The sequence below is a fragment of the Ostrea edulis genome, chromosome 8 (genome assembly GCF_947568905.1).
Source record: "Ostrea edulis chromosome 8, xbOstEdul1.1, whole genome shotgun sequence".
Lineage (NCBI taxonomy): Eukaryota > Metazoa > Mollusca > Bivalvia > Ostreida > Ostreidae > Ostrea > Ostrea edulis.
This window is the reverse complement of record NC_079171.1, coordinates 16,043,676-16,101,924: the sequence shown is the minus strand read 5'-3', so window position 1 is coordinate 16,101,924 and position 58,249 is coordinate 16,043,676. Positions and strand designations below refer to the sequence as shown.

The following is a 58,249-nucleotide window of genomic DNA, read 5'->3' as shown; positions in this document are numbered from 1 at the left end:
GTTGGACAACATTTGACCCAATAATAGGTTGTATTGGCAAATTGGATTGTTATAACGAACTTAGAATTTGCGAAATGTTGATTTTAAACGAGACTGTTGAAACGTTTGCAACATCAACTTGTTTGTCAGTAGTCTGCCCCAAATTAAAATCTGACCATACATGTACTTAGAACAAGTGAAACGTGTATCAAATCAGTTGAGAGATATAAACACCATATGTAGGTGATAATGAAATATTGCTACATAAATATGATAAGTTGACGAAAGAGAAGCTGATATCATCCCGTTTTCGTTAAGTTGAGTTGTTAGTTTGCTATTAATATTTTCAATAAAATATCTAAGTACGAAGTAGATGTGGAGGACTCTTGGAATAGGAAGAGAAATACCTTTCGATTTCCCAATTTATCGGTTTTGTACTAAGAAGTAATAGAACTTAAATTTCTCACATTAATTAGATGACAACACTCTCTAGGACACGTAGTATCTTCTAGTCCATAACAAGATTAAGGATGCACAGTACACCAACCATGTCGATTCAACTCCCCGACCAGATACCCAGTTCAGTGATGGAGCACCTGTTTGATCTATTCATTGCGGGGCCCTTTCTGACTTGTCCGTCTTCTAGTTACTAACAGTTCTGAATGTACCATTCACCATGATCGCAAACGTCATAGAAAGGAGAGATTGACATTATACTGATACCTGGGGTTCTCTTTGGTCCGCTTTCCGTAACGTCAAGTCGGGTTTCCTTCCATGAAAATGACGATGACTGTAAGAGTGAATTGACATTAGACCCCCGTTAGCAACAGGCTGAACTGGTTTCCTAACCGACATTTTATGTACAAATATGTTTTCAAAGTTATCTCATAGGTGGCGGTTGTATGAACGTATAAAAACGAAGGTAGAGATTTAACTGACGACAAAAGAGCGCGACAGCTATGCTCTATGAAATGCAAGTCATGACACTTTCCAACTGAGTCTGTAGTTAAAGGTTAGATGTGACGTGACATATATTACACCTACACACCAACGTTATACATCATCCTACCGGGACAAGAATTTACCTTTTGATATTGAAGGTATATACCATGAAAATAAATTAATCTCCTCTCTCTCTCTCTCTCTCTCTCTCTCTCTCTCTATATATATATATATATATATATATATATATATATATAATCCAAATAGAAAGAGTTGATATCACACAGTCAAAATAATTCAATAAAAAAGCAGGAAAATATACAGTTCCAAAATATATTTAAATCACTAGCGCTTTCTGGATTTTAACATCCATCCTCAGGTGAGTACTGTTCTGAAAATGTACACATCTACACAGTTTAATAAGATTATGTTGAGCTCTTTCAGAGTCAAAAAGATCATATCATCCGGAACTCGTTAATAATAGAATAATTCGCACAAAATTAACATTCAGACCTCTAAAGGGATGATTTAATTTCCAATATAGTCAACACCTCTTTCGGATATGAATGTTACGAGCTTAAACGAAATGCATTTAAAGGTAGTCAAAACTATTGTCACTTCACACAAAAGTTTGTGATGTCTTCCACGAGTGGGAAATCCTCGAATGTGGTGAAAAACTGCTTTTCAAAAGGTGTTTAACACAGAACAGTCAACTAGGTATGTGGGGTAATTGTGATGTTATGTGATACACCGAACCAATTAAAATACCGTACAGCCATGATTTGTGTAAACAGAATAAGCCCTGGCGTCTTTCCAAACAACTTCACGTTGTCTTAGTACGGATTTGAAATTCCAAACCAGCGTATAAGCAGACGTGATGGGGAACCAAATTGTAACAGATGAATTACTGGAATGGGAAAGCTCTCCATCCCAATCAGGTAATACCTTTATTTCATGCAATTTATATCGATTTATTAATGATAATGATAACATGATTGAATATTCAAAATGAGCATGATTATCAAATACTTGTTAGTAACCGATGGTTTGGATGACTGTAATTCTAGTTCTTTTGTTAGTTACCGATGTTTTGGATGACTGTAATTCTAGTTCTTTTGTTAGTTACCGATGTTTTGGATGACTGTAATTCTAGTTCTTTTGAACAGAATGGAAGTGTCTGTATTGCGATACGGTGCATCAGCGTTCCGTAAGGTCCTGTGAAAAATGTGGTAGAAAAAGCTGTTGTTGTGAGACAGGTAAAATTACGCATATAGGTTTTGATGTGCTCTTCTTTCATTTTGTTTTTTAATGTCGCAAGAGAATAGACGCTGGCACGCTATTGAATCTGTAATCTTTTTGGCTGAAATCCAGAACACAGATCTTGTCTCTTGTCAATATCGGTAAAATATCTCCTTAGGAAGATTAGCCTTCATTGAAAATTTATACTACACAGAATTGTCATCTTAAAAGTTAACATATGATATGCGCTGCAACTCCCCATTACGTCATCAATGGTCTTGGCAATTAAAATAAAAAAAATGTCATTCAATAAAATTACATATCTAAAGTGGCTCATTACACCAAACTATTATCTAATGGCGCCTTAAAATACCTAGTATGAAGTATGATTTCATCATCGAAAGAGTGATATAAGCTCTCAATATTATACCCCACGCAACAAGTTGTGGGGGGTATACTGGAATCGGGTTGTCCGTCTGTTCGTCCGTCCGTCTGTAGACGCAATGGTTTCCGGGCTCTAAAGCATTATCCTTTCCACCTACCCTCACCATATCATATATATGGACTACCCATGGGATGAAGATGTTCCCTATCGATTTTGGGGTCACAAGGTCAAAGGTCAAGCGCACTGGACATCGAAGTAGCAATATGGTTTCCGGGCTCTAAAGCGTTATCCTTTCCACCTACAGTCACCAAATAATACATATGGACTACCCATGGGATGAAGATGTTCCCTATCTATTTTGGGGTCAAAAGGTCAAAGGTCACGCGCACTGGACATCGAAGTAGCAATTAACAACACCCTTTTGGGAGATTGGGGTAAGCGGGGGGTATTCTTAGTGAGCATTGCTCACAGTACCTCTTGTGTTGTTTGATTTTTTTCTTTTATCAAAATGTTCATTTCATAATACATGGATGCATCATAAAAATCACAATGCATATCATACGTCAGAGAGTTTCATTTCATTATGCATACATCATAAGAATCGTAATGCATTTTATAATGCATATCATGCATCATAAAAATCATTGCAAAAGTAACCATGTATCAGAAAAATTACAAACATTCATTCCATAATGCATACATACATCGCAATTCATTTCATACATCAGAAAAATCATGAATTTCATTTCATAATGCATGTGAAAAATTTATTTCATGATGCATATCAAAAATTTGTTTCCATAATTATACATATCAATATCAATTTATTTATAGATATATCATATAACAAGAAATCAATATCTACATATATTGTACAAAGAGTCTCCTATCATATAATAAATGTCATTTTTAATTTAACCAATGTTTTTAGGGACAACATTTTGTGTAACAAGCTCACATTTTAACTTTAGTCGGATATTTCTCTCTGATTTATTTTTCATCCTGCATTTCATCTCATATTTGTACACAATAAACGTAATAAGGGCTAATAAAAGTAAGATTTTTTCATTTCTTTCATGAGAGAATCCAAGTACAATGATTTTCCAAGTAATATCAAAATTAAGAAAAGAGCTGAATTCCTGCCAAATAGGTTTGGTAATATTACAATCATACAAAAGATGTTTTTTAATTTTATAAACTAAACTTCACACAAAGGGGATACATCTTTGTTCCACTTGTTCACAAAAACATCGTTATTCAAAATACCACGTAATAATCTATAGTTAAATTAACATATTCCTTTCTCAGTAACTCTAGTTATTTTATTGGTATACATATATTTCTAAATACAGTCTTCTGTAACATTGATTTCTGTTTTCCATCTATTTTCATTCAAAGGTTTTTGAAATTTCATATCAAGGATCATTGAGTAATAAAAATTGCTTTTTATTTCATTTATAGATTTTACAACATTGCTTTTTAAATAGAAAATTGACAAATTGTTATACTGTCACATAATGTGCAGAGGCACAATCAATGTGTTTTGGTATGCCTTAACAGCCCTTTTAAGCATAGATTATCACCGATTCCTGTCCAAAAATAACATTGTACAACCAATATCATAATGAACGGTATTTATTTGTTTTGGCGCTCTTAACCGCGGCGATGGATTGGGGCTACCACAGAGCCACCCCTCAACAATCAATCAATCAAATGTAATGGCCCCAGATGGGCGAAGTGTGCACTGGGTAAAATCAAGTGCACAACGTCACCAAATGCAAATATAATCAATCAATCAATAATACAAGAATTAAGATAATCAATCAATCAATAGTCCGATAATTCTATAGAAGTTTCCTATGCAAGGAAATATATATACATGTGATAGTCAATCATGAATATACAAGTCCACAAGCCAGACATCTTTTTTAAAATAATATAATATAAAGAGTTGTAAATTATATAATTTCAAAATATCATGCATCAAAGATGCGTGTGGCCGAGTTGCAGTTTGGAAAACTATACACGCTTGCATTCATGAAGCAAAAACATACACGTTTTTTATATAGTTTATAAGTATGAAGCTTTGAATGGTCGCAATAGGTATTTAGTGTAATATTGACCTTGCCCTTTGGATTTCAAAAGTAACATGAATCTTGACTGTCATCAGGATTTGAAGTTTGATAAACATGCACCAGCAAGTGCATGTATAAAAGTTAGAGGCAAGCTCAAATCTACAGTATATAGTGAAAAAGAGACTTTGACCTTTTGATCTCAAAATAAATAAGAAAAACGTCCAAAAGACCCCGCCTGTACAGTTGTCAGGGGGTAATATTGTTGGCTTGCATTAAAACTATTTTTCACGTGCATAGAATAAATAACACGATAAACTCCGGATACATTCGCATATTCTCGGATTCTTCTGTTAAAAAGGCCGAATGTAAACAAAGTAAGATTATTTGCTCATGAAAACAACAATCGTTTCTGTTTGAAAGATAATTCAAATTCATCTAATAAATCAATGAAAAATAAAGAGATTGGTTTTTTTTCTTCAAAATATTGATCTTATATTTTTCAAATCTGTGTACAAAATGATCAGCGCGATTTATGCACTCAGTCTTTTCTTCCACGTAGATTCATTTCATGTGTTCTCGGCGCGGCTTCCGTTTTCAAGCCTCGATTGACGGTCAACTAATAAACGGGGTCAGGTACCCCGTCTAAAAAAATCTTTAAAAATATCTCTTGAACTATTTAAGTATATTTTGTACATACAACGGATGCTTACTCCTCCGAGGTACCGGATCCCACCTCTAGTGTGTCCAGGGATTCGTGTTTGCCCAACTCTCTATTTTGTGTTGCTTATAGGAGTTAGGAAAATAATCACTGCTCGTTATCTTCACCTTTTATGCTAATGGTTAGCATTTCGCTCGTTCCTGATTTCACTTGATACATCTCTAGGACCGTAGTTTTAGTCCATGTATGTCTGTATGTTTTGTAGAGTCTTTGAATTCACTTTAGTTATAGGAATACCGTAGTATTTATATCTTTATTAAGAATGAATTTGAGAATCGAGCATACATACCTTTAATGTATCTTCAATTATTACAAAAAGTTAGTAGACTGGTCAGTTGTATATACAATACTTTTGATTGATTTTTCCCTTCATAACGTCACACCACCGGTACATGTAATTGTTTTACCTTTCTGTTGTAGACTCAAGTGATGAAGACACTATCAGTATCGACAGTATTGTTACACATATAAGTGAGTATCAGGAGTCATACAGGGAGTGGGGATTGAACATATTTATTACACATATCAGTGAGTATCAGGAGTCATACAGGGAGTGGGGATTGAACATATTTCATTAATATGTAAGGTATTGTGATCGGGTACAAGTTTTGTAATTTAGGACAGAATTTCCGTAACATAGATTTAAAATGAAATGATTTAGCTTGTGTTCAGAATATTTTTTTATACTTTCAAGATAAAAATATAGAAAAAAGTTATTTATTTTTCAATTTAAAATACTCCTCCCTATATCGACTTCACTGAAGTGAGTCATTTGTAGGTGTTGTCCTAAAATTGTAGGTACATGTAGTATTAACAAATAACAAAATCAATAATACACCAGTGGATTACTAAAGATTGTTGTGCGAGACGTAACAATAACAATACTGGGAATATCAAACGTATAATTGGAAAGCAGCAGGTGCGATAATAGCCATTTATACCTCTGAAAGCTTTACACAAACTAGCTATCTAGTCCTTCTTAACTTTCATTATTACTCCGTTTTATATATATATATATATATATATATATATATATATATATATATATATATAAGACTCTAAAGTGTGATGGTCGCTCCAAAGTGCGATGGTCACGCCAAAGTGCGATGATCTGCGCCAAAGTGCGATGGTTTGTTAACATTACGGACGCCAAAGTGCGATGGTCACACCAAAGTCCGATGGTGCGTAGTTCAGTAACGTTTGTGACGTCACATTATTGTGACGTCATTCATAACGTATTTCAAAATGAAATCGAATAAATGCAACACGGACGACAGCTATGGCAAGGTTTACACTGTTGAGGATAGTGAGAACGGCAAAATACATTTCTTGTCGAACTATCTACTTTGCCCAAACATTCTTTAATTCATAATAATGTATAACTTGTGAAGTACACGTAATAAAATCCTGGGAATATGCGATAATGCAAAGCATTCTTCACGATTTCGCGCTGGAAATGTTTTTGTTTATTAACACGACAACTAGATTGTAACGAAATAAGTTGAACTTCTTATTTTCTAAGCATGGATTCTCCACTGATATTTTAGTGAAACAACACATGGTTGGTACAGTCTGTACCAAAACACTGTGTCGTTTACAAAAACCAATGGATTTCGGCGTACCACACCATCACACTTTGGCGTGTCAGATCATCGCACTTTGGCGCATGAGTGTGGACCATCGCACTTTGGTATGTCACACGATCGGGGTTTGGCGCAGACCATCAGGGTTTGGCGTGACCATCGCACTTTGGAGTCCCATCGCACTTTGGAGTCCCATCGCACTTTGGAGTCTTACATATATATAGTCAACCAGTTACAGTAGCCTAAGACTTTCGTTACGCATGCAGGAAGTCCTTATATTCAATTTTCATGTTTAATAAGATCAAAGATGATTTACATTAAAAAGACCAGACGAGCCATGCTAAATCATATCTTTATGTCAGATTATCACATCATTATGCCAGATTGTCACATCATTATGTCAGATTGTCACATCATTATGTCGACTTGTCACATCATTATGTCAGAATGTTGCATCATTATGTCGACTTGTCACATCGTTATGTCGACCTGTCAGGTCATTATGTCGACTTGTCAGATCAGTAAGCTGTTTAAGTCGATGGCATATTTTCGTTATGAAACATTTGTACTGTTTTTACCTGGTTTTTAATTAACAAGTGAACATAATCATCTGACAAGTCGACATACTTATCTGACTAGCGGTGGTAGAAATATATCACCATTCAATGGGAAATCCAATCTATAACCTCTAAATCAAATACTGTGCGAAAACTGATACGGGATATAACCTTAACACTGCATATATGATGATAACAGCACTATTCTTGTTTAAAACGGACTAAAAAGATATCACCACCGTTATTACAGATACACAGTTGTTGAAGCATCTTCAGGAGATCAGAATGATAGTTGTTGGGAAAATGGGTGTCGGAAAAAGTGCATTTTGCAACACACTGGCTGGAGAGGAACTTTTTGTGCCAGAGAGGGCATTTCATTCCATTACAAAAGCTGCTCATATGGAAATTACAGAGAGATTTGACCGTGATCTTCTACTCATCGACACTCCTTGCTTCGGAAATAAAGAACGTCGTAAAGAGATAGTGGAGTTCATAGAGGGTGTGGGGGAGCTGTTTCTAAGAGTAGCACCGGGATTCCACTGCATAGCCTTCGTTTTAAGTTTTGAGTCTCGTGTCACTCGAGATGACATTCAGTTGCTGGAAGACGTTAAAAGAGTCTTAGGAAAGGAAGTTATGGGTCACATGATTCTTGTCTTTACGAGATGCCCCAATCAAATTGCGTTGGAGGAGAAATTAAAGACTGCTACTGGTCCTATTAAGAAAATCTTAGAAGAGGTAGAATATCGAGTATTTGGGGTTGAAAATGAAACGGGCGATCGTGATCAGTTCGCATTCAACTTTTGTCAGATGGTTGATGAGCTGTGTATGACGCGCAAGAAGGTCTACTCAACAGACATGCTTTTGAAAGCCTGGAGCATTGTGAAGGATGAAGTCAAAAGTTCGTCTGATCGAATGAAGATACAGAACGTGCAACAAAAGCTAGAATTTATGGGCTTCGTCTAGTTCTTTGTTTCTGCACTATTGAAGCCCATTAAATGATAAATAAGATATGGAGAAGTAGGACCCCAAGAATATTGTAAGCTATGGTACCAATGCTAAAATATTTTGACAAAATGTAGTATATCATATACTATAAACTGGGGTGATGCTAAAACACGGAACGGAAAACGAAACGGAACAGATTTTTTTTTAAATACATGAATTAAAATTTTCGTAACTTCATATAATGTGACATAAATATTATCTTTATGCATACATTAATTATCATCGATGGAGATTAATTGATCTCAATGAAGATAAATATATTCGATTATTTTACCCGGTGTATTAAACTTTTGCTCTCACAATTGAACTAGTAAGTATGATATTGATCACTGTTCGTTATTTTCGCCTTCTCATGAAGCTCTGGAGTAAATGCTGAAAATTCAATTCAAAAGAAATATCGATACATGGGCACTAAAAATATTACAACAATGAAAATATTACATCAATAAAAATATTACAACAATAAGATATTATAACAATAGAAATATTACAACAATAAAGATGATACAACAATGAAAATACTACAACAATAAAATATTACAACTATAAAACAATTACAACATTACAATAAAAATATTACAACTAGAACATAATTACCTGGTACTACAATTAGTTAGGTGGAAAAAATGATGATAAGGACCAGTGATCAATCTTATAGATATCCGTTTGATTTTGGTTTGTTTCAATGCTTTTTATTTATCATTAGTTTTGTGATTGGGGAGACATTTAACTTTGCAAGTACTTTGATATGTAAATGTATTGGTTGATTATATCCAGAACCTTCAATCGCAAATATTCTTTCATCGTTATTCATACAAGTAATAAATGACAATTTTCAATCTCAGTAACTCTTGTGTTTATATACAGACATTGAATGACCGTAAAATCGAGCTTTGGTGATAGGTCATGGGTGCATTTCGGAAAGAAAACAGAAAGAAATCAATAAAAATAATCAAATTTAAAGTGGATACCACAATATTTTATTTCAATAAAGTAATCTAATTAATCTTTAATTGTGATCTGCACGTCGTGAGGAAGTGGGACCACGGCGTTATAGGCCTATACTGACGCACTCAAGATGTTACGACTTCAATGAGGCATGATTTTATAATCCAATTTAAAGTTCGGAAATACAATACATGTGTATTTTATTATTTATAATTAAAAGTTCAATTAGGCCTATTTTGTATCTTTACAATTTTTGTCAATCTACCAGTTAGTAGAAACTGGGAGCACAAGTTACAATGTATATGTTGTTACAAGGTGAAGGTCAGTTGATCCAAGTGTGTATTGAATATGAAGAACAGAACAAAAACATGTAGATGCTGTAGGCCTAGCAGTACTTAGTTTCGATATATCCATTTTGTCGCAGTTTATCTGGGTCTCTGTCCAAGCGGTTTTCGAAAATGTACATGGACAAAGGTGACTGGGTGTTTTTTAAAAGGTGAAATTCTTGCTCCAACAAAAAATTATCCACGTCTTTTTTCTCATATCTTCCTTCGAAATAATAATCAGTCTAAATCCTTTCTACTGACTACTGGTACACCCTTAAACGGCACAAGACACCTTAATGCAATATTATTTACAAGCCGCGACTTTGATAGTTGGTTTTTTGTCGATTAAATCTAATCTGTTTATGAAATGGTTAATTATAGATGTTATCGAACCCGAGGGCGCATATGACGTCACACATAATGGCGTGGAAAATAGCAAATGTAAATATATATATCGCAAGATTTGAATTTCATTGCTGTCAAACTAGAAAGCTACGCAAAATATTTCATTAAAAACACATTTAAAGTAGTTTTAGGCATAAAAAGAATTAATTTTGCTGAAAAATGAAAACATTTAAAAACATGTGTTGTGTCATATAGCTTTAACTTAGTTCGCGATTATCTACCCTTCTCCGTTGACATGCAACGATAAATGGACGTTTGTTATGTGATGGTCAGACGGGTTCGATCACCATTGGCCGGGTAGCTCAGGTGGTAGAGCATCTGACTAAAGATTCAGGGGGATCGGGTTTGTTGAATCCCGTTTTGTTTCATCGCGTCCCTCTGTTATATTTGGTGCCATTACCAAGACGTTTATCCCCTGGCAGGCATTTTCGCCTGTCAGTTCTGGGGGCTAGTCCATACCACGAAACATAATAGAAAGGGGGAAATTGCAGCGCACCAGATAAGGTCGCCTTAATTTCTCTAGTCAGTTCATGCCATGACTCCTGAACCCAGGGTAAGGCTATGATATGAAAGTTGAATTTAAAAAAAAACTTATATCGGGACACTGATAGTGTGCAACTTGTCTTACATCCAAAAGGTAGTCAAATCAAAGGTAGTCAAATCAAAGGTAGTCAAATCAATCCCAATTCAGTTAAAACCACATCAAGCTTACGTGTATTCTCCAATATAACATACTATAGAGACATAATGCTTCACGTGTAGTATCCAATATAACATACTATAGAGACATAATGTATAACATACTATAGAGACGTATTGCTTCCCGTGTATTATCCAATATAACATACTATAGAGACATAATGCTTCCCGTGTAGTATCCAATATAACATACTATAGAGACATAATGTATAACATACTATAGAGACGTATTGCTTCCCGTGTATTATCCAATATAACATACTATAGAGACATAATGCTTCCCGTGTATTATCCAGTATAACATACTGTAGAGACATAATGTATAACATACTATAGAGACATCATGCTTCCCGTGTATTATCCAGTATAACATACTATAGAGACATAATGCTTCCCGTGTATTATCCAGTATAACATACTATAGAGACATAATGTATAACATACTATAGAGACATAATGCTTCCCGTGTATTATCCAATATAACATACTATAGAGACATAATGTATAACATACTATAGAGACGTATTGCTTCCCGTGTATTATCCAATATAACATACTATAGAGACATAATGCTTCCCGTGTAGTATCCAATATAACATACTATAGAGACATAATGTATAACATACTATAGAGACGTATTGCTTCCCGTGTATTATCCAATATAACATACTATAGAGACATAATGCTTCCCGTGTAGTATCCAATATATCATACTATAGAGACATAATGTATAACATACTATAGAGACGTATTGCTTCCCGTGTATTATCCAATATAACATACTATAGAGACATAATGCTTCCCGTGTAGTATCCAATATAACATACTATAGAGACATAATGTATAACATACTATAGAGACGTATTGCTTCCCGTGTATTATCCAATATAACATACTATAGAGACATAATGCTTCCCGTGTAGTATCCAATATAACATACTATAGAGACATAATGTATAACATACTATAGAGACGTATTGCTTCCCGTGTATTATCCAATATAACATACTATAGAGACATAATGCTTCCCGTGTATTATCCAGTATAACATACTGTAGAGACATAATGTATAACATACTATAGAGACATCATGCTTCCCGTGTATTATCCAGTATAACATACTATAGAGACATAATGCTTCCCGTGTATTATCCAGTATAACATACTATAGAGACATAATGTATAACATACTATAGAGACATCATGCTTCCCGTGTATTATCCAGTATAACATACTATAGAGACATAATGATCCCGTGTATTATCCAGTATAACATACTATAGAGACATAATGTATAACATACTATAGAGACATCATGCTTCCCGTGTATTATCCAGTATAACATACTATAGAGACATAATGCTTCCCGTGTATTATCCAGTATAACATACTATAGAGACATAATGTATAACATACTATAGAGACATCATGCTTCCCGTGTATTATCCAGTATAACATACTATAGAGACATAATGCTTCCCGTGTATTATCCAGTATAACATACTATAGAGACATAATGTATAACATACTATAGAGACATAATGCTTCCCGTGTATTATCCAATATAACATACTATAGAGACATAATGTATAACATACTATAGAGACGTAATGCTTCCCGTGTATTATCCAGTATAACATACTATAGAGACATAATGCTTCCCGTGTATTATCCAGTATAACATACTATAGAAACATAATGTATAACATACTATAGAGACATCATGCTTCCCGTGTATTATCCAGTATAACATATTATAGAGACATAATGCTTCCCGTGTATTATCCAGTATAACATACTATAGAGACATAATGTATAACATACTATAGAGACGTAATGCTTCCCGTGTATTATCCAGTATAACATACTATAGAGACATAATGATCCCGTGTATTATCCAGTATAACATACTATAGAGACATAATGTATAACATACTATAGAGACATTATGCTTCCCGTGTATTATCCAGTATAACATACTATAGAGACATAATGCTTCCCGTGTATTATCCAGTATAACATACTATAGAGACATAATGCTTCCCGTGTATTATCCAGTATAACACACTATGAATAGAAAGACAAGGTACACATAGTATTTGAAATTTTATCAAATTTTGTTGTCTTGCTAAAATGCGATCATGTGTTCTGTATAAATCGAATATTCATAGAGTGGTAATTACATAATTTGATTACTATATTTCACAAACAGCATTTCGAAACGAAGTGCCTGCGGGATTAAAAGGCTGCCACAACCCGGTATTCAATGCCAAAAGTTTAGTTTGATCTGCAACGTTAGCTATGCCTTGGATGCTGGCGATGTATGGGAGAGGCTGTCCAGAATCCGTGAGCCAGGGGTCTGAAGAAGTGACCCTTGACCCTTGTATGACGGCACCGACCACTCCGTTAGCGTCTGAAAAATGTTAAGTACAAACTTTAAGAGAGATGGCCAATTCAACAGTGTAAATATAAATTTCTCTTTATGGAAATGTGTTTAGATGAAAGGTGAAGATTACGGACAATGACCAATCTCATAATTCCCATAAGCAATTCAAAATAGAGAGTTGGGCAAATACAGACCCCTGGATATACGAAAGGTGGGATCAGTTGCCTAAGAAGAGATAGCATCCCCTGTCGACCGGGTACACCAATCGTGAGCCCTATATCTTGATCAGGTAAACGGAGTTATTGGTAGTCAGAATCAGTGTGCTGGTAGATCTAGGAAACAAATAAGGTTCGCTCTTCACTTCATCTTATGATTCATATCTGTAATATCAAGCTGTAAATTACATCACTGAAGAGACATTATTTGTCGAAATGCGCATCTGGTGCATCAAAATTGGTACCGTATAAGTTTTTCATTATGACCCCTGGGTCGAGGCCTCTGCTGGTGGACTGTTAGTCCCCGAGGGTCTCTACAGCCCAGTAGCTAAGTACTTCGTTACTAGCTTGAAAATACGGATGCATATTTAATTGCTGTTATAAAATTTAGAAATTCATTTCAAAATTAAGGATTATCTCCCTCATGCATAGATCTTATCCTTAGACGAATTTGACTCTACTTTTTTTACACGCTGTTTTTGGCTATAATAGCTCTAAAACTTCATTGTTATTTCGGATTTCAAACATTTCGGTTGAGCATCACTGAAGAGACATTATTTGTCGAAATGCGCATCTGGTGCATCAAAATTGGTACCGTATAAGTTTTACACCATAGATCATCAAAATACAGAATCCAATCCTGGGACTTTTACTTTTTCAAACATTTCAAAAGAAAACGTATATATGAGAGGCGAAGATTAGTAATTTTGCTGTTTTTGTAAAATATGATATTGATTTATTTTCACTAATGGACATCCCAATTTTAGCTATGACATATGGCCTCCGATGGTTTAGTAAAACATTAAAATTAAAATTATGCAATTTGCAATGCCCCAACACGTTCATTAATACCTTAATTTACATGTACAAGTTTGACATTTTATTCTATTGAAAAGTTCGTTAACACTAAAAGCTATGCCGTCTGTTTAACTTGATATCTTTTGATATTCATCAAATGACAGGTTTTTAGCTCACCTCAGCCGAAGGCTGAAAGATGAAGATAACGAACAGTGATCAATCTCATAACTCCTATAAGCATTGCAAAATAGAGAGTTGAACAAACACGAACCCCTGGACACACCAGAGGTGGGATCAGGTGCCTCGTAGGAGGAAGCATCCCTTGTCGACCGGTCACACCAGCGGTGAGCCCTATATATTTATTTATTAAGTAAACAGAGTTATCTGTAGTCAAAATTAGTGTTCAAAGAGGTCTGTATCATAAGGTATGTCATTTACACTCATGGGTTTCTTTAAAAAGAACTCACTCATTAGATTGACAAGTGCCGTGTTTTCCGCCGCTGACTTAACGAGGAGGAGTTTCCCGCCATCACTCGCACATTGAGCTGCCAGTTCACTGTGAGTTGCTGGTGATGTTAATTTGTAGAGCTTGATACATCCGAGCACGGGATCTATGGCGTAACCAGACGCTGTGCATGTGCTCCCTTAAAAAAGAAAAGAAAAATTCTTTACGTTTTGAGATTTCCCATTTTACGAAATTTTTTAACCTATTCTGAGTACTTATTTCACGCACGAATTGGTGCTCAATATAAATACTAGGTGCAAATTTGGGCATTGTCATGTTCCTTACAAGACCGATAGAACATACCCTTAGTTCTACCCAACCCATCTTACGTATACATGATAGCACTATATCTTGATCAGGTAAACGGAGTAATACATAGTCCAAAACTAAATATCAGTGTATAAAGAACGGCCTAACAATATTGGCATGAAATAAGTCAGATAGCATTTGACCTGATGGGATATTGTATTGGCAAACTAGATCATTATAACGACTAAAGAAATTGAGAAATGCTGGTTTAAACAAAACTATTGTAACCCTATAATATCAACTTGTTTGTCAGTAGCTTGTCTCGATTTAAAAAAAAAAACTGGTCATACGCAGATCAAACTCGTGTGTGTCCAATCATTTGAGAGGCATAATTATTTTATGCATATATAGCAAACTTAATTACCTGCGTCGGATTGGGTTGGTATCAGTGTGATGAGGAGGATTGCGGTTAAAAGAGCTATTGCACTGGGTGTCCAAGAATAATATCCGTCTACAAATAAATAGCAAGTGTATCGGATGTACACATTATACAATTATTTCATGCGTATTCTTCAAACCCGATGTAGTGGCGAAGACCCCGGAAAATGTTGTCAGAGGCCGTAGGCCGAGTCTTGGCCATTACCGGGGGGGGGATAGTTTTGGCTGTTTCCCTAACTAAGCATGAAATAATTGTTTTATTATCTAATCTGCTAGTCAGGATATAGTTTCTCACGTGACCGGGAAACAGTTCGTCACGTGAACTGGAAACATTTCGTCACCTGATGAACTGTTTCACCCCTAATCATTTTGTATACCTTTCTCTGCTGATTAAAGTTGAAATATCAATTAATGTAGTAGATTAGGTAATAAAAATGATTGAAAAATATTTATGCAAGCTAATAATAACAAGATATGCATTTCTTACATGTAGGTACAGTTCAAGTTCATATTTTATATTACATGTACAACGCATATCATACCATCCATATCCAATGTCATATATAGGGTACAAATCGCATATTAAGTCCACGATTCCATTCGCCGTATAGCTTAGTATTGCTTGTATGCCTTCAAATACTGTATAACAATATGATACCAAGCTATACCATATGTATTTTCACCATTCCATACCATACTATACAATGAACTATTTCATTGTTGTTTAATGGTCATTCGAGATTTTTTCAATCACACAGGGACTTCCGCTTTAGGTAATTTAAAGTACCACGAACTTGGACCTACGGGTACATATGTACGCATGGCACTCAAAGTTGTAACAGGGTTCTTTGTCGTTCCAATGCTACAGTGAGCCAGGACAAGGTATCTATTTGAAGGAGGAATTCCACATCTTCATAATGGCTGACTTCCATTTGAAAAATCATATACCAGCAATACATTTATGTTCCTTTTAATCGAATTGTCTTCCTGGGTGGCTCAGTCAGCTACTGTGCTGATTGCTGATATTCAGTTCACACGTTCGAGCCCAGCCGGTGTTTCAATATTTTTTCTACTAAAAACTAGATGTTTATCTAAATGAGGTAAATTTGAGACTTTTAAATTTCAAAATATTGTTGTACATAATATCAACTTTCCAGCCACAGCATATGTGTTTTATTCCTTGTGTTTTATTCCGCCTTAAAGTTCATGTTTGATAGACTCCTACCCCTTGCCAGGGACTGAAACAGTCATTACTTTTGTCATTCAGTTTGAGGCAGCGGTTGAATCGATAATCCATACATATCCATTTACTAAATATATCAAATCTTCTACGTGTACATACGACAACCAACAGGAACACCAGTTTGCATTTGAAGTTTTTGGGAGTAAATATATACACATATCACTGCCTGCGGCATCGTAGTGGTTAGGGCGTTTGTTTCACTACCGGGAGTTTCCCTGCTGGGGAACTGGGTTAGAATACGTCCTCAGAACCGCTTGCTTGTCGTAAGGGGCGACTAAAAGGAGCGGTCGTTTGGATAAGACCGGAAAAACCGAGGCCCCGTGTCACACCAGGTGTGGCTCGACCAAGATCCTTCCCTGCTCAAAAGCAGTAAGAACTGAACGTAGACCTAAATTTTGCAGCCCTTCACCAGCAATGGTGACGACTCCATATGAGTGAAAGATTTTCGAGTGGGACGTTAAACAACACACAACCAACTAGGGAGTGACCAGTGCGCAATTCTCGATCACGGCAATGCCAAACCTAAGACGTTAAACTTTCGGAATTCGTAAAAGAATTGCAGGGGCTTTCTGATATACAAATGTAACCTTAAAAACGGAACTCCCGTGCTGGCATGATAAAGAACCCTTATTTGGACGGCCATGGGCGCCATAGATAGGTAAGAATTCTTGACACTTCCCACTTAGCTGAGGATGTCTCCATATGAGTGGAAATCTTGAATGGAACGTAAAACAATGAAACAACCGATGTAAATATGCGTGTTCTTCTTTCAGATATCTGTATTATTTGTTAATATGAAGTGGTTATTATCCTACCAGTACATGGATACGATACGTTGTACAGTGTAGCTTGTCTAGGCAACCAATTTCATTTTTAAACATCGTCAAAAAAGCCTTCTGCTGTGTTTACGCTGTGGTTACACTGATGAATTATAAAATTGTAAAACATTGTGGTTATTTCAGATGTAGCAAATGCTAGTTACAATATAAACATACTGTAAATTTTATCTTAAGGGAGATAAGTAGAAACTTACAGGATGATGACATCAGTGCAGCTGTCACAATCCCAGCAGCCACCAGAAGCTTGCCATTGGTTGTGGCAGAGGTTGTCAAGACAATATGATGGCAGAAAATGAATATAAGTAAAATATATTTCAGCCGTATGGGTCCCATGCTGCTGAAACCTACATAATGTAAATACACAAGTTTAAAAATGATACATAAAAACGGAGCGCTGTTTATATAATGTTAGAACAGAACAAGGTTTCAATAACAACGTGTCACTTCGCTTGATCGAGTGTGCAGATGTGTGGGCGAGGGTTAACACAGATGTGTGGGCGAGGGTTAACAGATGTTTGGAAGAGGGTTAACACAGATGTGTGGGCGAGGGTTAACACAGATATGTGGAAGAGGGTTAACACAGATGTGTGGAAGAGGGTTAACATAGATGTGTGGAAGAGGGTTAACACAGAAGTGTGGAAAAGGGTTAACACAGATGTGTGGAAGAGGGTTAACACAGATGTGTGGAAGAGGGTTAACACAGAAGTGTGGAAAAGGGTTAACACAGATGTGTGGAAGAGGGTTAACACAGATTTCAATGAAACAGGTTTAACGTTTTATCTCACATTGAAAGACTAGCACAGCGTGGTCATCCATACTCACTTTTATCCCCACAACATGGCCAATCAGTGAGTGAAATACATGCTCCATAAAGGAAAGTGACAAGTTGTTATAGGAAAGATGGTATATAATGTATATCATAGATGAAGCGTGGATTTGATTGATAAAAATATAAGGTACATTTGTAAATTACATTCCCTGTCGACCGGTCACATCTATCATGACACCTATAGACAATTAAACAATGTGATCAAAATAGCTCAAAGGAACTTTCAATTTACATATGTACTTATATCAGCCAAAGTGGAAACGCAGAATGGGATTTGAAAATAGGGTAACATTGACAAAGGGTACCATCAGCTCTCTATGTGTAATTGTGACTAGAGTGGAATTTCTTCCACTAACAACTGACCGGAAATGAATTTTCCGTGAGGGAAATCCTATTTTAAAGCCATTTTGTCCGTGCGAAATCTTAATCTAGTTTTTAAAACAGGCACTATGCATGTTTTAAATGATATCTAATATTGATGATCTTCAAGAAATGAATTTCCTTTTTGAAAATACGTGATGTTATACGCCGGCATACTTTAGGAAGTTCGTTCACTTCGCTTCATTAAATATGCAGGTGTGAAGCGTCGCTGCTCATACCCTCATGTACATGTATATCTAAATAAGAGTTAATTCCTTATATTTACATTCTACGTTCAGTTCTGTCGGATTTCCCAGCCATTGAAATAGAGTCATACGCGCATTGTTTACAACTGCAACGTATTTACAAGGAAATTACTATAATAATTAAAATTTGTAGAGCTTTCAAAGGCATATACATTGGAAATGCAAATATTTATCTAGGTACAGCTCCTTGTTCTTTCTACACATGAACATGTACCAAAAATAATGAACTCTCATAATGACCGATTAGAATAGCCAAAATCAACACTGTATAGAAACAGTTTAATGTGAAAAAGTAATGGGCTTCGAAGAAACATAAGCGTATGTTGTGTTAGAGATTCTCAATATGATCAATGTAAAGAAATACATTTCCAGGATGTCAAAACACTATCGTCTGCGGTTGTATCATTCATTGTGTACATCATGGCAGAAACATCAAATAAAGTAAATTTAAGGTAAAAACGGAATTGGTCCGAGGAAGAACTTAGACTGCCGTATATTTAGGCCTTTTAATGAAACAGTTAGGTGTCGTTTCTGGACTTAGTTCAATAGTTGCGATCAAACTAAGTTTACTCCTGGTCGTAGACCTCTTTATGACACGTGACCCTGAACTGAGTTTGAAAACTAGTTTACCGATGTGGTATATTCCGATGATAGATCAGACAGGGGACCAGTTTAAACTGATGTCGACGGTGTTGCATGCTAGTTCGATTTTGCAGTCATTGCCTTTTCGTGTGACCATTTAGCTGATCTATATACATATATATGTAGAATAGACTAGACCCAATCTGCCGATGCAAAGAAAACTACATCCGGATAAACATATGACACAGTATCTAATTCTACTTTTTATCAACTGCGTGATGGATTACACATTTAGATGAAAAGTAAGAGCGTTACAAATTGTTAATTTTTCTAAAGTAAAATCATCCTGGCATTTCACGTGGATGCCAGACTTACAGCAATGCAAACTGTAACTGACAGTAAATAAATTAAAAAATAAAAGAGTAAATATAATAACATTAGCGATTGAATATATATAACTTCAAAGAGTAAAAGTGAATCTGAAGCAATAAACCTGTCAAATCAGCAGAAAATTTGGATTCCTGAATCATTGTCCTCTTGTCAGGTATTCCAGATCGTAATCATCGATGTGCATTGACCTCGGAGGTCACCAGTTCCGGAAAATGCAAGCGAGGCACTGTGCACGTTTCAGATTTGTACAGTTTGCACCAAATTCATTATCAAGATTTCATTTGAGGGAAACAGTTGTGTGATTTAATTACTTCTTACACTTATGATACTTTAAGTCATTCATGACATGTGTATATCTTAAATGAACAAACGAAATGTGTACGCGCATTTATTCACGCCAGCCTCAATCTGTGTATGATTTCGGTCTCAGCAACCGATTATGTTTAGCAATCATCATTCCTATGGCGGTGTATAGGACGCAATGGCGATATATACGAAACGCTCATTGTGTGTATGCTCTCAATGAATATTCCCTTGTTTATAGTGCTGAATTATTTTCCAGATGTTGGGGATTGCATTAGGTACGCCGGTATATATGTTAGTTGGTGCATAATTGGACAAAATACCGTCAGTTACATTGTGTAGAGCTTCTATTGCTTTTACATGCTATAGCGCTATTCATTATAAATGTCTGTCCACTATTCTCTGTCCGTCTGTCTGTTGATCTGTTTGTGAAGATTATAATGATGGTTTCCGTACTAATAGCAGATAAGATTATAATGATGGTCTCCGTACTAATAGCAGATAAGATTATAATGATGGTTTCCGTATTAATAGCAGATAAGAAGTAGACTACGCTGATGAATGTAAAGACCAAATGAAATATAAAAGTGACTTCTATTTTTTCTAGAGGTTAAAGGCTGTGTCAAATGAAACTTGGTATTTGTTTCTGGTCAGTATTAACTGATTGAATTTCTCTGGAAGTGATGTCACTTCCATGACCTTTATTAGGTTGTGACAGGAAAACATGGACGTCTTGATCGTAAAAGAAAATATCTAAATATCTAAAGATAATATCTGAAATATATCAACTCCTACCTCGTTAGCTGACCTACGAAAGGTCTCTATTGAATAATGGTGTCATATCCCCCTGTTCCCTGAAAAATACGGAAAAATGACAAAGATACATGTATTTGCTCGTTTTCACGCGAGTATTTGTCCCCTTTTTAGCGTATTACAAATGCAGCAGAATCGCGTTTAAATACCTTATACCAGTGCATTAGAGGATGTACTTTCAGAACAATTCGAGGTATATATTGTAACACTTAATTCTAATGTAATTATAATGGAAATACGTTATTTCTTGAATGTAGCTTGTCCATAAAATTTCCGATATAAATGATAATTGTTATGGGAATCTTTAGGAGTGGTAAAATCTGCCTTCTTTTGTTAGATTTTAAGCAGCTGTAACTTGTAAATATATTTGATTTTATGAAACATTGGATGTGACCAAAACATTTTCTTCATGCGCTTTTCATATCATGTTTATGTATTGTCTATATTTAGCTACATTAAAGACAAAAGATACCTGTAAATAAATGTATAGATAGATAAGTTAATAGATATAGCCATATTTACATCATCTGTAAATAAATGTATAAATAGATAAGTTAATAGATATAGCCATATTTACATTACCTGTAAATTAATGTATAAATAGATAAGTTAATAGATATAGCCATATTTACATTACCTGTAAATAAATGTATAAATAGATAAGTTAACAGATATAGCCATATTTACATCATCTGTAAATAAATGTATAAATAGATAAGTTAATAGATATAGCCATATTTACATTACCTGTAAATACATGTATAAATAGATAAGTTAATAGATATAGCCATATTTACATTATCTGTAAATAAATGTATAAATAGATAAGTTAATAGATATAGCCATATTTACATTACCTGTAAATTAATGTATAAATCGATAAGTTAATAGATATAGCCATATTTACATTACCTGTAAATACATGTATAAATAGATAAGTTAATAGATATAGCCATATTTACATTACCTGTAAATACATGTATAAATAGATAAGTTAATAGATATAGCCATATTTACATCGTCTGTAAATAAATGTATAAATAGATAAGTTAATATATATAGCCATATTTACATTACCTGTAAATTAATGTATAAATAGATAAGTTAATAGATATAGCCATATTTACATTACCTGTAAATAAATGTATAAATAGATAAGTTAATAGATATAGCCATATTTACATCGTCTGTAAATAAATGTATAAATAGATAAGTTAATAGATATAGCCATATTTACATTACCTGTAAATAAATGTATAAATAGATAAGTTAATAGATATAGCCATATTTACATTACCTGTAAATAAATGTATAAATAGATAAGTTAATAGATATACCCATATTTATATCGTCTGTAGATAGATGTAATTGACATGATGGATGACTAATTGATAAAATTTATATCATTCAATATCACAAAAATACTAACATGCGGATATAGTAAATCTATAAGAGACTTATTCATTTTATACTAACATGCGGATATAGTAAATCTATAATAAGATGAAGATCTCTTTTTAAGAGCGAAAATGTTCGCACTGGAAAGTATAAAATGATTCTTAATCATAAAATAATTCTTAATTATAAAATGGTTCTTAATTATTTCGCTGTCGATGAGTAATATAAACATGAAACCCTTTGATTTTTCTCAAGAATTAAAATTTTCTCTAAATATTGTGAATACTGACCATACAGCGTGTATCATCCCACTAGAGTGGAGACATCTCACGAACTGTTCCGTGTCGTTATCATTAACCAACTTTCCGAAATCAATAAGGAAAACCTATAACATAGTCGTGTTACCTAACTCCTGGTAAGAATTTTTGCACGGATAAGGAATTAAGATTTTTTTCTACTTTCAACGAAGTAATTCTACTATCGAACTCATAATTCAATCCATTGTTTAATGCATTATTTCTTGGTGCATTTAGTGGTTTTTAAAAATGTATATTAATAGTACACAAGTAGTGAAAAATGCATTACATATTTTAAAGAATGGCATGTTCTATATTACTACGTTGACTATCTTCACTGTTTTTGGCGTACCGTTTATTTCTTTATTTAGAGGCTGCATGTGATTTTATACCTGCATACAACCAAAAGACCCGATATCTTACGTCATTTCATATGTATGTTAGTAGTTTCTTAACGTTCTGTAACAGAAGAGACCGACAGTGTTGACGTCACTCTTGTTTTTCCTTGCGGATAAACATCAGTCATAAAAAATAACACGATGAAATAATCAGCTAAGTGTATTATCGCTTCCAGGGATGGTTTATCGGTCAAACCAATGCATTGGGGTTTTTTTAAATAGAAAAATCGTAATTTGGAATCGTAGCATGAAAACTCCCGTATCATTCAACTTACAAGTTTGTGAAACCTGCGAGATACACCAAAACTTCCACTTGAAGCATTCTAACTTTTGAATATCACTATCAGTAAGGGTAGTAAATTTTTGTACTTTGACCTAAATTGTACTAATACGCATAATCATACTTCTCAAACTCTGTTCAAAACCATGCATGCTCATTACATGATAAATCTCGGACCGTATAAATCCTCATCTCTTCTCCACTAGGTATACTGACAGTACATATTCCTGTTTAACTGACGGTACTTATACGTGTGTGTACACAGACAGTACCTATTCGTGTTTAACTGACGTTACTTATACGTGTGTGTATACAGACAGTACCTATTCGCGTTTATACTGACGGTACTTATACGTGTGTGTATACAGATAGTACCTATTCGTGTTTATACTGACGGTACTAATACGTGTGTGTATACAGACAGTACCTATTCGCGTTTATACTGACGGTACTTATACGTTTGTGTATACTGACAGTACTATACATATGGTATACTGACTATACTTATATGTGTGTATACTGACGGTACTTATACGTGCGTGTATACTGATGGTACTTATACCTGTGTGTATACTGACGGTACTTATACGTGTGTGTATACTGACAGTACTTATACGTGTGTGTATACTGACGGTACTTATACGTGTGTGTATACTGACGGTACTTATACGTGTGTGTATACTGACAGTACTTATACCTGTGTGTATACTGACGGTACTTATACGTGTGTGTATACTGACAGTACTTATACGTGCGTGTATACTGACAGTACTTATACGTGTGTTTATACTGACAATACTTATACGTGCGTGTATACTGACGGTACTTATACGTGCGTGTATACTGACGGTACTTATACGTGTGTGTATACTGATGGTATTGATATGTGTGTGTATACTGACAATACTTATACGTGCGTGTATACTGACGGTACTTATACGTGTGTGTATACTGACGGTACTTATACGTGTGTGTGTACTGACAGTACTTATACGTGTGTTTATACTGACAATACTTATACGTGCGTGTATACTGACGGTACTTATACGTGCGTGTATACTGACGGTACTTATACGTGTGTGTATACTGATGGTATTGATATGTGTGTGTATACTGACAATACTTATACGTGCGTGTATACTGACAGTACTTATACGTGTGTGTATACTGACGGTACTTATACGTGTGTGTGTACTGACAGTACTTATACGTGTGTGTATACTGATGGTATTTATATGTGTGGTATACTGATGGTATTTATATGTGTGGTATACAGATGGTATTTATATGTGTGGTATACTGATTGTATTTATATGTGTGGTATACTGATGGTATTTATATGTGTGGTATACTGATGGTATTTATATGTGTGGTATACTGATGGTATTTATACTTGTGTTTATACTGACAATACTTATACGTGTGTGTATATTGACGGTATTTACATAAATGTATACGTATGTGTATACTGACGGTACTTATACGTATGTGTATACTGATGGTATTTATATGTGTGGTATACTGACTGTATTTATACTTGTGTTTATACTGACAATACTTATACGTGTATGTATACTGACAGTACTTATACGTGTGTGTATATTGACGGTATTTACATAAATGTATATGTGTGGTATGCTGACTGTACTTATATGTGTGTGTAAACTCAATGTTGTTACTAGCTTTGTCAGCTGAACCAAACCATATTCCTCATATAACCTATCTATAATTCTTTTATCACTTCTGGTTATATATATATATATACTATTTGACAAGTGACTTGTTACATATCAGACTCTTGAAGGAACCTTAAGTAGCTATCAGAGACGTCTCAGGTTTGACACTGTCTTTTGCGATCTTTCACGGGAGCATCAAACTACCAGGCGTGTTTGGAATTTCTTTAAACACGTGACTACACTACTGGGACAGGTGATACGTCTTGGAATTGGGAATATCAACCTTGATTCGATTTTTGCAGGGTCGTCCAATGCGCGATTCGTCGTTCTTCAGGTTACCCAAACTCACCATGAATAAGGTCCATTGATGTTTGTATGGATCAATCAGGAGATAATTCTATGACCTGCACTCGTCCTCCTTCATGTTACCCAATGCATGTTATACATGCTTATAAGGTCTATTGATCTACTGACTAATCATGTGACCATTCAATGTCTCCATTTTGTCGTTCAAAATGTTTGATAGTGTTTGTATTTATTGTTCACCATGTCAACGTATGGATATATGAATCGTTTTTCTAACTAGCCAAGGTCCATATTCACCATTCGATAGGTCATCCAATGCTTGCACTGACCAAGCAGTGGTCAGTTATCAATAGTCCTCCCAAGTTACAATGCCAACATGTGTACATCGGTAATTTGAAATCATAATGGGGGAAAGGATTTAAGGGAAATTTAATACTGTTTGCAGAATTTAAAAAAAAAAATTCAATGTATTTGAAACTATGACAATATTTCTTTCTACCTTATCTTTGTTGAAACATTTATCAAGCTTTTTTAGTCTTTTTACATTCTACATTCATTTTAAGAACGCTATCAAAACATCGAGTATTCAATTTATTTGACCTAGACAAAATTGAATTTAAGCTCATATAAGGTAGGGAGTTCAAATTTTTATATAGGAAAATATCTTTTGATAACATTATTTTGAAAACATCTTTGTACAAGTTTAGGATAAAGTCAAGTTTGTTGAACTGTGACATTTACCTGGGTAGGAGAGATTGTCAGTGGAATCTAATGCTTTACATTTAGGTTCAAGATGGGGTCACACAAGAAAGCGTAATTGGGATTAAATGTTTTACATTGGGAAATTCCAGGTGACATATGGTCACCTTTGTCATTGAAGTGTTAATACTTGGTTTTAACCTAGGGCCATAGCCTTGTTACTTTCGTGTATGCACAATGATATGTACAACTACTTTTCTAACGTGTATGGTCGTTCTGGGATATTCTTCTAAAAACCAAATTGAAAAGTTCAAATAAGATTTTTTTTTGAAAAATTGGAACTCGGGTAGTTTACGACTCCCCCCACCATTCAAATGCAGCGTTAAAGGTTAGTCAACTTAAACACAATTTAATTAAAGTAACATCGTATAGAAACATCAGGCTTCTGTGAAACCTCCTCCTAAGTAATTCTTCTTTCAATCCAAACTATATATACAAAGACACAGTATATATATATATATATATATATATATATATATATTGTTTGAAATTTTATCATACTGTGTTGTCTTGGGATGTGTTTCGTATCGATTGCAAATTGGAGTAAGATTTACATAATCTGATTACGATATTTCACAAACAGCATGTTTAATCACACCTGTAGAAAAAAAAAAGGAATCCACAACCCGCTTGGCAATGTCAAAAGTCTAGTGTAACTTGCTAAGATTGTAGTGTGGAGATGTAAGGGAGGGGTGTCCAGAATCCGTGAGCCAGGGGTCATTTATAGTGACCCTTGTATGAGGAAATAACCCACTTCGTTAGAATCTGAAAAATATCCATTACAAAATTTAAGAAATATCACCAAAATTGAGAGATATGGATGTATATTGTTTTAAAAAAGAAATTAGTGTAGATCTAGGAAACAAATAAGGCCCACGCTTCACATCATCTTCTGATTCATTACAGTGATTTCATGCTGTAAATTGCATTACAAACCACCATAAAAAGCCATAGATCCAGAAAATACAGAATGCATGTCTGAGACTTCAACGTTTTCAAATTTACAGAAAGAATTACCGTGTATATCAAAGAAATCCGCTGTTTCAAAAAAAAAAAAAATATATAATATTGGTCCATTTTCATCGACGTAAATATTCACATTCAATTTGGGTTCAATGAATATTTATATGCAGAGACTCTGGGTGTTAAGGAATGTTAACCTTCAACCTCTCTCATCAACAATGAACTCATTCATATGTCTATATTGTTACGCACGCAAATGTGCGTCATGTGAATTTCAAGTGAATTACTGCTCTCGTGAAATTCACGTAAATTGCATGTTCGTTTACAAATTTAGAAGACTAAATTGTTTTTCTATCATTTTGTAAAACATTCATATATGATTATATGGTGCTCATATCTGAATTTATTTCTCTTTGTTTTAAATTCTAGCGTTTGAATATAACGTTTCCTGGTACATGTGTTATTTCAAGTGAAACGAGGATGTAAAGAGGTTCATACTTTTACAATATATCCATGCACACAGTGTGCGATGACAGAGTTCAACTCCCCAAAATGGGAACTTTTTTTATCCGCCGCCAAAATCTAAAAAAGCAAAACGAGCGACGAACCGCAGTCAAGCAAAGATTTGAAATATATAGATTATAAAATGTAAAACTCGACTTTCGCGAGAGAACCTGTGCAAGAAAAAGACTACTTAAATCCCATTCAACAAAATCGAACTCATATAACCAATGCTGGCTGTATACATATATACAACAGAAACGAAGCAACAGAAGTTACTTCCGTAATATCTGTGCTATACTGACGGTATCTATACCTGTGGGTATACTTTAAATCATACCCAAGCATCCCTGTTCACTAATATTACCACGACAGCTTGACTTTTGTGAAGGGTTTGATGCAATACTAAAATTAGAATTGACTAGAGAAAACGTTTTTTGGAGAACAAATAAATGTTTAGAGAAATTATATGAAATTTGACTACCCAGACTCTTAGAACAGGACAGACATATCCGAGTCTTAAATCTCTTTGGCAACGGAGGTAGAATTATAGCTATAAATAACTAAAAATAATGAAATAGAATCCAACTTCCTCCACGCCTGATGGTTAAATATAGGACAACACTACATGTGCACAAATGGACATCTTTAATTGAACTTAACCTATATCCACTCGTCTAGATTTAATCTGAGGTAGTTTTCTGCAGTGTGGGTAGTACCATTCCCCCTAGGTACACAATTGATACCAAAACACAAATAACGAAACCACTGAATCGGGCATTGTTAATTGTCACAATAAATCATTTCACCAGAGTACCGAAGCACCAGATTTTGTCACATTAAGCACATGTAGCATAAATGGACTTGATCTTGTTGTCTACTGTTTTGGCTAGTGATTTGGCATTTGAGATTAGTAAACGTGAATATAATTTACCTATGAGATCAGGGAAAACAGGAGTGATAAATATATGTTTTAACTTGTCACAAATGTCCTGTTACAGTGACATATCAAAACTTATTTGTTCCTTGTGAAGGTCTTTTTCAGTAAAAACACGAAATTAGGCAATTTCCATTTAATATGCTCCTAATTTAGTCTGAGCTTGATGACAATACATGCGATTGTTGTCGAGTTTTATATCACCGATATTATCCCTGACTAAGAAAAAACTGCTGTCATCAACTGCAAAATGAAGTGAGGACTGTTTTTATGTACAAAATAAATATACGAACATTTAATTTCAACAACAAATTGACCACAACTTGTAAATTTTTCATGTTGAAATCCCCATGTAATTCATTTCAATTGCTTTATCATCACGCAATTCAGTTAACACAACTAAAAAAAAGTTGGATTGCGGATTATATTTTCGGGGTATTCAGGTAAGAATTCTATTATACCAGATTTTCAATTATTTCCATTCATTGATTTAAAGAGAGACAAAAGTTCATCACCAGACGGTTCAAAATACTACAAACTTACTGACTTTAGGTGTTACTGCTGTAGCTGCAGTTTCTAATCTTATGTCTAACTTCTTTTTCATTGTTTTTGCTGATGTGAAGTCAATGTCTCCTACAAATGTATAAGCCTTACTTTTAAATCATATTTTTGTATTATATAATACATATGACGTTAAGCCTCAATGTCTGTTTTGTCGTGTCTTGTTATATACCGGATTCTTGAAGGAACTGTCACAACCTATCTGAAAGGTCTACGGTTTGAAACTGTCTCTCGGGAGCATCAGACTGCCAGGCGAGTTCAAGCAATCAACCAATCTCTTGACTGCCAGGCGAGTTCAAGCAATCAACCAATCTCTTGACTGCCAGGCGAGTTCAAGCAATCAACCAATCTCTTGACTGCCAGGCGAGTTCAAGCAATCAACCAATCTCTTATTTGTAGATTTAAAAATATGGATTAAACGTTGGTGTGGCAGAAAGTCGTTGTTGTAAAGGCATGTCATTGTATAGATAAGGAATATTTGACTAATTAGAGTCAATCTTCAATGACATGCATTGAATTGTCAATAAACAACTCATTTCACCATTTTTCAGTGTTAATATTTTTTACAATAGATGCCAGGGAGTAACTACAATGAGTCATAAGTATCTCGTTATGAACCCCCTGTAGGCGTTCAGCAGACAGCTATTAGGGCATTTACTATTTGCTGAGGTACTTCTATAGTCTTTGTTTTCGGAATGATTGTGCCAGTTTTCATTCCTTTGTTGTACAGAAGACGATCTGGGTTCTAATCTGTGTATGATGATTGATAGAATGACAGTTTTTTTCCACCGCTAACTGCCACATTTATGTAGAAATATTCCATTATCACCAGTATATGGCATTATATTTCTCAACTAAGTCGATACACAAGAGGTTGTTATGCGTATGATAATATTTTTTTTAAATCGAGGCAGGCTACTGACAAACAAGGTGATGTTATGGGGGTATCAACATTCTCGTTTAGAATCAACGTTTCGCAAATTCTATGATCGTTATAACGATATAGTTTGCCAATACAACTTCTCATTTGGTGAAATGTTGACAGAAGTGTTACATACCAACCGTTAGGCTGTTCTTTACATACTTATTTCGGATACGGATTACTTCAATCAAGATATAGGGTTTGTGTGACCGGTAGACAGGAAATGCTTAATCCTCTTAGGTATGTGAAACCGCCTCTGGTGTGCCCAGGGATCCCTGCTTGCTACTCTTGTAATCTTTATAGGAAGTACAACAATGCTCGTTATCTTCATCTTTTATCATGCTTTCGAGTAAATGCTGAACATATCAGAAGAAAAAGGCGCTTCTGTATCCATGGTTAGATTAAATGAAGCTATTTACACATATCCTGGTGTCACCGGTTTTCGATAGTGCAGTACTATTTTTACATATTTAATATATTCAGCAATTATTTCTCACCTGAATTTTATCTGTTCTAATCAATTAACTCTATCTAATGAATATATGCTGTTTTTTTGTTTAAAACTATCAAAATCCAGGTAGCATTTCAACTTTCGTTAGATCCGCCATAATCAAATTTGTTTTGACTGACGTCACCTATTTTCGATAGTAAGTATGGCGCGCTGTTAGTGTTAAAACAACATTAAATAGAATGATTCTTTTATTCTTATTTTTTCGACCAAATTGATTACATTAAATAATGAACAAATAAAGCAACTTCAAACAATTTTAAATAGTGGTGAAGGTCCTGAAGACACACACCCAATGTTATTACTCCCATTTATCATATTTTAAAATTGTCTAGGGGACTTGGAAACATTTGGCAGTAACAATTCAGCATGGACACTCATTCCACATTTTACCGACTGGAAAGCATTGCCCAAGGCCTCTGGATCATCATTCTTATAATGTCCTCTCTGGATGGAAAATATCTGCAAAGAAATAAACAAAAAATCAATAAAAACAAATTTTAAAACAGAGAATTTTTTAAAAAACGTATGGTATTATGACTATAATGCGTTTCCATACTGTTCTCTTGAACCGATAGTTCACCCAAAGAGAGGCTTATCTATTTTTAGAACACAGCATTGAGTTTATTATCAGACGACAGCATAGGTGAATAGGACGCTGTTTTCGACGGGAAATAATCAGATTTTCATTGTGTTTTTTTTTTGGCATTGGGAAAAATGGCGTTTTCAGAATAGATGCATACAGAATTGTAGTCTTACCTCTTTGAAAAGCGTAATTCTCGATCTTTTTGGCTATCTGACACTTCTTGTTACTGACGCTGATTTTGGGAAAAACATTCCGAAAAATGACATTACAATTATCGAATGATCGTTAAAAATAATAATCTATCGAAATTAGGATACTATCGAAAATAGGTAACGGCACAATATGTCTGGTTTAATATTCATATGATTTGGATTCAGCATTTGCATTTCTCCCGATTCACTTTTAAATGTGGTTCGGACATACAAACATTCCTACAGCACTTCATCAGCAAAATCAAAGCTATTCTCATCCCACAATTATTTTCTAATTTTCAAAATATACTTTGATTGATTGAATATTGTTCAACGTCTCTCTCGAGAATATTTTACTCATATGGAGATGTCACAATTGCACGTGAAGAGCTGTAAAATTTAGGTCTTTGCTCGGCGCTTATGGCCTTTGAGCATGGAGGAATCTTTATCGTGCCACACCTGCTGTAACACGGGGCTTCGGATTTTGTGGTCTCATCCGAAGGATCGCCCTATTTAATCACCTTTTAAGACAAGCAAGGAGTTACCGAGGACCTATTCTAAAATGGATCCCCAAAATATACTTTGAAATGTGATATATTATCAAGAATTGTTGTTAGTCATATCAACGTTATCATTAAGTCGCTTTTATCTACCAAGTGGTCAGACGGGTTTGATCGGCGATATCCAGATAGCTCAATTGCTAGAGCACTAAACAGGGTTCGAATCCCGGTCTGGTCCATGGTATTTTCCCATGTTACATTTAGTGCCGTGAGCAGGATATTCATCCCCTTCAAATCATTTCACCTGTCAGTTCTAATGGCTACTTCATGACAACTAATGTAAAAGGAAGAGAAAAGCAAGAAAGTGTCGTTGGGATTTATTTCTTTACATTTAGATTCAAGGTGGCGTCACAAAAGAGAGTGTCATTGGGATTTGATGTTTAACATGGGAAAATGTAGTATCCTAGGTGACTGATATGACCTATGATCACCTTTGTACGTTACGGGATTTTACAATCCATTCGTGTTATTTGTAATTTAGAATTAAACTTACAATATCCGGTTTGATATGCACGGACTCCCAAGTTGGCGTAAACGATGTTATGTCGACCCTAGTTGAGCCCGTCAATGTGTGAGTTATCAATGTGAAATAGTGTTAATAATTGTATATTGTCAACCGACTATCCGAGATTAAGTAGGTGTTCTTAGTTATTTACAAGGTTGAAACCAATCAATGTTACTACATGACGGCATAGTTGAATGTATGAGTGCAACAACCTCTGTCATTGAAGTATTAATGCTGGTTTCAAACCTAGGGCCAGATACTTGTTACTTTTTCATATGTACAATAATATGTTTTACGGCGTGACCGTGTTTGAGGGCGAAGCAAACAAATTTTGGCATTAGTATCTATATCCAAAACAGAACGAAAACAATCCGAAGTTAGCACAAGGACGGAGCTGTATCAAAGCATCCTAATTTTGGATATTTGATCCGCCTATATATTGAACGCGGGAAATATAACGCAATTGATGTAAACCGTACATTGTGACGTCATATTCAGCGTCGTTATTTAGCAAATTTACAAACATAGCGTTTGAACCACAACAACAAACATGGCGTTAATGGTGGAGTGATTATATATGATTAAGAAAATAAGATTTACATGGTTTTACGAATTTTATGCAACATCTCAGAACAACGTGAACTAGGGTAGACGAGATTTAAAATGGAGAAATACATGTCCACGCGATAGTATTCGAATCGACGCCATTAGTACCAAAATTTTCAAGTTCCATAGGTATGGTTTAATTTTTCATTGTTTTCCTATATTTTCCTTTTAAACATGTATATATGTGTTACCTATAGGGAGAGCTCCGCTCTCACGGCCCGAAGGGCCGTGAGAGGGCTTCACCCTCTCATATACACAACTACTTTTCTACCATGTACGCTAGTTCTGGAACATTCTTCCTAAAACTCCAATTAAGGAAACGTTAGAAAATTGGAACACGGATAGTATACGACGTTTTTCCCATTCAAATACATATTTAAAGGTACGTCAAACCAATAACAATGTCTTTAAAATTACATTGCTTAGAGACATCACTCTTCCGTGTAATACCCTCCTATCTAATTCTTCTTTCAAATCAAACTATGAATAGAAAGACACGTATAGTCATAGAGAACTTTTACATAATTTGATTACAATATTTCACAAACAGCATGTTCAAGCACACTCGTAGAAAAATAGGTCTGCCACAACCCGCTGTCCAATGCCAAAAGTTTAGTTTGACCAGCTAAGTTCGGTGTTCCTTGGATACTGGCGATGTAAGGGAGGGGCTGTCCAGAATCGGTGAGCCAGGGGTCAGTAGCAGTGACCCTTGACCCTTGTATGAGGAAATAACTCACTCCGTTAGAGTCTGAAAAATATTAATTACAAAGTTTAAGAAATACCAAATCAACATAAGCGGATACATACAGTGTATATATTTTAAGGAAATTAGTGTAGATCTGGGAAACAAATAACACCCCAGCTTCACTTCATCTTATGATTCATTACAGTAATTAAAAGCTGTAATTCACAAAGCACCATTAAAAAAGCCATGGATCATCAAAATACAGAATGAATTTTCAAGAAAACAAATTACTGTGTATATCAAAGTAATTCCTCTGTTCTATAATAATATTGATATATTTTCCATAAATTTGCAGTTCACGTTCATATATTCTGGTTCAATAAATTCATTTATTATATAGCTAATAAATAGTCTATAATAAAATATGCGTAAAATCTAGAGAATTTTAGCGATCAATATCCTGAAAATTTATTGAACGCTAACTTTTCATTGCGTAAATCGTGTGCACCCGAAACATTCCGAGTATGAGCGTTCAATATTGACATTACCGTAAGGTAGCAGGGGACAGGTTCGCACTATAGGCCCGGTCAACTTTTTCCAAAAATGGAAATACCCCATATTTGAAGTGATGTTACATGTGTAAAAATGTATACAATAATTTTACGATGCATGTCAAATGTAGCTGAGTGCTTAATACAAATGTTGATGTACAACATGTAGGTGTCACCATGATTCCTAGCATATAGATAGGTGCAGATACGAAACTAAGACACATGGTCAGTTGAAATTCCGGTGAAAACATGCAGGGTCCAGCAAAAGGTCTGTAGCTGTGAGGGAAGGTGGATGGCCCCATATGAGAGGTAGATTTTTGAGATGGGCAGATAGGGTTCTTGATTGTGCACAGTGTCTAAATCCCCATGTTTGGTACTGTGATGGTGTGGGGTGGTGCAGATTAGCCCAAATGAGAAAATCAAAGCAAAAAAGGGGAACCTGCTCAGAGCATGTTTTGTGCATCAGCACCAGTATTTATAAATTACATGTAATTTAGGGTCATAATTTATTAATTACACTAATATGAAATACAAGTATTGACATAAAAGGGAAATATGATTTTTCATTAGTCTGTCATAATCTGACTTTGGTGTATACCCCCTATCCACATGTTTCGAAACCAACGAAACTGTTCCCTGCCACCTTACGACGTAAACAAACCCAAGCCAAAATGGCAGACGACGGACCGAATCTGACAGAGGCGGTATTTGATATCATGCCAGAAGAACTTGCCGACTTATTTCATAGTGATTTGCAGTTAGCTGACGCTTCTGCATCTGTGGACAGAATCCACATGTTTATAGATGAACAGAAAAAAGAAAACACCTTGGGATATTAAAATTTTCACAGAGTATCTATTCGGACAAGGGAAATTCAGATTGATTGAAAATAATCCGCCAAAAGAATTGGATGGTTTATTATCAAATTTTTACATCGATGCACGAAAGAAGGACGGTGATGAATACGAACCAGGATCCTTACAGTCCATTAAGTGCAGTTTAGATAGATATCTCCGTGACCATGACCGGGATTATAGTGTGAGGGATCGCATTTTTTCGTTGTCTAACCGCACTTTGAACACTAAGAAAGTCTCTCTAAAGAAAGAGGGAAAAGGACAAATGCCAAATGCTTCACGAGCTGTGACAGAAAAGGAAGAAAACATGATGTGGGAGAAGGGGCAGCTGGCAGAAAAATCACCGAGTTCTTCATTTTTCATTTTGGTTCTTTTTTACCAAATGCTTTGGACTACGAGGTCGACATGAACACAGACAACTGTGCTTTGGTGATGTTGAACTTAGAAGTGACCCAGTCACTAGTACAGAGTACCTTGCATTTAATGAACGTTTGACGAAAACAAGGGGTGATACTGGTAAAGAAAACACGAGGAAAGTCAAAGTCAAACCAAAACTATATGCAACTGAAACAGATCGAGATCCAGTTGAACTCTACAAAACATTCATAAAGCAAAGTATGGTGCAGGTAAATTCGCCCAACAGTCCATTCTACTTGACATGCATTCCTGAATCCCGCATACCTCCTGGTGCTGACATTTGGTTTTATCCTAAACCAATGGGGGAAAGTTACTTAGGAAAACTTATGTCAATGGCTGCTAAGGAATGTGGCATAGAACACAAGACAAACCATAGTGTGCGGAAAACTTGTGTTAAAACATTAAGGAAAGGCGGAGATACACGAGATAAAATCAAACATATTAGGGGCCACAAAAGTACACACACATTGGAGTCGTATGACGATGGCTTGTCAGACGACGAACAAATTATGATGTCTGATATTCTGACAGGAAAGGATGAATCTAAGCCATATGCTCTCGGAACACCTGCCCAAGGAAAATATTCTTTGGATACAGTTCCTACCACAATTACGGAGAATGATGCTCAATGCCCTTAATCTACTCACAGTTCTAGTCTCGGAACAGGGGCACTTTCGAATTTGTTTGGTAGTGGGACTGTTCTTCACAATTGCACATTCAATATCAATGTCAACATGGCACAAGGACTTCAGAAGTGAAACTGTGATATCTCTATGTGTTATAATCCATGGCCATAAACTGTGACCTCTGTCACATTTGTGACACTTAATGTTTCATTATAAATAATTTCTCTGTTTGTGTTGCATATCAAATGTTAAACTTGTTAATTAAAATTTTCCAATTATATTTGTTTTATTGTTATCTTGTTATTTGACATATTAGATAAAATTGAAGAAAAAAACTACTATGGTTTGTGTTACTTAATTCAGGATGGTAGAGTGTGAAATTGTGAATAAATTAAGGATTTATTGCACTAAAAACGAATATTCATTTCATTTCCTTAAACAAAATGTTTTACTGCACCTAAATTATAATATCCCTATTCACAAAATCAGTTGCTTCATGCATCAGTGACGGGTTTAATATTGAACAGTTAAGAAATGCATGCTGATATTGCACACTTACACCTTAGATGTCAATTTTGATGAATTCTCGTCTATTTTGGTGTATTTTGAGTGAAAAGGGATATGATTAAACAACTAAATACTATAAGAAAAGGGTTATTGAACTTATATTGGTGAATTTTGGCACTCGCAAGCTCGTGCATTTTCACAGCCAACTCGTGCCAATATTCACCAATATAAGTTCAATAACCCTATAATATTCATTCATTTACTATATGCAAATTCAGGCATGTTATGGAATGTCAGAACCTTCACCGCCTTTAATCAACTCATCCCTATAATGCTTCTATTGCTCAATTACAAATATAAAACACAAAATCCACATGAAAGTATATTTTTGATCATTTTGTAAAACTCGCATATCTTTTTGTATGATGCTCATATTTGAAATAATCTGTCTTTATTTTAAAGTGTAGCTTTTGAGCTAGGATGAGATTGTTTGGAAAACGTTTCCTCGGACATGTGTTATTTCAAATGAAACGAGGATGTGAAGGGGCTCACGCCTTTACAATATATTCACGCAATGTGTGCTGTTGAGGACCTGAACAAAGTTCAACTCCAGATAGTGGAAAGCCTGTATATGTCGGCAAAATATAGAAATAAAATAAAATGAGCGACGGAACTTCACTTTAGCAATGATGTAAAATATACAGATTATGAACTGTAGAACTCGACTTGTGCAGACAGAGCCTATGCCAGAAAATGACCACTGAAATTCACCTAAAAATTTGAACCTTTATAACCAATACTCACTGACCTTAATTCTCAATGAAATTGACCTAGGATGTAACAAGAGGCCCGCAGGCGTTATATCGGTCACTTGATTATCAGTTAAAAGTATCACGTGACTAGTGCCAAGGGCCATTAAATCCTGTTCTGAATATCTAAGCTAAATTCAATATTTAGCAATGGTATAAAACAAGATGTGTTCTTAAAACTTAAATACCATCGAAAGGTTTTGATGAAAGGTTTTACATTAAATGACATATGTAAGATTAACACGATATGACTAATTTGTACCTGTCCTAGACTCAGAACCCCGAGGTTGCAAAATTCATAATGTTGGTTAGTACTTTTAACTGATAATGCTGCTTTTCCTAAACATGCAATTAGTTTTTATTTAGACGAAAAAAACAAATAGCAGTCTTTCAAGTAATAAAGGCAATAACCACACCACATTAACTGTAGTCCCACACTGGAATCAAAACCGTTACCCCCTGAGATCAGAAATGTACAGTTTTGGTAAAGGTCGACTTACTCCTTCTAAATATCTGTTTAGTCACAATTTAGTATTAATAGCATTAAATTAATGAAATGTTTTACACATATACAATATAAAACTAAGTTTTGAACCAACCCTGACGTCAGAACATTCAACCCGGGGATCATGAAATTTACATGTTTGGTAGAAGACTCCGTGCTCTACATTACAGTCATCGTCCAAAACCCACGGTCGATCACACTTCTTTTACCTCCCGTGGGACACAACGCCGAAATTTTCGCTGGAAGGTGTGTATCGGCTTCTTTGTGGGATCGGTCGCATTACCATTAGTTATTGCGATATTCAAGCTATATACATGCTTTTATCGACAGGGGATGCTTACTCCGCCTAGACTCCTGATCCAACCTTTTCTTATATAACATTTATTTCCCCAATGGTTTACTGAAATTCTCTTTCTTTTTTCTATACCCTCCAATTTATCTATAAAACTATACTTTTATCAAATGAAGCCTAAGATGATAAGTGCTCACATATTGCGCCCTGTAATTAAACTGCATTGCGATCGCTGACGTACATTATCCCAAATTGGTATGTGTTATGTGGTACCTGGTAGTTACTGTGTGTGTGGAGACGCAGAGGATTATGGATAGTATGCACTGTCCGAATGAAATTAGATTATTAATTTTATTGATATGAAAAACGTATATACATGTATCAATTTACCCGCAATTTTATATAAACATTTAGTGTTTTGGTCAATAATTCTAGAAATTCATCTGTAACACCCCAAAGTTCCAATTTAGACTTTGCAACTCATTAGTCAGTTTAAGTCTTTTAACCTATCAAATTCCTTACGATTTTTTGTTGTAAATTAAGTGCAAAAAGGGTATTATTTGCAGTCAACTGACATTTAACCTTATATATATATATATATATATATATATATATATATATATATATGTTGTCACAGGACAAGGGGACATATTACATTAGAAACTAAACCATTAGATAAAAAAAATACATTATCGATCAAAAACTGTAATTATTAGAGAAAGAAATTCCTACATAAGACGAAATGATTCAAATATTATGAAATTACTTTATCGTAAAAACTATATAAATGAATTGCTGAATAAAATCAATAATAAGAAAATACTATCCTTAATAGGTATGCCACATCTCTCTCTCTCTCTCTCTCTCTCTCTCTCTCTCTTTCTCTCTCTCTCTCTCTCTCTCTTTCTCTCTCTCTCTCTCTCTTTGTGTGTGTGTGTTAATTATAATTAATTTGATTTACACTGTAGAAAAGAACTCACTCATTAGATTGACAAGTGCAGTATTTTCCGCCGCTGAGTTAACGAGGAGGAGTTCCCCGCCATCACTTGCACATTGAGCTGTCATTTGGCTGTGAGTTACTGGTGGTAACATGGATATGTAGGTCTTGATACATCCGAGCACGGGGTCAATGGTGTAACCAGGCCGTGTACAGGTGCTCCCTTGAAAAGAAAAATAAATCTCTTTACGATTTGAAATTTCCCATTTTACGGATATTCGCGATCGCACAGACGATATGGTGCTCGGTACAAATAGTGTTCCAGGGTATTGCAGTGTTCGTTACAATACCGATAAAACATACTATTAGCTCTTCCCGCATCATCCTACAGGTAAGCATTGTATCTTCATCAGGTAAATCTGTAGTTAAAACGAAAGAGAAGTCCCTCCCTGTTCAAAGGCCGTAAGAGCCGAACATAGACCTAATATCGCAGCCCTTCACTAGCAATGGTGATGTATCCATGTGAGTGACAAATTCTCGAGCGGAACATAAAACAATATATAATCAATCAATAAAAACCAGTGTGTAAAGAATGGCCTAATACTCGGTACAACATTTGACCCAATGACGGCTTGTATTGGCAAAATAGGTTGTTAGAACGACCATAGAAATCGTGAGACTATTGAAATCCCTGTAACATCAACTTGTTTGGCAGAAGCCTGTTTCCATTTAAAAAAAAACCTGGCCATACGCAGAACAAGTTCTTGAGGGACATGAACACCACATACATATCTATCAAAATACCTTTCCAATATGTTAAAGTGTTATCGATTCACCAGCTTGATGTCTTACTTCATAAGTTTGTTTTCAGTTTCATAAAGACCATAATGTTTGTCCTGTAAAGGATAACATGGAGCAGGCAAAAATACAAGAACTTTATCACCTTGCATCTTTGTCATACCATGCTGCCATACCTTCAGTTTGGCTTAGGCTTCCCCTGTTCCCGTCTGTAGCCATTGTTGAGCCTCTATCTGAAATTAGATACCTGCGTGTAGTCTAAATTGTTGAGGACATATGCAACCTTTCTGACATTTTCTTTAAAAGTATATTTCCATCTCATTGAATGAAGAGTGATTTCCGAAATAGGTTTAAATTTTAAGTGGTAGTAATAGTGTAATGATTCCGAATATTTGAGGTACGACCATGCGGAGTTCTTCATTTGTCACTGTTTATATCACGTGATCTCATTTGTGTATAAATACCGAGACTCCGCAGTCGTCTATGTCATTCTGATAGAAGACCCAGCCAAGTAGAGATGACGAGAGTATGTGTACTAATAAAGTATTCATGATAAACAATTCTTCGCCTGTTCTTACAGCTAGAGAGTGAATTTGGAAGGCCATCAGAAGTCTGGCCTGCCACGAAGAGGTTGACCTCCAGTAAAAAGGCTAGCCATAGTTCGTTTTTTGTGTCCGCATTGGCCGAACAGACCGTCGTCCAGGCCGCTATCATTGTCCGTCCTGAATAAGGCATCCTACAGTGAGTGTAGTGGTTGAAGGGCTACCACATATACTGTCCGTCCTGAATAAGGCGTCCTACAGTATATGGGGTAATCCGAGGGCGACTGGACTCTACATTTGATAAGTTAGCACTACCAATTTATCGTCGCTTGCCTCTGATTGATATAGTGATTCTCTGTTTCATTATAATTAATCTAGATAAGGTTAGGACGTATTTGTATATTTTGGCAGTCCACTAAAATCATACCAATTAGTTTAAATTAATTTTTGTTGAATACCCCAAACCCTGGAATTGACTAGGTACGATCCCAGAATTTAATGTAAATACGTTACAATATCGCCATACTTAGTATTTCGGCCTGGGTAGCTCAGTGGTGAAATCACCTAACATATAATGTCAGGTTCCCGTGATACATGATTGTTTCAAAGCTTTTTTCCTCTTCTTTGCTACAGAAATGTTCATTATTACAAGTACTGTAAAATATTTGAGTCGACTTTACATTTGTACTTGCAACAACCAGGAACTTTCGAAATACGTCCCCAACGTATTTTGTATAAACAAAATCTAATGCAAGTGGATTGTACCTGAACTATCACAATGTATATACAGTCCCGTGGGAATCCGGGTTAGAATAGGTCCTCAATACCACTTTGCCTGTCGTAAGAGGCGACTAAATGGAGCGGTCCTTCGGTTAAGACCGCAAAAACCGAAGTCACGTGTCACAGTAGGTGTGGCACGATAAAGATCCCTCGCTGCTCATAAGCACCGATCATAGGCCTAAATTTTGCAGCCCTTCACCGGCAATGGTGACGTCTCCATATAAGTGAAATATTCTCGAGAGGGACGATAAACAATATTCTATCTATCTATCTATAGAATGTTCAAGAAATCGGCACAGTTGTTAAATGATTTAAAAGAATATCCAAAATGATCACATAATAATTAACGATCAGTTCCAGCTAGTACTTTCGTCTTACGGCTCTTCAGGCAGTTTTTCTTGAATATTTCAGTTTAATAGTAACGCAAACTTCCGCCAGAGTTCGAAGGTGAAGTAATACAATATATATATACAATGGAGGCTCGTTAATCCGGACACTTTGGTTCCCAGCAAAATCGTCCGGATAAATGAAGCGTCCGGATACCTGAATCGCATATTTTCTATCTTTACATAAGTAACCAATATGCTTACTTTATTGATGCGTAGTGAATTAAACACATTTTATCATTGGATTTAACCATTTGCATTAGTAAATAAATCATGATAATGTTAACATTTACATGCATTTCAAAGCACTAAAATTGAAATATACGCGTGTAGTGTATTTGCCTATGCTTACATTGTACATGTATATTAGCACTACAAATAAATATACAAAACTATGTATCGTATGCACTAAAACAAATAATGAAGCATTATATGTAACTATAAGTAAATAAATCATTAGTAACTAACATAATCATTTACACTTCAAACATTTCACCACACTTTTACTTCTTAAAGAGGCCGGTAATTTCCATCTCTCGCGATTCACGGGTTCGACGGTCTGTTAAAACAATCTTCATCGTCCAGAGTTGATTTAACATTCTTTAACCAAAATTACATCTGCCAGAGTTTATATTTCTTATTCTATAATTATCTAAGCCAATATCAGGAGGACAAAATCGTAATATTAAGACCTACTACTGCTTTGATCTAGCCACGCGCACCTATTATTTTCATGATGCGATAATAACGGAACAAAACTCGGATGAAACCAACATTACGGGTACATACAAAATTTAATTGTCATTTTCCTTAGAATGGTAATTTTATCACTTCTACCGAAAGTTTGAAAATTCGAAAGCAATAAAGCTTTACAACATCGTAACAAGAATCAATTGTACACAGGCACTTTCTACATGCGTGACATTCTAAACATTAAAAACTTACTACATATACATGTGCATGAACATACATGTATATTTCACGCCAATCTACAGTATAAAATTCAGAATCCAGAAGTATACTCTACGCTCTTTAGATTTGAATAAGCCGATATCAATTTACGAATCAATACAACTGATATGTGTAGCAGTTCGATAAAACATGTCATTATGTCATGGTGTTTTATTTATTAATACCAGATCAGGATATGGGGCTCACAGCGGGTGTGACCGGTCAACAGGGGATGCTTACTCCTCCTAGGCACCTGATCCCACCTCTGGTGTGTCCAGGGGTCCGTGTTTCCCCAACTATCTATTTTGTATTGCTTGTAGGAGTTATGAGATTGATCACGGTTCGTTATCTTCACCTTGCACTATAAGGCTATTGATCAAGACTATAAACTACAGATTTATTTACAAAATTCAACACTACACGCAATAGAGATCTTATGTGCAAAAATTGTCAATGCAATGTCTCGATCAGCACGTGCTATCTAACTGACACATCATCACATACCACCTAATTAAATGGAGGTGTTGACAGGGTACAGGTAATCGCTTCAATTAGACAGTTTGGCTTGATTTCTTTACAATTTACGCCTTGCTAAAATTGTCCAACACAAACTTTCCCCTAAATAAATTACAGTCCGGATTAACGGTACAATTTCCCATGCATTTTAACGTTTTGTAGTAAAAAAAAAAAAGACCGTTCGGATCCGGAACGCGAATTTCCGGATTAATGATGCAAAATAACGTATAAAATTTCCGTTCCCTAGAAAAATCGTCCGGAAGGTGAAGCGTCCGGATTAATGGCGTCCGGATTATCGAGGCTCCACTGTATACAAACCAATATGCATTTTGTCTTTCTTATGCTTAATATTATTGAATTTAATAGTTAGTTCACCGAAATATTGCGATTGAATTTCATCGCTTTTAAACTCGAAAAATAACAAAATATTTCATTAAAAACACATTTAAAGTAGTTTTAGGCATGAAAAGAATTTTTTGCGGAAAACATAAAGTTTAGAAACATGCGTTGTAGCCTTTAACGAATGCGTTCGTAGCTTACGTACCGTATTTCTAAATCGTTTATACGCTGTCCTTCTGTTTATTCAAACAATTTAAAGCTCAGTGTATCCTATATGTGTGTGTTGTGTGTTTGCATGTGTGCGTGTGTTTGTATTTCACATTTGTCGATAAACTCTATGAAGTACTACACAACGTTGCCGTGATATATTTGGGTGAAAGTTAGCGAGCCTTGCTAAGCCCGCTTAAAGTTTTCGATATTCTGATAAAATGTACGATACGAATAATATAATGACACCAAGCATTCATTTTTGTTACATTTCTAAAAAGAAAAATAACGTTTACTCGTTCAGTAAAGATGTCCATACCTGCATCGGATTGGGTTGGTATCAGTGCGATAAAGAGTATCGCGGTCAACAGAGCTATTGAACTGGGTGTCGAAGAATCATATCCGTCTACAAATAAAAACGTATATGGGATGTACATATAAATGGATGAAAATATTTATGTAAGTATAAATTAACACGACATACAATACTTACATGTACATACAGTCAAAGCTTATCTTCTATATCATAACGCATACCACACCAAACATATCCCACACCATATAGAGAGAGAAATCGCATATTCCAGTGCATGTCCACAATTTCGTCACATACCCTAATATTGCTTTTATGCCTTCAAATATCTACTTTCGGAAGGTCGGTGGTCTCTTCCTAGATACATTGTATCTGGGTTCTCTCTTCCACCAATAAAAACTGGGCGCCACCAGATAAATAAAAAATTGTTGAGTGTGACGGAAAACATCAATCAATCAATCATACCATAAAACCATGCAATTACTAAAATATACCATTAAATCCTATAGATGTGACTGAATAAGTATGAATCATTTCTTTGCTGTTTAACAGTCATTCAGGAATGTTTGAATTACACAAGTACTTCAGCTCTTGGTAATCTAAAGTACTAGGAACTTTGACCTACTGTACGCATGACACTCAAGGCCGTAACAGTGAGGGCTTCTTTGTGGTTCCAACGCCTACAGTCTGACAGGTGGGTTGGTTGTATATTGTTTAACGTCCCATACAAGAATTTTTCACTGATATAGAGATGTCACAGTTGTCGGTGAAGGGCTGCAAAATCTAGGCCTATGCTCGGCACTTATGGGCTTTGACCAGGCCCCTAGGGATTTTTACCGTATCACACCTGGTGTGACACGGCGACTCGGTTTCTGTGGTCACATTTGAAGGACCGCCCCATTTAGTTGCCGCTGACGACAAGCAGGGCGTACTGAAGACCCATTCTAACCCGGATTCTCACGGAATTCATGAGACATGACAGGGTCTCTGATTTAAAGATTAACAACTCTTCGTCTTAATGGCTGACTTCTTTTCGAAATATATGAATATCAACAATACATCTCTACTCTTACCACTTGCCACGGACTGCAGCAGTCATTACCTACATGTATGTAATTCAGTTTTAGGCAACGCTGGGATCGAAAATCCATATATTTCCATATCGTATATTATTATATACTTTCAATTTAACTTTTTTTCTTTAAAAGTTTGCGGGCATATATCACATGATATATGACCGGAAACATTCCGGCCCGCAAACATTACGTTACAATTAATACACAAGTATTTCTACGCCATTAAATTTCAAATTGTTCGTGTTTTTCATCTTTTACTCAGTTAAGCCAATAAAGAAATCGTTACATGTAAAAATAAAATTACTGTTAGTTTCTAAATAAAATTGAAAGTATATAATAAAAAAAAAGTTGTAGATTTTGTATGGGAAAAAATGGCGACCGATTTTTTTGGCACGTAGATGGACCGAGCTTGTGTGTACATACGACAATCAACAGGTCAATCATTTTACATTTAATTTTTTTAGCCATATATATATATATATATATATATATATATATATATATATATCTGTGTGTGTGTGTGTGCGCGCGATATATCCTTAAAACGGAAGTCCCGCGCTGGCATGACAACAGACCCTTTATTTATACGGCCTTGACTTTGCAGTACTTCCCCCACTGCTGGGGGTGTCTCCACATGGGTGAAAATCTTAAATGGGACTTAAAACAAACAAAACAACCTATAAACACACGTTTTTTTTCCTTTAAAACAATATTCTAAATTGTTTACATTAAACGGTCATTATCCTATAAGTACAGCTGGACTTCGGTATTTCGAATATGCCATTGGTAAATCAAAGTGATTTAGAAGTCCCAACTACATTTTCTTTATGTGTTTCAATCTCAAAACCTCGAAACTTCGGGTATCTGAAACTTTTCTCTTGATCCCATTGCGTTTGGGATAACGAGGGTTCACTGTATGTGGTAAATTGTAGCTTATCTCGGGAATTAATTTTATTTTTAAACATCGACAAAACGACTGTTTACAAAGGTAACTATAAAATTTACCGATGTGTTCACGCTGTGGATTATGAAATTGTAATGGATTATAAAATTGTAAAACATTGAGGTTATTTAAGATGTAGCAAATGCAATTTACAATATAAACACGCTTCAATTTTACTTTAAGGGAGATCAGTGGAAACTTACAGGGAGATGACATCAGTGCAGCTGTCACAATCCCAGCAGCCATCAGAAGTTTGCCATTGGTTATAGCAGAGGTTGTCAAGACAATGTGATGAGAGAAAATGAATATAAGTAAAATGTATTTCATCCGTATTGGTCCCATGCTGCCGAAACCTAGATAATATAAACACATAAGTTTCAAAACTGGTTTATAAAAACGAAACCTCTATATTAGGATAGAATGAAGTTCTAATAACAGTGTGTCACTGCACTTAATCGAGCGTACAGATGTTTGGTCGAAGGTTCTCATAAAGTTTCCTTGTAATTGGAGAAATCTAGAAAACAAAAGAAACAATTTAGAGCTGGACAGTCATTTTCTATATTAACTGATAATAAAAATGGTATGATGACCGCGTCGATATCAAAATTCAGAAATTAATTTGTATTTTGGGGAACAATTTCTTAATGATTGCAAGACATTTCTTGTACAAATGTTTAAGAAGTTCGATAGGGAAAAATTACTTTATTTTGGGTGTTTAAAGATTGAACATCGATCAAGAGTTGTAAACAAAGTAAAAAGTATAAATTGTATCATCATGTTCATCCTACATCTGTTCTTGGAAACATACAAGGCCTTCAAAAGAATTCAAGTCTGAAATAACTGTTACAGAGTCCTCTACCATTACCACTATATTCTGTAAGCACTGGAACCAAGCCAAGGAAGAAAACTAATCCGGGCAGCCAACGTTCCATGATTTTAACCTGTGTATGTGTCACACATAGAAAATCCAGATAACGAACGGTTGGTGTCTGCACTTTCAGATACACAGTCTGACACCACATTTATATTGGAACATACTTGTCGTCCACTGGGAGTGACTGACGCTATTACCAATATGCTGTTGTCAATCATGTTTGCCAAAAATCAGTAAGTGGACAGTCAGAAGATTCCAGGCATATTTGTGCAAAGATTTGACACTAATGAAAAAATACCACAGCATGCATCATCCACACATAACATTATCCCAGCAAATCTCTCACATATTGCAACGCCAGAAATTGCTAAACAATTTCACTTCCCATAGACAATTGCGTCTGAACTTCTACCATTACAAGACTGTGAAACCTGATTATTCATCGCATACAATTCTGCAAAAGCATTAACACCACGTAATGCTATTTAACCTCTACACGATGGACCATAGGCAATTGTTCTTGTTTAAGGAAGTGTGGGCATCGTTGACCAAGACCATGAAGACAATTTGGATCTTATCGCTTGTGATCTTCGGCCACATGTGAACATGAGAGAGCAGCATCATAGTTATCATGTTATGTTTTCTTTAAATAGAAAATTTAAGGAAGCGATTGTTACAGATCAACTCTTGAAAATGTTTGAACTAGACTTTGTTGATTATTCGTCAAATGACAAAGTATTATCTCGAGATGACCGTCAGTTTCCTTCTATACTTCAAAGTGGAACACACTTTACTAATGGAAACTATGAAATACCTTTGGCATTTCGTAAAAACTTACCAAACAAACAAAAGAACTGTCTAAGCTGTACAGCGCTGAACTCACTTAAAACGACGTCTTGAAAGAGATGATAGGTACAAAGCTCATTGATGATCATGTTTCTAGAGAAGGAAGTACATAGTGGATGTCCATGGTATATTCCCCACCATGGTGTTTATCATGCCGAAGAGCCCAAAATTCCGTATGGTATTTAGGAGTGCCCCTGAATGACCACCAGATCGTACAAATGCTCTTGCTGAAATAGTATGTCAATTTCTTAAGGGACCTGTTGTTATAGCCTGTGATATCAAGCAATTATTTTATCACTTTTGAGTGAATCATGAACATCGTAATTATCTACGGTTCTTGTGGTGGGAGGATGGTAAATGCTAAAACACACCCACAGGAATTCAGAATGTGCGTACATCTCTTTGGAGGAATATTATCTCCAGGATGTGCTAACTTTGGAATAAAAGAGGTAGCAAATGGTTGTGAACAGGAATATTGGTCAGATGTAGCAAACTTCATCAGGCATAATTTCTATGTGGATACGTTCTAATTCAGGATTATTTTTTTTTTGCGATCGCCCCCGTAACAAGCACTGACGATAGTCCTGTGTACGGACCGCGTGTACTCATCATTTACATGTACACTTAAGAGTATGCAGATGCTTCAACAGATGTGCAGAAATCGTACAGATTGAGATTGTCCATTACCTGATAATCTTATAAAGCGTATTATAGGAACGGTGGAGAACAGATTTACAGTATCTGAAAACCAATCGAAAACCCTTCTAATTCCACGCACAAGTATAAAAGGTCTTGTTACAAGGAATAATCATGTGAAATATGAAAGCGGTAGCACTTAACTGTTGAAAAGTTATTAGCATAGTTAAAGTTTCAGACAGAATGACAGACAGGACAAAACAATATGCCCCCCCCCCCTCCCGATCTTCGATCTCGGGGGTATAAAAATACATTACCTCTAATGATTATATGTGTATGTACAGTTTGTAAGATATTTGCAGAATAAAAGACCTATTCAAATCATGCAACTTTGTTGTAGAAATTAAATGAAATGCACATCCCCGATCTTTATCGTGTATATATCTGTGATCTGACATTCTCGTTCTGCTATTATGAGTGCCAGGAATTTTACGAAGGCTTACTTGTTTTTATTCTCATTAATAAGTGTGTACTAATAAATATAAAATATATACGAGTCATTGAAATGCTGTTTGTATAAGTTGATATTTGGATATCGTGCCAATTGAACGATTTATACATACACGGTACGTTTTATCTTAATATTTGATCACGTGATACACAGCTGATGTAGAGACTGTCGGTATGGTGATAAATGTATCGGAAGTCAATATGCACTTAATGATATATACATATTGTTTTTCTATAAAAGGGTTGTGTTTACAGAATTTGTCAAAAATTGATCTGTTTATTAATGCTTTTTTTCTCCTGACATATATCTTTATCCTACTTAACACAACTGCGTAGTTCTTTTCGAAATAAAATAGGCATTCTTCAGCAAACTGTAGAGCCAAGGAAACAATGTATAGATTTTCCTTTCCATGACAAATCGTATTGAAAAATATTCTTGTATGAAAATACCATCATTTTTTATATCTGAAATCCAAAGTCCCTTGTAAAATGTAATGAATTAACTAATTAATCAAGTACATAAACGACAATGAAGAGCGTTTTACCGATAAATGGGAAAGCTTAAAACTATGGATTAAGGATCTGTCGATATCTTTTTTCTATTAAACTCCCATAACATTTGATACCCAATCTATTGAAATAACAAAAGTTTTAAAGTTTACCCTATACATTAAGTTATTTGAATTAAAAGAGAGAATTAGAAAATAGATTAAGCAACGTGTGCGCTGAAAACCCCCAAAGAGCACACATTCGATCACGAGCTAAATGGGTTAGCGACGGAGAAAAAACCAGAATATTTTTCGGTCTTAAAAAGAAACAACAAACACAAAAATCTTCAAATATCAAAAGAAAATGGTGTCCTTACAGAGGATGACGAAATCTTCAGTGCAATGTGCGACTTTTACAAAAACCATTAGACATTAAAGTCTTTCGAAGAACGAAGAAGGTCGAGGTTCGAATCCTGGCCATGACAGACCTAAGTTGTTAAAACAGTTAGTGACAGTTCCATTGCCTAACGCTCTGCATCAGGTGTGAATGTCACCGGTCCTCGGACATGACCATAAAAACGGATGTCCCATTTCACAGTATGTGTGGCACGCTAAAGAGCCCTCACTGTTCAATGGCCGTACATAGGCCTAAAGAACAAGGTACGATTGTGTATATAAAAAGGCCCAAAAAATTTCTCTGTTTTAAATGCGTCTTGAATTAAGTTTGATGTGTTTTAAGTAAGTTAAATATATGCCAAGTGTACTATCTCAACTTAAATCAAAGTTATTGCTTATTTGATAGCATTATTACGTCATGAATAAGACTTTCTCCCGCCTTTTTTTAAAAAGAGCTTAATAACTGTTGAATTTCATCCAGATTATTGCCTAGGAAAAGGTGTGCCCATATGCATCTGTCGAGCACAATGAAATTAATATATATTGTTTATTAATAGACGATAAAAAAGGTATTTGAATATGAATTTGATCGACGCATGGGCTGCATGTTTTCTGAAAGGAAAACCCCCTGAATTTATGAATTTTTTCATTGATTTTGGCAATTTTATGCCAACTTCACGCTCTTGTCATTACAGGAAGAAGGAAGTTTGGATCAAATTAAATGTAGTTTGGGTTTGCTTATATATTCTTTATTGGAATGGCAGATTTTGGGACTCCTATTTAAATCATCAATTTTCTGGGCCAGATGACTAGAAACTGTACCTGCTTTTTTGAAACCCTCCACCGGTCGTGGTGACTTCTCCATATGAGTGAAAAAAATCTCGAGAGGGACGTTAAACAAGATACAATCAATCAATGATCCATCAACAGGTTATAGGAGGGACGTTAAACAAGATACAATCAATCAATGATCCATCAACAGGTTATAGGAGGGACGTTAAACAAGATACAATCAATCAATGATCCATCAACAGGTTATAGGAGGGACGTTAAACAATATACAATCAATCGAATAATGACATCGACCTATATTCAAATGATATTTATAACAAAAAATTGTTTGTTACTGATAAATACATGCACGATCCCTCCCCCCCCCCCCCTTTATCCGAATGTAATGAAAACGTTGCGAATATGAAGTTTTCTCTCTTATACACAAGACAGGAGAAAACTAATGAGTAAAAAAAAAAACTACAGGCCTATTAGTCTCACTAATACGGACAATACGATTATGGCTTTCATTTTTGTACAAAGGTTACAGAAGATTATATATCTACAAATAGGAAATGAACAAACCGCATATATTAAAGGTTGTTTTATAGAAATAAATGCGCGTTTTGTCCTGGATATTCTTGACTATTGAGCAACTAATGATAAAAATTTATTTTTGGATTTAAACTGTCAAAGAATTATTATTGGATTTCAACTCAAGTTGCGTGGAACTTCCTATTTAAAACTTTAGGATATTTCATTTTGTCCCGCATTTCCTAAAATGGATAAAAATATCATAATATAGCCCAATTTTTAGATTGAAAAACAATGAATGGATATCACGATATGTGAAATGCAAAGCGAATGCAATAAAATGAAAAAAGTTTTTAAAGAACGAAAATTGTAGTTTTTGTAAGTATAAACTAATTCTTAATTATTTCGCATGTGAAAAAAAATATTTTTTGATGAATATTATCAATCTAAACCCCGATTATTTTGTTTCGAATTAAAATGTGAATACTCACCATACGGCTTGTATCGTCCCACTAGCAGAGAACAATCCCAGGAAGTGTCCCGTGTCGTTATCATGAACTAACTTTCCGGAATCACCGAGGAAAACCTACACATGTTGTCGTGTTACTCTAATCCTGGTGATATATTTTGCACGGGAATCAGAGATTTTACTTCCATCGAAGTTGTCAGTTGGCGTTTTTAGAAATGTAAATCAATAATATACTAGTATTTTTAAAACAAATAAAATGCTTTTATCACCGCATACAACCAAAATCCCCGATATCTTACGCCATTTTATATGTATTTTAGTAGTTTCTCAACCCAACGAGACCGACAGTGTTTACATCACCCTTGTTTGTTCTTGGGGATAAACGTCAGTCATAAAAAATAACACGATGAAATAATCAGCTAAGTGCATTATCGCTACCACGGGTGGCATTTCAGTCAAACCAAGATATTTTTTCTTTCATAGAAAATTATGTCGTTTTGAATTGTAACATGAAATCTCGTATCATTCTCCCATTTGTATTCTCTCTCTCTCTCTCTCTCTCTCTCTCTCTCTCTCTCTGAATTTTGTTGTTTTTAATTATACAAGTAAGTGAAAACACACACCTTGAGATTCGAGATACACTTACAACATACCTCCTGAAGCTTTCTATTTTTTCAATATCGCTATCATCAGGAGTGGTAAAACTCTTTACTTTGACCTATTCGTAATAATACATATAATAGAAACCTTAACTTACACAAAATGTTCTACTTGTAACGTTTACATTGTGTATATGCACATCTGCACGTTCTAGCCTTAGGCCAACAATACATTAATTTTGCGTAATACCGGAAATGGTTGTAACAGACACGAAAACAACAGGGGTGGGAGGTTTGGGATATATGATAGATACATTAAAGCTGTATGGTCCGAATTACAATATTTTTTTCCCCATCTCGTAAAAACGCTATTAAATCATCGCACGTATGTAGTTATGAGGCTGTACGACATATCATAAATTATTTCAGCTGTTTTAACTCAAATTATTTGATTTTAAATCGATGTTTACAAATAACCGCGTCACTGCCATTTCAAGTGACAGTCACGTGACCAGTTCAAACTTTCAGATCATCGGTGGCCTTATTTGTGCAAAGCTGTGTATTTTGTTATAACAGTACCGTGCCATAATTTAATAGAAATAAAATATCAAATACCTCTTAGTAATTCGTTGTTTTACGCTCGTTCAGCCTTAAAACTAGACAGTTGCGTATGAGTTAATACATCATGTTGGGATTCCCCTGACGCGCATGGGTCTATTTATAGACGTCTATTATGGGATGATTTATATATGTACCCACTATATTTACTTTCTAAATAATATTCGCACTGTTTTCTTTTACATGCAGATGTTTTCAAGCATGTAATTAAGGGAAAGTTAATAACTTTATAAAGTCATTAATCTGCTTTAAAGTAATTATGTACAAAAATAATACATGGACATCGGGTCATACAGCTTTAAATAAGTCAGTCTTCAAATAATACAAAAGTCCTAAAAACTGCTTATGATTACCTAGGAATAATCATTTGTGGGGAATTCTTGTAAAGAAGAATTATTCGGTAAAACTCAAAATAGTGAATTCTTTGAACAGCTTTATTTAATCATTATTTAAAAGTCCGTAGCAACCTTATACATCAATTTCATTATTAAAACTCTGCTACATTTCCTGGATGAGGAACAGCTAGATTTGGACAACAGTCTCTTCTTACAGTCCATAATACTGCATATTTCTTCAGCTAATGCCCGACGGACGAAAATTAAAATTCTCTGTACTGATGAACGACGAACAGTGTTTTTCTTTAATTCGGATATATCTTGTATACACGAATTTTATGTAATAATGTAGCGAAAAATGCCGCGACTAAATATTTGTATTAAAACATTATATGAATAATGACTTTTCCTGTATTCTACAGCATTTCGTTTAGAATAGAATCCAACTTCATCCATGACTGTAGGTACAGATATAGGACAAAACTACATGCAAGGTGAAGATAACGAACAGTGATCAATCTCATAAATTCTATAAGCAATTCAAAATAGATAGTTTGGCAAACACGGACGCTGGACACATCAGAGGTGGTATCAGGTGCCGAGGAGGAGTAAGCATCCCCTGTCGACCGGTCACACCCGTCATGAGCCCTATATCCTGATCAGGTAAATGGAGTTACCCGTAATCAAAATCAGTGTGCCAAGAACGGCCTAACAATCGGTATGAAACACGTCAAACAGCATTTGACCCAATGATGGGTTGTATTGACGAACTAGATCGTTATAACGATCATAGAATTTGCGAAATGCTGACTTCAATCGAGACTGTTAAAACCCCTGTACCATCAAATTGTTTGTCAGTAGCTTGACTCGATTTAAAAACTGACCATACGCAGAACAAGCTCTTGTGTATCGAATCAGTTGAGAGATATTATCACCAAATGCAGGTGATAATGGAAGATTGCTACACAAATATGGGAAGTTGACGATGAAGCTGAAATCATCCCGTTTGTCATACAGTAGAGTTTTCAGTTTGCCGTTAATATCTACTTTCAATGAAATATCTAAGTATGGAGCAGAAGTGGACGACTCTGTGATGTCTTTGATTTCGAGCTCACAGGGATATATCGAATCGACATATGAATGAAAGTTAATTTTGTTAATAGACAAATCGTCGTCGATATATCTAAATGTCGAATTGAAAGCCACGGCAAGATACTTTTTCTTCTCACGTAGAAGTTTTTGAATAAATTCTGCTTCATATGAATATAGAAACAGGTCAGCTAACAAAGGAGCACAATTCATGCCCACGGGAATTCCAACAGACTGTTGGAAGGCCTGATCACCAAAGACCACAAAGATATTGTCAATGAGGAACTCTATCAAATCTTCTACTTCAACTTCAGAGTACTTGTACGTGGAATCAGATTTCAATACATTTCAATATATTCTGCTTCATATGAATATAAAAACAGGTCAGCTAACAAAGGAACACAATTCGTGCCCATGGGACTTCCAAAATACTCTTGGAAGACCTGATCACCAAAGACCATGAAGATTTTGTCAATGAGGAACTCCTGCGTATACTTTTATTTCAATGTCAGAGTACTTGTGCGTGGAATCAGAGTGGTGTTTAGCAAAGTAATTGTTTGGATGACTGATTACTAGATATGATTATTTGCTGTTTCAATTTTAATGTTGAAGTAACTGTCTATGATGTCAACAAGTCTAGTATTTAATTTATCATGCAGAATAGTTGTGTAAAGTGTTGAAAAATCATACGTTTTGATATTGTTGATTTTAGAAAGGTTTTGCGATTTCAAGTTTACTAAAAGTTTAGAATTTTTTAGAATCCACATTTGATTAACACCACTTATAGCATATGTAATCACCCAGTACATTTGAAGTTTTAACAGCTGTTAATGTTTTCGTGAGTAGCAAAGATAGGAGCTTGGTAGAGCACTTACTGAATTTAGCGATGTATCCTAAATGAGCAGTAATTATGCATTGATGTGGGGTTTTTACCTGACAGACACCCTAACCTCAAAGCAAAAGCAGAAACACGGTCTTCATACAAACATCAGAACACAGTGAAATTTCTCATTGATATATCGCCTCAGTGAACTGTTTCTTTCATAGTCAGAGCTTGGGGTGGTAGAGTTACTCAGCAGCATATTCAAAATAGGACACTCTTGGATTTTTGAAAAATAGATCCTTGGGCATTTAGTACTAGCCGATAGAGGCTTTGACATTCAAGAATGTTGGATCCTTAATGGCTCAAATCGAAAATTCCTCCTTTACAAGGGGAATATAACAGTTGGCACCAATTGGATTGGAAACAACAACTAAACTAGCACATGTGAGAATACCTGTAGAAAAAACTTTACGGCAAATTCCCAATGGGCTAATACCTACTGAATTCAATGTGCTATTAACATACTTAATCCTACCTTAGCAAACGAACTTAAAAGTTGGTTTTTTATATGATGGTAAGACGGTTTCTATTTCCAGATAGCTCAGTTGGTAGAGCACCTGACTAGAGTTCGAATCCCGGTCTGGTCTCTCGCATTCGCGTTACATTTGACGCCTTGACGAGGATCTTATCCCCCGGAAAGCATTTTCACCTGTTAGTTCTCAGGGTAGTTCATGGTACCTAATGTAACAGAAAGGAAGGAAATACAGCGCATCAGACAGCGAACCCAAGGTCCCTGAATTTCTCTAGTCAGTTAAAACATTGGTGCTTATGAATTATACACTCAAATACGTTCACAACATGACTACTGAACCCAGGGTGAGGCTACGATATTGAGTTGCAAATTTTACAAAGGGATTATTCTTTTAAAGTGTTCTTCTCAAAGACCGGAAAAGAGAAGACTTTGTCAGACCAAAAATTGTGCAAGCATTCCTTTATACATATGTAGTATAATTTAACAATTTACTTTTTATTGTATCCTTGTCTCTGATTGGTCAAATTCCAACTAAGGAACGCAGATTATTTTTCTATAACCTGGTTTGGTATGGGGAAACACAGCCTTGACAACCAGAAGCCGGAACTATTTTTATCTCTCTCTCTAAATTTACATCGCAGCACTGTTTTCAGCCTTCTATGGAATAGATAGTCAACGTGTAGGCCTACAATAAGATACTTCGGTTTGATACACATATAATTATATTGTTTTCTCGTTGTCAATATCAGCATCTACTTGTATGCAAATCACTGTTGTAAAACATCTTTCTCTGTCAATCTCTACCCAGAGTTATTGTTCCTTACACTCACAAATACATCTGTCAATGTCTCGTGACACAAGGAACATTGATTTGGGTTGAAACACGGATATTGGGTAGTTCTATTGCATCAGACCTATACATAGGTACATGAAGAATGCATGGTAATGAGAAAAAAATACAAATAATTGCTCGCCCTACATTTCCCCGAAATGTCATAAAATAGTTCTTAATTTTATTAGCCGTGAAAAAAATGGGATTTACATTGCTTATTTTGAGACGTTGACAGAGGTATTTGTGAGTGTATGGAACAATAACTCTGAGTAGAGATTACTTTCTCTGTATGATGGTCGAATAATAGATTAAAACAAAGATATTATATTCGAATTAATGATTTACCAAGTAAGCATTTCCCTGTTCATATTGAAATACATTTCTCATTGGGGAAAAAGGGGAGGAGGGGTTCATTGCTTGATCCGCCTTTCAACAAAGCAAACAAAAATTCATGTCACATTTTATCACATGACGTCAATCACATTGACATGTGGATCGCGATTTGTCACTTGCTTGTACATATTTTCTGTTGCTGGATTTACTTTTAGCGACAACTTTGCATGCAAGGATAAGTTTTCAAATTGTAGAACTTTTCACAGAGTTAAAAGCCGCAAATTATTGCATTTCCTGATATTTGAAGATTTATTATGGGTAGTCCTAAACGATGCAATTTCCCGTATTTTCTCAATCTGTCGAAGATGAGCGACTTCAAAGTCGATCTCTAAAGGGCAGCGAAATACACATTGTATGCATAGTCTACAGATATTTTCTATCATGACAAATTTCACTTTAGATTCGATATTTTGATAGATAGGCTAGGCTCCGTAGAACTAAAGATGGCGACCTTCACAGCTAGACGCGTCGTCGTTGTTGCTAAGTGAATCACTGCGCAGCTCATTTGACTTGTATTTTTTCGAGTTTATGAACATTTTGATAAACGAAGATTAGTATATTTGTCTCTTGCTTTAAATTATAAGGAATGACTTTAATTCTGGGGCAAATTATACGAGTATAACCTGGTTTGGGTCAGTTGATGTTTTTTTTTATAATCCGCTTTGCGGACTATAAAGCGTAAACTGAATTAAAGTCATTCCTTAAATATTAAATTTATGTTTAGTTTTTTTAAACCATAGCCCTTAGGTGAGGATCAGAGTTCAAAGTTTTATATAGGAACAGATATCTTTTTATAAAATTACTGTGAAAGTATCTTTGTTGCAAGTGTAGTGATATGGGGGTGGGTGGGTGGATTTTTAGTATTTCTGGTCGGGCTCGGAGTCCTCTGAGCCTGCACGTGATTTTCTCTCTCGATTCCCGGAACTCAAGGTGTAAGGTTGTATATTTGGCCAGTGTACATAATTGTCACCTTTATTGTTGATTAGTCAATTACATTTGATTTAACCAAGTGATCAGGTGTTAGTGTCGGTTTATCTTACTCCGGGGATCACTTTATTGGCGTCGCCAGTAGGATATCGGGAGGAAACCCACCAGAGTTCGTTTGCTCACAAACCATACTCTTCCAGTTAGGCATTATGGGATAGCGATTTCTTAGGCCGCGTATACTGTGACGTCACTGTAGAATGACGAAAAAACATAACGTCAAACGTAAACAACTTTCAAAACAAGAACGTAAACATCAAGTTCATTATTTTACACAATAATTTGAACAGAGTCTCCCTACTTTTTAATGATCTTTTGATCATTTTATGTTTAAAATAAAATCCATACTTTTATATTAATGCTCTTAATATTAATATCTTCAAACATTTAACTGCGAACTACTTCTTTAATGTAATTTGTCTGCGTGATAATCGCGGACTCACAATATACAAATCT

The 58,249-nt window shown here is 35.3% G+C and overlaps 3 protein-coding genes and 1 long non-coding RNA gene across 9 annotated transcripts; 1 reads left to right on the top strand and 3 right to left on the bottom strand.

Annotated features, from left to right (window-relative positions):
* The first annotated feature begins 1,553 nt into the window (after positions 1 to 1,553).
* LOC125661497 (GTPase IMAP family member 7-like) lies at positions 1,554 to 9,327 on the top strand. The gene is made up of 4 exons (XM_056147023.1): positions 1,554 to 1,859; positions 2,088 to 2,177; positions 5,759 to 5,809; positions 7,729 to 9,327. The coding sequence occupies exons 1-4, from the start codon at positions 1,799 to 1,801 to the stop codon at positions 8,439 to 8,441; spliced, it is 915 nt and encodes a 304-aa protein (XP_056002998.1). The 5' UTR covers positions 1,554 to 1,798; the 3' UTR covers positions 8,442 to 9,327.
* Positions 9,328 to 12,952: 3,625 nt separating this feature from the next.
* LOC125661505 (uncharacterized) lies at positions 12,953 to 23,031 on the bottom strand. 3 transcript variants are annotated; one of them, XR_008797939.1, is made up of 6 exons: positions 22,766 to 23,031; positions 17,729 to 17,878; positions 15,439 to 15,525; positions 14,728 to 14,904; positions 13,708 to 13,809; positions 13,452 to 13,579 (listed from the first exon to the last, which is right to left on the bottom strand). XR_008797939.1 is itself a non-coding variant. In XM_056147021.1 (5 exons), the coding sequence occupies exons 2-5, from the start codon at positions 17,865 to 17,867 to the stop codon at positions 13,057 to 13,059; spliced, it is 621 nt and encodes a 206-aa protein (XP_056002996.1). In that variant the 5' UTR covers positions 17,868 to 17,878; positions 22,766 to 23,031; the 3' UTR covers positions 12,953 to 13,056. The 3 variants fall into 3 exon arrangements, 2 of the variants coding, with proteins under 2 accessions (XP_056002996.1, XP_056002997.1); XM_056147021.1 differs by lacking the exons at positions 13,452 to 13,579; positions 13,708 to 13,809 and adding an exon at positions 12,953 to 13,274; XM_056147022.1 differs by lacking the exon at positions 13,708 to 13,809 and having other exon boundaries at positions 13,448 to 13,579.
* Positions 23,032 to 30,760: 7,729 nt separating this feature from the next.
* On the bottom strand, positions 30,761 to 31,509 carry LOC130049440 (uncharacterized). Its single transcript, XR_008797938.1, has 2 exons — positions 31,342 to 31,509; positions 30,761 to 31,044 (listed from the first exon to the last, which is right to left on the bottom strand). It is a non-coding gene; the product is annotated as an uncharacterized LOC130049440 (long non-coding RNA).
* Positions 31,510 to 33,517: 2,008 nt separating this feature from the next.
* LOC125661500 (uncharacterized) lies at positions 33,518 to 51,928 on the bottom strand. Of its 4 annotated transcripts, XM_048893521.2 has the most exons (7): positions 51,611 to 51,928; positions 46,530 to 46,578; positions 46,268 to 46,417; positions 44,052 to 44,138; positions 40,188 to 40,244; positions 39,257 to 39,436; positions 33,518 to 33,778 (listed from the first exon to the last, which is right to left on the bottom strand). In XM_048893521.2, exons 1-7 carry the CDS (start codon positions 51,611 to 51,613, stop codon positions 33,561 to 33,563), a joined length of 744 nt encoding a protein of 247 aa, XP_048749478.2. In that variant the 5' UTR covers positions 51,614 to 51,928; the 3' UTR covers positions 33,518 to 33,560. The 4 variants fall into 4 exon arrangements, with proteins under 4 accessions (XP_048749478.2, XP_048749477.2, XP_056002995.1 ...); XM_048893520.2 differs by lacking the exon at positions 46,530 to 46,578 and having other exon boundaries at positions 33,519 to 33,778; XM_056147020.1 differs by lacking the exons at positions 46,268 to 46,417; positions 46,530 to 46,578; positions 51,611 to 51,928 and adding an exon at positions 47,822 to 47,960 and having other exon boundaries at positions 33,519 to 33,778.
* Positions 51,929 to 58,249: the final 6,321 nt, after the last annotated feature.

Excerpts from the sequence above, each read along its gene's own strand:
- LOC125661500 (XM_048893520.2), bottom strand. The coding sequence starts at position 51,674 with ATGATAACGACACGGGACACTTCCTGGGATTGTTCTCTGCTAGTGGGA. Across the intron at positions 46,418-51,610 it reads GGGACGATACAAGCCGTATG|GTTTCGGCAGCATGGGACCA; the intron begins GTGAGTATTCAC and ends TATATTATCTAG. Across the intron at positions 39,437-40,187 it reads AAGCCTAAGCCAAACTGAAG|GGAGCACCTGTACACGGCCT; the intron begins GTATGGCAGCAT and ends TTTCTTTTCAAG.
- LOC125661505 (XM_056147021.1), bottom strand. The coding sequence starts at position 17,867 with ATGGGACCCATACGGCTGAAATATATTTTACTTATATTCATTTTCTGC. Across the intron at positions 14,905-15,438 it reads ACCAACCCAATCCGACGCAG|GGAGCACATGCACAGCGTCT; the intron begins GTAATTAAGTTT and ends TTCTTTTTTAAG. Across the intron at positions 13,275-14,727 it reads GGCACTTGTCAATCTAATGA|ACGCTAACGGAGTGGTCGGT; the intron begins GTGAGTTCTTTT and ends AACATTTTTCAG.
- LOC125661497 (XM_056147023.1), top strand. The coding sequence starts at position 1,799 with ATGGGGAACCAAATTGTAACAGATGAATTACTGGAATGGGAAAGCTCT. Across the intron at positions 2,178-5,758 it reads AAGCTGTTGTTGTGAGACAG|ACTCAAGTGATGAAGACACT; the intron begins GTAAAATTACGC and ends TTTCTGTTGTAG. Across the intron at positions 5,810-7,728 it reads CAGTATTGTTACACATATAA|ATACACAGTTGTTGAAGCAT; the intron begins GTGAGTATCAGG and ends CCGTTATTACAG.